Source organism: Xyrauchen texanus, chromosome 9, assembly GCF_025860055.1.
Source record: "Xyrauchen texanus isolate HMW12.3.18 chromosome 9, RBS_HiC_50CHRs, whole genome shotgun sequence".
Classification (NCBI taxonomy): domain Eukaryota; kingdom Metazoa; phylum Chordata; class Actinopteri; order Cypriniformes; family Catostomidae; genus Xyrauchen; species Xyrauchen texanus.
In genome coordinates this window covers 41958797-42019753 of record NC_068284.1, presented here as the reverse complement: position 1 = coordinate 42019753, position 60957 = coordinate 41958797, and the positions used below count along the sequence as shown (strand labels likewise).

General features: G+C 37.4%; 3 protein-coding genes across 4 annotated transcripts; 1 reads left to right on the top strand and 2 right to left on the bottom strand.

Annotated features, from left to right (window-relative positions):
- Positions 1–275: 275 nt before the first annotated feature.
- Positions 276–13820, bottom strand: LOC127648644 (dehydrogenase/reductase SDR family member 12-like). The gene is made up of 10 exons (XM_052133357.1): positions 13743–13820; positions 12700–12833; positions 10637–10719; positions 10375–10470; positions 9609–9690; positions 9036–9097; positions 8735–8839; positions 5276–5366; positions 3940–4077; positions 276–2258 (listed from the first exon to the last, which is right to left on the bottom strand). The coding sequence occupies exons 1-10, from the start codon at positions 13796–13798 to the stop codon at positions 2140–2142; spliced, it is 966 nt and encodes a 321-aa protein (XP_051989317.1). The 5' UTR covers positions 13799–13820; the 3' UTR covers positions 276–2139.
- A 1160-nt stretch (positions 13821–14980) lies between these two features.
- On the top strand, positions 14981–53247 carry LOC127648652 (AP-1 complex subunit sigma-3-like). 2 transcript variants are annotated; one of them, XR_007971190.1, is made up of 7 exons: positions 14981–15222; positions 21173–21351; positions 26792–26900; positions 31142–31279; positions 34308–34397; positions 50320–50356; positions 52359–53247. XR_007971190.1 is itself a non-coding variant. In XM_052133367.1 (5 exons), exons 1-5 carry the CDS (start codon positions 15220–15222, stop codon positions 34341–34343), a joined length of 465 nt encoding a protein of 154 aa, XP_051989327.1. In that variant the 5' UTR covers positions 14982–15219; the 3' UTR covers positions 34344–35759. The 2 variants fall into 2 exon arrangements, 1 of the variants encoding a protein (XP_051989327.1); XM_052133367.1 differs by lacking the exons at positions 50320–50356; positions 52359–53247 and having other exon boundaries at positions 14982–15222; positions 34308–35759.
- LOC127648635 (secretogranin-2-like) lies at positions 35768–38744 on the bottom strand. Its single transcript, XM_052133327.1, has 2 exons — positions 38643–38744; positions 35768–38031 (listed from the first exon to the last, which is right to left on the bottom strand). Exon 2 carries the CDS (start codon positions 38021–38023, stop codon positions 36278–36280), a length of 1746 nt encoding a protein of 581 aa, XP_051989287.1. The 5' UTR covers positions 38024–38031; positions 38643–38744; the 3' UTR covers positions 35768–36277.
- Positions 53248–60957: the final 7710 nt, after the last annotated feature.

The following is a 60957-nucleotide window of genomic DNA, read 5'->3' as shown; positions in this document are numbered from 1 at the left end:
GAGTTATATTTCACACTGAATTCAATGGAAGTGGTGATGGTGGCCTCCATTAAGCTAATTGGTTGTGATAGTTCATTAATCCATATTTGAGCAGAGGTAAGACTGAACACCTGAGTACAAAAACCTGTCACCATGGGAGTGAACGGTACATGAGGGTGAACTTTAATCACATAGCTTTGATCGATATTGCTATACATAGGATTTACAGAGAGAGAGAGAGAGAACTCTCACAATCTCATTAACATATTGAACCTACTTCCAATGTAATGCAACAAAACATCTGCAGCCATTATTACACTTACTGTACCAGATTATATAAACCAGAGCATGTCACATGCTTTATTTGGCACACTTGAAGATGATAATTTATTTTGATGATGTGACCATCATAAGACGTCAAACTGAGAGCGTGATTAATCATTTACCAGCGCAGGAAATTAAGGATTTTATACATTTCATCCTGGCACAGAAATGATGACACACTCATCGTCGTCGTAGGTGGACGCTATCCATTAAAGAGACACCGCATTTATACGAGCAATTATAAAGGAGTTTGCAGGTTATTTTTTTGTTTGTTGATTTCTTAATTTTTACATGACAAATATGTATCCAGTGTTACAGTCAAAAAACCCAACAGAGGTTATATAATATCCTGTTACTCTACAGGAAGTTGGCTGTGTGACAATGACTGGCAAGGTACAAAACCTTTTTTTTTTTTCTTTTTATAATTATTATTTTTCTGCTTTTTGCCTTTATGGGACAGCCCAGTGGAAAAACAATATGACAGAAAGATGAATGGGATCAGGAAGTGACGCAGGTTGCATTCAAACCTGCATCCTCTTCAGAGCACCATGGCTCAACCACAGCTTCAGCCAACTCATTGTGCTGTAAAGTTTTTACTCTGCATGTTGTGACCAGGTACATGGTTAAACACCTTAAACTGCGTTATAAAAACCTTTTGTAATCCTTCCTGTAGAGAAATTGAAAGGTTTCTCTGTAACGCTTTACAATAGGTTTCCATTTCTTAAAGGAACAGTTCACCTGAAAATGAAAATTCTCTCATCATTTACTCACCCTCATGCCATCTCAGTATGTGACTTTCTTTCTTCTGCTGAACACAATGAAGATGTTTAGCAGATACAATGCATGTTAGCATAGTCCAAACTTTAAAGCTCAAAAAAGCATAAAATGGCAGCATAAAAGTAATCAATATCTATAGAAACGATATGAAAATGTGGTTGAAAAACAGATCAATATTTAAGTCCTTTTTTGACAAAAAATCTCCACTTTCAAATTGTAAGTGCTCTTCACTCCTATGAGTTATTCTTCTTTTGTTTTTGGCGATTGATATTATTCATGCATATATTGCCCCCTACTGGGCAGAGAGGAGAATTTATAGTAAAAAAAAAATCACCAATATTGATCTGTATCTCAACTCAAATCTATCATGTCGCTTCTAAAGGTATGGATTTATCCACTGGAGTCATATTAATTACTGTAATGCTGCCTTTTTGAGCTTCAAAGTTTTGGACCCTGTTGAGTTGCATTTTATGGACCTACAGAGCTGACATATTCTTAAAATCCTTGTTTTGTTTATATCTTTCCAACATTAGTTTACACGAAGTTACAATGAACAATACTTTTAAAGCATATATTCATCTAGGTTACAATCTTAATTTCAGTATACTAATAAATTTTTTAAATTACATTTGTATAGGTAACATTAATGCATTAGTTAATGCATTATGATAATTTTACCTTGTTTACATAGTGGCTGTAAAGCTCTCTTTCACATAACATGAGTGAGTTATAGTTTATTTATTAAAAGTATGGTTCACCCAAAAATTAATATTTTGTCATCATTTACTCACCCTCATATTGTTCCAAAACCATATGACTTTCTTTCTTCCATGGATCGCAAAAGTAGGCAGAATGTTGCAATGCCACACTAGGTCACTATTTATTTTCATTGTATCAAATAAATATGCAATGAAAGTGAAAGGAGACTATAAATGATGACTAAATTTTAATTTATGTTGATATATCCCACACTTAAAATGTCTTCAAGTTTTCTCCAACAGTCCAGCACCGTCCATCTTTTTATTCTCTCAGTGTGAACGGCTCTTTAGACGTGTGTCCTCACTCTGATGGTTTGACAGCCATCGCCAAAGTCTCCAAGCGACCCATGAACACTTTGACATCATGTCGAGAGCTGTGCGTCCATGCAAGAGGCAAGTGAGCTGGAAACGGTGTCCTATCTGAAACAAACGATTTAACAATTATTAGAATCACTAGTAGCTTCGATTCTCCGATCAGATGTTCACACTTAAGCATGATTGAGCGCACAAACCTCAGAATTATAAAGAATTATAGAATATTCACACTGTATCTGTTGAGAAGTCTTTTAAATGTGCAATACTGTATATACACTGATGAGCAAAAACATGACCACTCACAGGTGAAGTGAATAACGTTGATCATCTCCTAACAAGGCCTCCTGTCAAGGTCTGGGTAGATTAGATGGTAAGCAAACAATCAGTTCCTGTAGTCAATGTGTTGAATGCAGGAGAAATGGGCAGGAGTAAAGATCTGAGTGACTTTGACAAGGGCCAAATTGTTATGGACAAACAACTGGGTCAGAGGATCTCTGAAATGGCAAGGCTTGTGGGGTGCTCCCAGTCAGCAGTGGTGAGTACCTACCAACAGTGGTCAGGGTTGGGACAAACCACAAACTGGCTACAGGGTGTTGGGCACCCGAGGCTCATCGATTCACGACAGCAACAAAGGCAATCCTGTGTGGTCCGAAACAACAGAAGGTCTACTGTGGCACAAGTCACAGAAAATGTTATCACAACACACGCCTGCTGCGTATGGGGCTCCATAGCCGCAGGCCTTTCATAGTGTCTATGACCACTGTCCCCATCAAAAGCACCTACAATGAGCACACAAGTGTCGGAACTGGACCTTGGAACAGTGGAAGAAGGTCGCCTGGGAAGACGATGAGACTATGGAGGGACTGTGATGCTCTGGGCAATGTTCTCCTGGGAAACCCTGGGTTCGGCCATTCATGTGGATGTCAATTTGACACGTGCCACCTGCCTAAACATAGTTGCAGACCAGGTACACCCCTTCATGGCAATGGTATTCCCTGATGGCAGTGGCCTCTTTCAACAGGATAATGCACCCTGCCAAACGGCACACGTTGTTCGGGAATGGTTTGAAGAACATAATGACGAGTTCAAGGCATTGCCCTGGCCTCCAAGTTCCCCAGATTTCAATCCGATTGAAGTACTGTAGGATGTGCTGGACCAAAAAGTCAGATCCACAGCGGTTCCACCTCGCAATTTACAGGACTTGAAGAATGTGCTGCTAATGTCTTTGTGCCAGATACCACAGGACACCTTCAGGAGTTGTAGAGTCCATACCTTGGCGGGTCGGCTCTGTTTTGGAGGCACGCGGAGGACCAACGGCATATTAGGGAGGTGGTCATAATGTTTTGTCTCATTAGTGTATATTTAATGTCATACCTGAATGAAGCATGCTTCTTCTAAACTGCTGTGTCCTAGTAATCTATTGCTGCATTTGGTCACATGACAACTAATTTGTCTGTTACCATCCATCATAAAGGGCTATGTTCAGAATGGAGTACTTGTGTTCTGCTTACTGCATAATGTATAGTATATACTGTAAAAAGTCTCCTATTTTCTTTAAACAGTATGTGAAACATTATTATTATGTCAAACAGTAAAATGCTACACTGTTGTCTCACCATGTCATGTTTAATTCGGCGAGTGGGATCAAATTATAATCTTGGTAATAATTACGGTTACAAAAGATGTGTACATTGTGCACAGTATACCGACTATATACACTGAAGAAACAGTACAAGTCGTATGGTAGTATGCTACTCCAAACAGAGCCACGAACACTTGTACACACCTTGAAAGAAAAGGCCACTGGGAAATGCAGCGGCTGCTTGTGAAACAGCGAGCCAGACAACCGTGTCAGCTCCCTGCTCCGCCGTACGCAGACGATCGCGCATCATCTGATGGAATTGAGGCATCGCCGTGGCAACCGCTGAAAACAACCAGACCCAGAGATTAGTTTGTAAAACAGTGTAATGTAAACTAATAGACTAGTTAATTGAGTTGATGATATAGAATATACAGTATGGATTATGTAAGCATAATTTACAGTCAATGGGATTGATTTTGTGATTGTTGATTTAGAAATATTTGTGTAATATAGTAAATAATCATTTTTATTAATGAATAATACATAAAATCTATTAATTAAAAAAATTACAAATGTTTAATTCTATATATTATATACGATATATATATATATATATATATATATATATATATATATATATATATATATATATATATATATATATACACACACACACACACAATTTATATTGTTTCTATAATGTTATGTAAAAAAATGGCCTAAACATTTAAGTGAAACAAATAAATAAATAAACATAGGTCTAGGTCAACTCACCACTGAAATCTGACAAACATGGTATTAATATAATAATAGTATTAAAATAGTATATATATATATATATATATATATATATATATATATATATATATAAAATGGTAAAATTGCTTGTTTCTTTAGCTCAACTCAACTAAAACTGTATTTCTCAGGTTAGTCCAGAGAATGTGAATTTTAGTTATCTGTAAGTACCAAAGAAATTATGAATATTGTACCTGTGTATTAATGACCCTTCTAAAACTAAAACCGAAATAATAAAAAAAAAAAAATGTTTTTAAATTTCACTTTTCACCTTTAAGTGGTCATGGAAACAAATAACTGAAAAACTGCAATTAAGCAAATTCATTAAGCTAAATGGAGTCAATATCACATGTCATATTATAAAAGTCGGTAAGTAACACTTTACAATAAGATTCTATTCATTAACATAGTTAATGCATTAGGTATCATTAACTAACAAAGAACAATACTTTTTTTTTACAGCATTTATTAATCTTTGTTAATGTTAATTAATATAAAATGCAATTGTTCATTGGTAGTTCATGTTAGTGCATTAACTAATGTTAACACATACAACTTTTGATTTTAAAAATGCATAACTACATTGTGAAATTAACATTAACCAAGATGAATAAATGCAACAACAACAAAAAAAGTGTTGTTCATTGTTAGTTCATGGTTACTAATGTGGTTAACTAATTGAACCATACTGTAAAGTTTTACCAGACTGTTTATTTTGCTGGTTGACTTATAAAATTATTAATACCTGGCGTGTCAGCCCACCCAGGGTGCATAACAGAAAAAAATATTTTGGGACTAGCTTTTGCCCAAACTTCTGTCATTACCACCTGCTGCCTCTGTGGAGAAAAACACACACACACACACACACACACACACACACACACACACACACACACACACACACACACACACACACACACACACACACACACACACACACACACACAAACCACAAGTGTTTAGTAAAAGGTCAGCATCATTACTGCATCAGATATTGTTTAAGGGAGACACCACTGTTGGAACTCAGTGTCACCTGTTGCTTGGCAACAGGTGAGAGAAAGGTAACACTGCTTGTCTCAGTTTAATAGAAACTGCTGATGACTTTTAGTCTCTTTTCATTAATTAAACATCCTCTGTTGATAATCTTTACATAAATCTTCTTTGAAAATTAATTTAATAAGAAAGTGTCTGACAACAATTACATAAATCACTGTGGCAGCACTGTGGTTCAGTGATCTACATACCATGGTTCTATGATATATATACATTGATATATTATATATACCATTGATACTGTAAGGTACTTAAAATAATACCATGGTATTATTACCATGGAAGTGTCTAAAAATCATGGTATAACCAGAGTTTTCCATGGTATATTTTTAGTGATAATAGCCATGGTACTTTTTAAGGAATATTCTGGGTTTAATACAAGTTGAGCTCAATCAACAACATTTGTTGCATGAACATTTAAAGAAATTTAAAAAAGCAAAAATATGGGTTTTGATGAGGCGCTTACAATGGAAGAGTATAACATTAAAATACTTGCTGTTCTAAAAGTAAAGCCACAAGACAAACAATTTGCATGTTAACATAATTTTAGTGTGATAAAATCGCTTGCTGACCTTTTCCGTGTAGTTATATTTTACAACTTTGTTGCCATTACAATGTTACGCATCTGAAAACCCTCAAACGACTTCAGAATCCCTCAACAGTGCAACAGAATGGGCAGCTAAAGTCAGATTGACAGATTCATCAGCCAATCAGATTGATTTATTTGTTCTTGGTGGGTGTGATCTTTAGTATATGTTCCGGTCGAGGCCTTCTAGCTGGCCTTCAGTGACGCAATCACGTTTTAAGTGATGTACGTAATTTAAAAGCGAAGAGCGCAATATCTTGCTGATGAGTCAAATGTCATAACTGCTGGTATTGCTGTTGAGAAAGAGGAAGATGACAGGAGATGTTCTGCATGTGTGATTGCTTAATTTATTAATCTATTATTAATTTATTAATCATGACTGTTTTTCACTTCAAGCAAGCTGGTAAGTGCTTTTTGCATTATAGCAACATCAGGAGTTTTCTAAGTGTAAATTAGGCTGCTGGAACATTCAGTGTCAGATTAAGTTTTGAAAAGTAGTGAATATCGATTATAGTGATAATCACTGGCTACCTCTATCCTCTGCGCTACCACGTTCATCACTTCTCACCGGAGCCTACGCTACGCCTAAGTGATACAACGGAACTCATCTCTCTCGTGAACGCACAGACGGCCGTTACCGGAAGTCAATGATTATAGTTTAAATAGTTATAAATATGGATATTATTCTTACAAAAACACATCGCTTCCCTTTATTAACCCCCTGGAGCTGCATGGATTACTTTTTTGATGGATGGATGCACTTTATTGGGCTTCAAATCTAAGGTACCATTCGTTCCCATTATTAAGCTTGGAAGAGCCAGGATATTTTTTAATATAACTCCAATTGTGTTTGGCTGAAAGAAGAAAGTCATATACACCTAGGATGGCTTGAGGGTGAGTAAATTATGGGATAATTAGAATTTTTGGGTGAACTAACCCTTTAAGTAGTAGGCTACTTGAAAATTCTCATAGATTTACGAGTGTTCTGGAGTAATCGTACAGCGCTAAGAGCATCATAAGCACATAGACTTATGCAGACACATAAGACAAAATGACACTTCACATGATTTAAATATCTATAGCTACACTTTATGCTGAGACATTAATATCAGAATATATGTGTTTTATTTATTTATTATTTTAACAGGCATGTCTAATAATAATAAAAATAATAATAATAATGAAATGCATCAAATAGAGAGTCTAATTGGATGAATAGATTAATTAGTAAATAAATATAGTTGTCTGTGTGGACTAGATGGACTAGTTGGCAACAACAAAGTGCTGGAATTATTGATGAAGACAACTGTATAAATTAATATTAGAGAGAGGAGAAAAGTAATCAACTTGCTGCCAAGCATGAAAATCATCTGGATATATATTTGCTCATCATCCTACATTTATATTATTCATTTGGCAGATGCATTAATCCTCATCTCCTCTTCCTCTCTGACAAGCAAATGCTCTCTCGTCAGCACTACAAGTTTTGTAGCACCGCACCTGCAGCATTGCCGTCACCCTCATCCCTTCTGGGAGTAAAGAGAAGACCTCAGTTTTATTGGTTCCAAATGTCTCCTTATTTTGCGGTCTGTGCTCTGGGAACCTTGTAATATTTAACGAATGCTTGAAATAACAGGATCATACAGATGGCCCCCACTCTCTTCACTAATCCTGGAAGCTTTTATGTTGAGAGGCACTACAAATGCACTGATTATGGAAGCAGATTGTGTAAAAGAAAAAGATCGTTCTGCACAAAATGATTGTAAAAACAACATGTAATTAAGCAATTCATTAGGTGGATTTAAGAAAATATTTTTTTTGAATTATTGGAAAGTTACACAAATATAATGAAGTTACAATGATGAACAGCACTATAAGGTCACATTTCAGCACTGTCACTCGGGCAGCGGCGTTTTGCGGAGTGGTGGTGGTGTAGTGGGTGTGGCAGGGCGGAGGACGGGGCCGGGTGGTGATTCTACACACCCGGTCCCTTATCAGGCTAATCAAGCCTCCAAGAGGGATGAAGGCTGAATGCGGAGGATGGTGCAGGAGAGAGAGATCGTTTACGGACATGTCCGTCATGTGTGTGTTTGTGTCTTTTGTTTAAGTTTCTCATTAAACTATTATTTATATTGTCAAGCCGGTTCTCGCCTCCTCCTTGCCCATCTAAATCCCTTTTCAGTGGGCTAAAGCACATAACTGTAAATCAGAACGTCGCTGGTTTGATCCCCACGGCCACCACCATTGTGTCCTTGAGCAAGGCACTTAACTCCAGGTTGCTCCAAGGGGAATGTCCCTGTAATAAGTGCACTGTAAGTTGCTTTGGATAAAAGCGTCTGCCAAATGCATAAATGTAAATGGGAATGCATTATAATTGCAGTTTGGGAAACGCAGGTAAAAAATAACAAACCTTCGTAAAATTGCTTGTTGAAAACGCTCCTAACTGCTAAAATCGATCGTTATTGAGAAACGGGGCACAGAACATTTCTTGACATTTTTGTGAGATTCACAAAAACACTAACTATCTATACTAACTAACTATATGGAACTATCCATATACGGTACCTTGTTCTGTGCGTATACCATGTTACCATCAAACTGAGCTCTCTCTGTCTGCAGGTCATCTGTGTCCAGTTTCTGTACCAGCATCCCTCCTGATGACACTGTGATCTATCAGAGGCATGTAAACCATCACTTTCTGCAAAACAACATTAAACTCCAAATGCCCTCCAAAACACACTAGATCATGACTCAGGGACCTCTGTGAATCAGTACAAATCCATATATAATATTATTTGCGAGAATGAAAGTCATGAAAGTCATTCCTCATCAATGTTCATTGTGATCAATGTTGTTTTTCACTCACAACTCGCGGGTCCCTGCTTTTCTCCAACAACGGGATTAGACATTTTGTGAGAATATAAACACCTACAGAAAAGAGAGATTTATTCAGTTTATTATGTCATTGGGATGATCTTGCCCTGACAGGCACACCTCTTTTCCTAGATGAATGTTTTTATTGCATCATTAAAAGGACATTAATGATTTCTACATTGTTAAAATCAAGGATGTAAACACACATTCAGTATTTTCTGTATATTTTGTATACAGTATATGAAGTATAAATTAAATGTTGTCACATTATTAGTTTAACCCTCATGTAAATTAACCATGGTTTTGATACAATTAACCATTCTTGAGCACATTGCTCTGTGGTGTTTATGTGGGCAACCCGAGTTCGAATCTGACTTGAGTAATTTCCAGATCCCATTCCTCATCACCTTTCCATAGTCCTTTCAGTAAAAAGTGACAAAAGCCCAAAATAAAATAAATGAGAATGGATAAAGTCCAGGTGGGGTTTACAAAACTAATATCTAGTAAAAAGTACTTTCTAACTCAATAACAAGGTGTGTATTATATTTCTGTATTTGTGTCTTACCAAGAGTATTGGTTGCAAAGTTTTTCTCCAGCCCGTCAGGGTTCATTTCCCTCTGATTTACCATACATCCGGCATTATTGATCTGAGACCGTGTTCGAGAAAGAGAGGATATTTGTACATCTGACCAGTATTCTGCTGCATGCTTATATTTGCTTTAATATAGTGAGGAATGATGAGAATCTCCTGCACTAAATTGCCTATTTTTAAGATGTATTCATTTGAATTTAACATCAAAATGACATAAATTGTCATTTTGTTATTATATTAAAATGCATAAATCTTAAAAATATGCTAATATAATCCAGGGCATGCTGAGTGACTCCAGTCAGGCTTACTAATCATCCAATTGGAATGGTTGCTAGGTTGAGTAGAGTCACGTTGGGTTAACCTCCTCGTGGTCGCTACAATGTGCATGATGAGTTGTGCGTGAATGCCGCGGAGAATAGCGTGAACCTCCACACATGCTACGTTTCCACGGTAATACGCTCAACAAGCCACGTGATAAAATGCACGGATTGACGGTCTCCGATGCGGAGGCAACTGAGATTCATCCTCCTCCACCCAGACTGAGGCGAGTCACCATGCCACCACGAGGGCTTCGAATGCATTGGGAATTGGACATTCCAAATTGGGGAGAAAAGTGGAGAGAAACAAAAATAGGCTAATATATATATATTTAGTGTAGAAGATTATCATCATTCCTCACTGTATTAAAGGAAATATGAGAATGCATTTTTGAGTTTAAAAAGCTCTCCATTGCTCTTACCAAAACATTGAGAAAGGAATGCTCCTTCTTAAATGCCTCGGCAAACTCCCAAACTTTCCTTGACTCTGAGAGATCCAACACATGCACGTGAACCTCCTACAATAGATGTACATCACATACCAAGAAAAATATGAGAGGCAGAAACCATCTTTTAGTCTTTAAAAAAAATGATTCATAAATAATAGAGCTGCTATCTCCAAATAAACAATTGAACTAATAAAAACATTTCTGCATGGATTTAGCAGTAACTGAAGACCCTCACAGTATTTCCACTGGTTGAGATTATTTCTTCTCTTGCTCTCTCGGCTCGCTCTTTGTTTCGGCAAACAATATGGACAGTGCCACCTAAGATAAGAGGGGAAAAAAGATGATTTAAACAAACCCCTGCACTGAAAAAAGTATAAATTCCTCTGAATTTACATTATTTAACTTGTACATCGGTTCCACATTAATCAATTAAGTTGCATCAACATATTTTTTTCCACTTGGTTTAGCTCATAAACTCTTTGACCATTTGTTCACGTAATTTAAACATAATGGAATAAATGAATTTTTACATGACCCAGTTAAGCAGCCTAAATGTGATTTTATATGTCAGATCATTTTATTGTCACTCAACCATATACAAAAGTGCAACAGTGGGTGAAAGTCTCGGGTGCAGTTCCGAACAACATAGCAGTCATGACAGTGATGAGACGTATACAAATTTGCAATAAACATCTGATTTACACAACACAATTCACATATCTAATATACACAAAATGACACAAACACAATATACAAATAATAATATACATTGTACAGTATATATATATATATATATATATGTGCAGTAAGGTTGTATAGTGGTTGTACTGACATTCAGGCTGTCAGCTGATAGTCAGTTTGTCAGTGTGTTGTTAAGAGAAATATAATTTTTTCTCGGTTTTACATAATATTTTGATGTCACATTACTCATTTGTTGTAAGGTTTTTTTTTAAACTAGCTAACATGTAGCTGGCAATAGCATACATTAACATACATTAACATAAACACTAAACAGTAATTTAATCTTTAGTAAGGCAACATACTGAATATTGTTTGTGTACCTGTCCTCAACCTAAGCAAACGCTCCACTCTTCCCCACAATGGTAACCCAGAGTAACAGAATCAGTTCTAAATCCCCAAATAACAACATGAAACACCATTAAGGTTCCCTCTTTTCTCATCCAGCAAAAAAATGCATAGAATAACAATTCATTTCAAATGTTTTTCTCTCTGTATCATTTCCCGTGCAAAGCATGCTGGGAACCACAAATCCCATGCCCAAATCCTCATGTTGTTGAACATATTTGATTGGTTCACATTTACCCTACATGATTTAATCTAGTAGAGTGCACATTTTTTTAAATTACATTAATCGAAAGCAAAGAAAACAAGTTTAGAAGAGGAACACAATTTTGTTGTTAAGATCACAAATACTGTGTTTAGTAGATCGGACAACCTGCATTTTTCCATATTTTTTTCAGTGTACCGCCAAGTTATAAACATGAAAAATCACAAACTGCTCTTCTTGTCAATTGTTACTCAACTATGTAAAGGTTACTCAACCGTGTGTCTGTACACACTTCATTACCAAAGATGAGAACTGGGAAATGCTTAATCTTTGATTACAGTAGCTGTATTGCTAAATTCTGCAAACTGGGAATAGGTTCATGGATTTAGTAGTAGCTAAAAAAATAGAAAGTGGCTCAGAAGGCAGCAGTGTTAAAGTTTAACATAAAAATAACAGCAAGCAACCAGCTATATAACACATTGCCAATTACAACCATTTTAATGGCTTGACCTTTGACCTTTTAGCATAAGATTTATATACTTAATATATAGAGTCTATATTCAGATGAATTATTATCAATAGAATCAATTATATAGTATGTATTTATACTGAATATGCATGTATGCAGTATATGCAACGCATAGAGGTGCCACACAAACACTACACTTTTTTGATCTGTTTCTCCCCCACACCTGTCATATCGCTTCTGAAGGTATACATTTAACCACTGAATTTGTATGGATTACTTATATGCTACCTTTATATGCTTTTTGACCTTTTGATCAGCATTTACTTGTAGTGTATGGACCTAAAGAGTGGAGAGATTAGATTTTAAAAATGTAAAAAAACACGCATACACATCTGGGATAAAATTGAGAGAATTTTCATTTTTGGGAGAACTATTCCTTTAATAAATAAAAAAGGAAGGCATAGCCTACATCAAAGTACCATGGTATTGTAGATGTTGTTAGAACAATAATTTTGGTACCTGATAACCTCGTAAAACATACCTTTTTTGGCTATGGCTATAGCTGTCGCCTTTCCTATTCCGCTGTTGGCTCCAGTGATCATGAAGGAACGCCCGACCATGGACACATCCAGATCCTTCGCCACAAAACTCTTAGAGGCATTCTCAAATCCAGACCTGCTTAAAAAAATCCAACAATTAATAAAAAAGACTTCAGAGCATATTTTTCAGAAACATTAACTTTTGACAGTTATATTTCCACATTTGGAAAGACACTTTTATCCAAAGCATTCAAGGTAAAGATTCATCACTATGTGTGTGTTCCAGGGGCATCCATCCAACAACCTTGGCATTGAGCTAAAAGAACCGAAACTGTTGTAATGTCTAAAAGTTGATCTGTAACACAATTCTTGAATTGTTGTGTGACTTATGAGCATCTGAGACAGTGCTCCCAAGACAAGGGCACTGATCAGGGGCCAAAGGAGCTTCTGTGTGGGATGACAGAGCACTTGAATAAACAGCATGGGTCTCAATGAGGCCCATTGTGCTGTAATGATGACTAACCTTAAACTGAGGGCCTGGATGAATGCTTGTCAGAGGAGATGACTTGCTGAACTACAAAAGCAACATTTGTGTAGGAAACCACTAAATCTAACAACATTTGACATGCCAGGACACGTAACAATTCTGACCAGACACTAAGTTTAAGTTCAAAACAATCAAAACACTAAAGAAAAGACATATTTTAAACATGAATACTTTGGGGTTCACAAACAATAACACACTTGTTTGTAAAGACAAATGTACCCCAAACTTTCCCTCATCCCTGCTGAAAACACACACACACCTACATATATATATGAGAGAGAGAGAGAGAGAGAGAGAGAGAGAGAGAGAGAGAGAGAGAGGGTGTTTATACAAACTAAAACCATCTTAAACCAGTAAAGACCAGCAAATCAGACTAGAATATTGGTTTTTTTTTTTTCAGAAGGGACCCCACTAAGTTCACAGCAACAAAGTAACCGAAACACAACAATAATGCAACAATTTAATTCAACAACTTATAATAGTCAAAATGAGCTTTACCTTGTATACTCACACATTCCCTTGATAAACCACACTATATTCCTGTAGAGAGACATTTGTCGCAGTGTTGTTTTCGCTCTGCCGGACAGACTTGTTATGACAGCTGAGAGTTACGTTATGTGAGTTCTGTAACTCCACAGAGCGCCATCTAGTGCCAGATGGCAGATAATCAATTATTATCTCTGGAGGTCAGGTCACGGTGTTTAGCTGTATTTCTCACATTATGGGATGTATGACTTTTGCATTTTCAATTATTTAGTTTTAGTTAAAATTACTAAAATGTTTTATTTTTATTTTCTTGGAAATCTATTCGTTTTAAAATGTATATAATCTATTCATACATTATTTATAAATTAATCAGATGTTGTATGACGTCCAATAAAGCGGAAATATATAGAAGCCAATTTCTAAAAATTCGTGGTATAATTCATAATGAATACAAGAAATAATGAACATCCAAACCACCATATTTCCACATAAATACCCCCCTTTTATTTATTTAGAACAACATAAATTCAAAATAGCTGCCAAATGTGATGATACACCAAATAGGCATATATTGGAAATTAAAATATATATTTTAAAAAAAATATATATATTTTTTTCTTTTTATTTATTTATAAACTGCAAGGTACTATTATATTATAATTTTGAAAATATACAACTTTTATGGAATTTATTTATCATTTTAGTCAAATATAAATGTCGAACTAGAAAGAATTAATCTAATTTGTGTTTTTGAAGTGGTTTGCCAAATAAAATAGTTATTCATGTAAAATCTATGGCGTATTTACTAAGCGCACATTGGGAACGTATAGTTTCGTTGCCCCGCCCCTTCTCAATACAGGTGCAGCGCTTCGACCAATCAGAGCTCAGCTCATACAGAGGAGGCGCACAAGGAGATCCACGCCAAAGTGTTTATAGCAAGTCAGTCCACTGTCGGCCATCTTTGGAACGCTCTCGGGAAGCTATTTCCAGTAATGCTGGTGCAGCTCTTTTTTTACTTGAACAACAATAAAATAAATTTGTAGTTTGTCATAAAATTTGACAAAACTGGTATAATAAATTGGGATACTTTATCACATTTTACGTTAAAAAAAAACGCAAAACCCAGCCTTTATAGCTAACGCGCATGCGCGGTATTGAGTTGATTGACAGGTGATGTCTGTATCTAAAAGATGATTGGCACCTTTAACTGTGAGGCGGAACTTCCTTTTTACATCCGTTGAGCGCTCAGAGCAACGTGGTTGAGCGTTCCAATTTCTCCCATTAATTTTAAAAGAAGTGGCCCATCTCTGCAAAACTGCAGAGTCTATGTTTTCGCTCAGCTGCGCATCTGCGCATGCGCAGCTTTCCATTCTCTGCACTCTGGGTCTGGGAAGGGCAGCGGTAAGTCCAGCTGTCCTGACTGACCAGCTGGGAAGTGAAGCGGTATTTTGTAGCTTTCGACCCTTCTTTAATACTTCTCTGTTTCAAGATGGTAAGTTTGACCGTATTTTCTTCTGCCTATCCTAAAAACACGCATTAGATCACATATGTTTTGGGAGACACAGAGGTTTTTTAACCTAACAAGTTGTGCGTGTACACCTGTCGGTACGTATGCGCGAGCGCACCTGCGGACTTTAAAACTCTCTTGTTTTACACTAACTACAGCAAACATTGTAATCTATACTGTCTGTAAAGCACATATTTTTGTTTTATTCAAAGACTGAGCAAATGATTCGGAAGTAGAATAAACGCTGGGGAGTTCAAAAGTGCCGTTTCCGTCATCTTACCTGGATAAACCGGTTAGCTCATTTGCTTTGACATCGGGGTGCCAGACTATTACATTTTGCGACATGTAAGGTAATTATTTTGTGATTTCACAACTTGTATTGTCTCTAAAGACCTTCTTTTGTAGGCGATCTGATTTGTAAGACCGAGTAAACTTGTTTATCTGGTGATCAAATAGGACGTTGCTACTGTGTTTAGTTTGACTGGTTAACTAAACCTTGAAAGAAGGCAAAGCAAGGCTTTATCTATTCCTGTGTAAACCCACTTTTCTGGTTAATGTTTGAGAGAGAAATGAATAACTATCAATACTTTACCAAAATACAGTTTATATATATATATATATATATATATATATATATATTTCTTTTTATTATTATTATTTATGCTGAATTGTCAGTTCTCTGGATTTACTATTTATAGGTGTGTGTTTGAGTAAAATTAAAATGTTTCATTTTATTCTATGCAGTACTGACAACATTTCTCCCAAGTAAAAATATTGTCATTTAGAGCATTTATTTGCAGAAAACGTCAACTGTTCAAAGTAACAAAAAAAGATGCCATGTTTTCAGACCTTGAATAATGCAAGAAAACAAGTTCATATTCATTTTTAAATAACAGAATACTAATGTTTTAACTTGGGAAGAGTTCAGAAATCAATATTCGTTGGAATAACCCTGATTTTCAATCACAGCGTTCATGCGTCTTGGCATGCTCTGTCTTTTCACATTGCTGTTGGGTGACTTTATGCCACTCATGGCACAAAAATTCAAGCAGCTCTGCTTTGTTTGATGGCTTGTGGCCATCCATCTTCCTCTTGATCACATTCTAGAGGTTTTAAATGGGGTTCTGGTCTGGAGATTGGGCTGGCCTTGACCGGTTCTCCATCCACACCTTGATTGACCTGGCTGTGAGGCATGGAGCATTGTCTGGTTGGAAAAACAATCCTCAGAGTTGGGGAACATTGTCAGAGCAGAATGAAGCAAGTTTTCTTCAAGGATAACCTTGTGCATGGCTTGATTCATGCATCCTTCACAAAGACGAATCTGCCCAATTCCAGCCTTGTTGAAGCACCCCCAGATCATCACCGATCCTCCGCCAAATTTCACAGTGGGTGCCAGACATGGTGGCTTTAAGGCCTCTCCAGGTCTCCGTCTAACCATTAAGATGACCAGGTGGAGGATCGTGATGATCTGGGGGTGCAACAGCAAGGCTAATCGGACCGTTTCGTCTTTGTGAAGGATGCATGAAAGTTATTATGTTACAATTCGGTGAAAGAAAAATCTCTCCAGACTTGTTGTACATAACAGCTTGCCTGACTTGCATTACATTATGTGACATTTTATTTAACAAGTGACGCAGAAGTGCCTTTTTAATTTCTTAGAAATGGCAACACGCTAATCTAATCTAATCTAATTTAAACCAAAGCAGTAAAGTGGGCGTTTGGATTTGTGAGGTGGTTCTCCTGTATGCTGTAGCTGCTCACAGCTGTGTCGACTATAACAATAGAAGGAAAATGAAATCATAGATGCACAGAACTGGATGCACAGCTACTGAAATCAAAGCAGGAACTGACCCAAGAGGAAACAAAGCTTACTTTTAACCTTCCCCCAGTAAAACCTTTTTTTTGTGTGTCTGTGTGGGAGAGAAAAGAACGTGTATGTTAAAATGTGAATATCATGACAAATGTCCAGGTCAGATTTCATGTCAAAATAGAAAAAAAAAGTTTAGTACTAATAAGAATTTTGCATTGTGACACTATTTTAATAACTATTAAAGAGATAGTTCACCTATAAGTCATCGTTTACTCACCCTTATGTTTTTCAAAACCTGCATGAATTTATTTCTTCCATGGAACCTAAAAGGAGATGGGTAGAATTATGTTAGCCTTAGTCACCATTCACTTCCATTGCATCTTTTTTCCATACAATGAAAGTGAATGGTGACTGAGGGGAACATTCTGCCCAATATCTCATTTTGTGTTGCACAGAAGAAAGTCAGATGGGTTTGGAATAACATGAGGGTAAGTAAATTATTTATTGGGGTTTTAATTTGCAGGAATAGCTTTAAAGTCCATATCAGCTTTAAATTCATAAACACACTTTTGCGTTGAAACGGTGGCATGATGGGACTCGTTTATAATATTCATCCCCTTCTAACTGCTGCTTTTGACACTATCACAACTCACTCTGACAATTTTTATGAAACCTGCCAGATAGAATTACCTGGTTACATATTTAAATCTGCAAAATTTGCAACACCAATGTTCAATACATTACTGAATATCTAATGGTAAAGCTTGGGAAACATAAAACATAATGTAAGACATGGTGACAAAGCAGTGCTGGCACAAAAAGGCAGGTGACTGTTGTGCCAGCTGGCTTTAAATTCTCTCAGACTGGCCCCAGGTCATTGCGCCATCTTTATTGTTGAGTCCCGATGTGTGGATCCATAGAAAACTATTTCCTTTCTCTTTTATTTTCCTGTTGTCGTGTAATGGGTATGCCACATTGAAGAAATGCTTCATTTAATTTTACTTTGGAGCACTATAGCAGAGGATACGCAAGACTAACTTCTGTTTCCTTGTTTTTTCCTTGTGTTTTCATCTTTCGGCCCTCATCAGGGTTTACTGAGGAAGCAAATAAATAGTTCACCAGCATGCATTGGTCATAACAATGAAGCAGCTGATGTTTTCATTTCCCCACCTGGTGTTTTTGCATATGTGCCTGTGTTGTTGTGAGCAAAATTAGTGGCTTGCAGCATCAGGCTCATTAATGCTCATTAATCATTTCATCCTCGTGTAAAAACAAATGATTGAGGAAACTAATGTTCTTACATAAAGTTGAATGGAGCGAGCCATGAACCATTACCATTGAACCCTTGATCAAAGCATCGCATTCCATGTTGCTCTAAGAGAATTGAACCTGCAATATGTGTACTCTGTAAGTCGTATGGATATTTGCAGCCTTGTTTTATAGAATCACATTACCTACATTTTTGCTAATTGATTCTTAAGTGGCTCATTGTAAATATTGCAGCAGTTTCCTGGTGAAATGAACACTATAGGTGCTACAACACCAAAGATTCATTCAGTTTTACTAGAGCTGTTAAAATGAACACGTTAACGCATTTGATTCATTATAAAAGTTGATCTCGTCTATCCTTTGAGATGTGTCCACCTGGAGTCACTACACTGACACACACACACACACACACACACACCACAATTTGTTTGGAAAATGTTAATAAAGTATTATATTGTTTTGTTTTCATTCCTAAGAAGAAAATGAATGAATTTTGACAGGAAAAGACGTATATTTAGAGTCAAATTTGAGCACTTAATGGTCTGCACTTATATAGTGCTTTTTTTATCCTTGGCGGTTTTAAAGCTCTTTACTCTGTGAACTCACACACACACACACTCCCACACCAATGACAGCAGAGCTGCCATGCAAAGCGCTAACCTGCCATTGGGAGCAACTTGGGGTTCAGTGTCTTGCCTAAGCACATTTCAGCATGTGGGCGGGGAAGCAAACCACCAACCCTGCGTGTAGTGGGCAACCCGCTCTACCACCTGAGCCACAGCCGCCCAGACGATCATATATTCATTTTATCTAATTTGTAATCAACCGATAGCACTAACTTCACAAAATCACACTTGAGCAAAACTGTTTTTCCCATAGTGCACTTCTTGTGAGGCGTTTTATCATTTGCTTTACATAACCAACTACATTTACAAGCTTGTTTGAGTGTTATCAACTTGCACAGTAGCTCAACTGATAGAGCTTTATACTTGCAATGCAAAGGACCAGGGATAATAAAAGCACAATAAAATGATGTGGTTTCTTCAACAATTGCATTTTCCATCTTGCATTTGCTTTTGTGATTTTTTTTTTTGTATCGGTTAGGTTTAGGGTTGGGAGGAAGGCTTTGTTGATTTCAAACTCAATAGAGCATTAACCGTAAAGGTGCTGTAAGCGATTTTAGCCATTCTGGAACTTCCACGAGACTGAGCCGTTAAATTAGACACGCCCCCTTTTTACAAAACACCAAACAGTAGTAGAGCAGCAGATCTTTTAAAGGTTGTCAAACACGACCGTAGCAATATAGCACCCTTAGCTGACAACTGTTATGAATATGATATTATACCAGAATATTCCACCTAAACTTACTACACCACGAGAACATGCAAAATGATTGACTGGCAGAAAGCACATCAAAGTTTTCTGATTGCAGGCCGCAGACACATTCTTTGATCAGCCAGTCTCTTTTTTTTGTTAGCTGTTTACCGAGTCTAGTGCTGTCACAGAGACAGGTGAGATATCTCAGGACATCTATTTCAGTGGTATCTTTCAGGGAGGAGGAACATTTTCTACATACCATTCCATAAAAACCTAATCTGTCTGGGAGAACATGTAACTTGCTTTTAGCACCACACAGTAGACGTTTCACCTCTTAACTGCTGTTATAATTCTATGGAACCACAAAATATAATTTAGCAAAAATGCCTTCAAAGTCATGGGATTTTCACAAGATCATGTTCAATATAAGTGTACTGCAACAGTCCAGTATTGTGCAACAGCTACCATTTTTAGGAAAGTTGAAGAAACATTTCAAACTTTAAATTACATTGTTGTCAGATGACCTCATTATGATATATTTAATTCAGCAAGCGGCATCCAGTTATCATCTCTGAAAAAAATAGTTAAGTAAAATGTCTTTTTTGGTTGATTTGTGACTGAAAATGAACAGTCAAGTCATGTGTATGGGATACGGAATTCCACACAGTGTGCTTTGTTCGTATACTGTATTTGTAAATTTTTTTGGCAAATAAGGTCATCCAGTATTTCGTGCAAACAGAAAATTCACATACTGTCTGTGCATAGTATGCATACTCGTACTGCAAAAATGGTATGAGTAGTATGCCATACAGTGCCAAACATTAGCTAGTGTCAGTTCATTCTGATACTTCTGTCATGTTACATGGCTGATACTGTATCCAAGAAACAAATATTTCCTTATTTGCTAAATTGTTATGAAAGTCTCTGTATTTATTTGCTTTATTACATGGTATTACTCATTTTTGAGGTGGAGTGTTTCAACCATTTCAACATTAAAGTGAACACGCCTTCCAGTTTTTTATGTTTTTATCTGTGACTATTGTTTCTGTGTAATAATTTAGGTTTACAGTTGGTGTGGCCAATGATCTGCAAAAGAGGTTTTTTTATAGAGAGATTGTATGACTCACAAAGGAAGCTTCACATATTCTCTGCGCAGCTTTGACGTATAGCTGTGTGAGAAAAATAAGGCTCATTAGAATTAGTTTTTAGTGGTTTTAGTCTCTGTATCATTGAACTGAGCTGGTTATTTTTTTTCCTTGTGGTTGGCAGCGCAACATCTTTATCTCGTGTTTTTTTTATTTGTGAGAGTGGAAAGGTTACACGTAGTTCCCTGTATGAAATGCAGTTTGTCTCTGTCATTTCATGTTCTTTCATCTTTATTTTGGCCCCTTCACTGTGGTGTCTGCAGGGGTGTTCTGTATGTCAGTGTTACCTCAGTGGATCAATAAGCTACCCCACCCCCAAAAGATAAACACAACAGTTGAAAAACTTTGTCATTAACCATCTAATTAAAATGCATATCCTGTTTCTGTCTGATAGATGCATTTCCTGTTGCTGTTCAGTCGTCAGGGTAAGTTACGTCTGCAGAAGTGGTTCTTGCCGCTCACAGAGAGGGAAAGGAAGAAGATTGTGAAGGACATGACAGCAATGGTGTTGGCACGGAAACCACGAACGTGTAACTTTCTGCATTGGAGGGATTTGAAGATTGTCTATAAGAGGTGGGCATGAAACTACCCTTCAAGGAATATTCTGTGTTTAATACAAGTTAAGCTCAACTACAACATTTGTGGCGTAATATTGATTACCACAAAATGTAATTTTGACTTGCCCCTCCTTTTTTATTTTTATTTTCTCCCCATTTCACCCCAATTTGGAATTCCCAAAGTCCTCCAAGTTCTCGTGGTGGCGTATTGACTGGCCTCAATCAGGTTGGCTTGAGCGCGTTACCACGGAGACATGGCGCATGTGGAGGCTTCGTACTATTTTCCGTGGCATCCACGCACAACTCACCACGTGCCCCACTGAGAGTGAGAACCACATTATAGCGACCACGAGGAGGTTACCCCATGTGACTCTACCCTCCCTTGCAACCGGGCCAATTTGGTTGTGTATGAGACTTGGCTGGAGTCACTAAGCACACCCTGGATTCGAACTTGCGACTCCAGGGGTGGTAGTCAGCGTCTTTACTCGCTGAGCTACCCAGGCCCCCTGCCCCTCTTTTTTTTTTTTTTTTAAACTGGGTCACAGTGAGGAACTTTGAATGGAAGTGAATAGGGCCAATCCTTAAACATTTAAATACTCACCAGTGATAACAACATGATTTTAGCATGATATAATTGCTTACCAACGTTTTCTGTGTTAAGTTATCCAGCTTTTTCCTGGGGGTCTGGGCAAACGAATGTCGGTGGGACTTCTGCCGAAAGTTGTACTATAGCATTCAATAGCTCTGGCTGCAGTCATTTTAGACCCCGTTACAGCTGGTAGAAAGACACATTTTGGATTATCGCAAATGGTCAGCACTAAATATAGTTGTAAATGGGTTGTACACATACAGAGGTAGTCAAAAAACACATTTAATTTGTGGTTTAAAATGATGTCCTGATGCGTCCCGGACATCAGCGAAGCACCACCTCTAACCAGTCAATAACCCACCAAACAAATGTATAAACTTGAGTGAGGATTTACAAGAAAACAACCGTCCGATCGGAAAACTTGATAAAGCGATTACATACCCAAGGATGAGAACTTCACGGCTCTTCCTCAGTGTGTCTGTCTGATGTGAACATGTAGGGTGGCCAGATGACAAGTACACACATAGTACTCCACTAAAACAACCAATAATTTGGTCGAAATGTTGTGTTTGTGCTTAGATAAATCTCAACTACGTCTGGGAGAAACATTGCTGGTTTTGTTCACGTTTTCTTTGTCTTTATAGCGTTTGCGTTCAGTAACACACTGATAGTGAATGATGTATGTCCTCATGAAATCATACACGCTCTCCTCAATATCCAAACACTTTAATGAAAGAATGAATGGATGTACACCACAACAACTGCGCTTACTTGATAAAGGAAGTAACACCCACATTTGGCACAAAGCATCATTTGATGTAGGAAAAAGGTGGATAGCAAATTTTACAACTTTGTTTCCATGACGATGTAATGTCAACAAACCCTAAAGCGACTGTTAAAATGACTATTTAAACAACTTTACAGCTCAAATATTATATGAGTTTTAACAGAAGAATAAATGTAAGTGCTTTTATAAACTTCACATTTCGGTCTTTAACCTCCCCCAAAATTTGCCCAATTCACTTTCATTGTAAGTTCCTCACTGTAATCTCGAATTTTGCTTTTTTTAAAGAAAAGGACATACGAGTCAGTTATTTTTGTGGTAATCAACATTATGCCACAAATGCTGTCAATTGAGCTTAACTTGTACTGAACCTGGAATTTTCCTCTTAAGGTTTCTTTAGGTAAGACAAATGCATTTCACCACTGTCTCATGAATAAAACAGGGCTGCATACATACTCTTCATTATATTGTAAATCTTTTTTTTTAAAATATAAATATATATTGTTGGTTTCAAACAAACCAAGATCATTCGATTCAGCATTATTAAAAAGCGCAGCTGGAAGGCTCTGACATTTGGTCATTAGTCATCTCTGCACAAGGTGTGAGCAGAAATGTATATTTGTGCAAACCAGAAACGTAGTCAGCAGTCAATGTGATCTTATGTGGGCTAATTAAAACTACCACATGCAAAGGGTTTCAAGTCCTAATAGAGTTTGTTGCCCTAGTCCATGCTATATTTTCTAAACCAGTTCAGTCCAGTTCTTCTGCCATTACTGATGCCATTAGTTGACATCATGGGGCTATCTGTGTACTCCTTGTTTTCCAGCAAAAACTTGTGTCAGTTTACTACACAATGGCCCCCCATTATCCTAGAATAGACCTGTTTCAGGGACGTCACTTTTTTTCCCCGCAACCGCCATATTTATGACCATCAGTGGGAGGAAACGATGGCAATGAATAGAAAAACATGTAAAACGATAAACCTCAGAAAATGCTTTTGATCCATGCAAAGTCACAGGAAAGGTGTATACAGATCTGATGTTTAAATTTGACCTTCGCAGACATTTAAATATATTTTATTCCAAATTTACCTCCATACTCCGGTGAATTTGTTTAACATCACCTTAAACATCTCTCATCCAGAAGTTATAAATGTTTGGGTTTTTTTTCTGCTCTGATTTGGTCACTATATTACCAAACGTCTGTGATGTAGGAGCTGTTTTTAACTCACAGAACACACAGAAAGCAACCAAGGCATATTCGTGAATACGACTAATATGTTTACGTTGTCGTCTGGCAGTGTAAATAAAGCCTGTGCTTCATGATCTTATGGTGCCTTTTTGTATTGACTAATATTAGTATATACAATATCTCACAAAAGTGAGTACACCCCTCACTGACACTCATACGTCTATTTCCCAAAGACAACCTCTGGATATGATGCTAAGCACGTGCACTCAACAACTTTGGTCGACCATGGCGAGGCCTGTTCTGAGTGGAACCTGTCCTGTTAAACCGCTGTATGGTCTTGGCCTCCGTGCTGGAGCTCAGTGTCAGGGTCTTGGCAATCTTCTTATAGCCTAGGCCATCTTTATGTAGAGCAACGATTCTTTTTTTCAGGTCCTCAGAGTTCTTTGCCATGAGGTGCCATGTTGAACTTCCAGTGACCAGTATGAGGGAGTGTGAGAGTGATGACACCAAATTTAACACACCTGCTCCCCATTCACACCTGAGACCTTGTAACACTAACGAGTCACATGACACCGGGGAGGAAAAATGGCTAATTGGGCCCAATTTGGAAATTTTCACTTAGAGGTGTACTCACTTTTGTTGCCAGCGGTGTGTTGAGTTATTTTGAGGGGACAGCAAATTTACACTGTATTACAATCTGTACACTCACTACTTTGCATTGTAGCAAAGTGTCATTTCTTCAGTTTTGTCACATGAAAAGATATAATAAAATATTTACAAAAATGTGAGGGGTGTACTCACTTTTGTGAGATGCTGTATGTTCACATTAGTTCTTTTTTATTTATTACAACGGGTTACAATTATCGCATATCTTTTATACAGTCTGTGCTATGAATAACATCATCCTATGTGCATTTCCAGTTTAATTGTATTAGAATCGATGATGTTATAACTATAATTGGCACAGATAAATGACATGTCTGTATAAATGACCCACAATTGTTTTTATCCGTGCCCTCTCCCCTATATCGTTGCTTGTCTTTGGTGAAATTAAGCCATGTCACTTAAAAGATCAAACTTTATTGAAAGAAAAATTACATTTAGTATCATCTTTTCAAGATTTATAAGTAGAACCAAACATTTCACCGACTTTTGCCGCATCCCACAGTGAAGCACAATGAAGAAATATGGAATTTTGGTCACAAACATGATGGCGCGGTCATACAGTGACAGGCGACTTGCATTTCATCAAGTAATGTTTACCACAGACCTTATTTTACTCGAATTCAAAAACCCTATAGGAAAATCTGAGGGAACACATGGCAAATTTTCTTATGGATTTTTGGACTACAAGCTGAACAGCTCTATAGTGGCTAATATAAATCAATATACTCACACTGGACAGTAGAAGTGCATTTTCTAAAAATGAATTGGTAAAGGCATTATCTGTTTTAGAACCCTTTAATCATCTCTTCTGAACATTATACACACTTTTAAGTCTTCATACTTTCATTATGTGACTTTCCAAGTGAAACAGGATATGAAAAGTAAATATGGGGCAGGAGTTTATTACTCTGGAATTGATTGGATCATTAAAAGCGGCCGTTTCATGTAAGAATCAGTCAGATGTTTGGAGGGGAGGGGTTAAAAAATATAATACAATTGTGTTTATTTGGAAAAGCATGCACCGATGAATCTTGCTCAATAATCTCAGGAACATCCAGAAATGGGGGTTTTACAGCATGATTTCATAGGAGAACCTTCCACAAAGAAAATCAAAGTTTTCTTTAGAAAACCATCTATGTACTGAAAAAGAAAACCCAGAAACTAATACACTGATCTGAAGAACCTATGATGTAACACAAAGAACATTTTACAATCTCCAAAGAACCATCACTGTGTTCCAAATGGCATAAATGATGCCTTTGCAGGGCACTTCAAACAGAGTACAATAAACAAACCATTATAAATTACTTTTTTATTTTTGAGCCATCTGAAGCTCTCAAAGTGGAGTTTAAAGACTTTGAAGGGAATAGGACATAGGGATGATCACTTCTAAATGGAACGCATCCTTTTTTATCAAGAATCTTATACAGCAACATACTGTATTGATACGAAGAGTGTTCTTTGCTTCATTTAAGATGCTGCAAATAACCTTGAAGAACCTTCATTGGTTAAGAGCGTATATGGCATTATTTTAGCTCTGCTTCTAAACGTTGTATGTTTCATTGCTTGATTATTTTCTTAGTCAAACCATATGCCATGTAAAATCTTTCTTGTAAGGCACCGAAACTGTATCATATTTCTGTGAGTGACTTTTGCAGGTGTGCTTTCTGAGAGCCTGTCATTTACAGTCTTCAGGTTCAGATCTGCATTCAACACCTCTGTTCATCTGTCTCTCTGTTCTATCCTGTTGTTTTTCCATTGTGGCCTTTACAAATCTGGAGTTTTACTATGCCAACAGTTGTGTAACACAGACTGTAGATAACCGTTATATACTGGATAATTGGAGTGGTGGTGGTGTAGTGGTCTAAAGCACATAACTTGTAAACTGGTAATCAGAAGGTCACTGGTTCGATCCCCACAGCCACCACCATTGTGTGGCTTGAGCAAGGCACTTAACTCCAGGTTGCTCCAGGGGGATTGTCACTGTAATAATGGCTCTAAGTAACTTTGGATAAAGGCATCTGCCAAATGCGTAAATGGATAATATAGGACTATTTGCAAATTAACTCTAAATGTTACTTCTGCTGTATGTATTATGTCTATTCAATTTATAGATGATGGCTTTCATCATGATTGGGCATAACTGATTTTCTGTTTGTATAAATATAAAAACCTGCTGTATAAATGTGTTTATTTCAAATTTGTGGTTTCCGTTTGTTTTTGTAGGTATGCCAGTCTCTATTTCTGTTGTGGTTTGGAGAACCAGGATAATGAACTTCTTGCTTTAGAGATTCTGCACCGCTATGTGGAGCTACTCGACAAATACTTCGGCAATGTAAGTACACTCTCAGTATCTTTCAAAAAGGTCTTTTACTTGTACAACAGTTGACATATTTTCCATAAAATTTGTATATTTTTATAAATAATAGGATGTATGCGAAGACCTTTTCTGAAATTTGGAGGATGTGTTGTTTAGCAAGGTGTCATCCGGAAGACTTTCTTACGAGTAGATTTGAAAAACAGGGACTAGAAACTAAATGTTTTTAATTTCAGTTAGTTTTTTTTTGTTCCAGCATTCCGTTGCCTGCTTTCCAATTTGTAACTGGTTTGAGTGAAATTAAAGAATGGTAAATATCATTTCTTTTTTGTTAAGGACAGTGATATGTGCTAAGGGTGGGTGATGTACCAGTTGCAGTGTTACCAGATCTCTTAAGAAAAAAAGGGACCAGGGGCCTCACGTATAAATCTCTGCTTAGATTTTCTCCTAAAAGTGTACGTAAGCACAAAAGTCAGATTTATAAAATCATACGTATGCTGGAATCTGTGCATTGTTCCCTTTATAACGCCCAGCTAGTGGAAGATTGTGCGTGCATGCACGTGATTCGTTCCCCATCATGACTCCTCCCCAAAATAACCATATATGTAGTGTACAGCACCTGTTTTTACTATGCACATCCTCATCTGCATACAGTTACCAAATGCATTTCACCATCCAGACACGTGATTACTGCGTTTAACAGTGTGGCCACAGTCTTATACTGTCTGTTTTACCAAGCCATTTCTCGTCGGTCAAAGTCAAGTGCACGTCACAGATGATCTTTATTTAAATGCTGTTAAATCTTGTCTCACTACATGATTTCTGTAATAGCTTTTGGGAACAGAAAATATCACAAACTAAGAAATCTTCACTATCATTTTAAGTTACTGTATGTTCCTTCTCTATGATGGCATGGGGAAGTTCTCCAAAAGCAGTGCATCCAAAACCACTATTTCCTTTTGTGCAGCTTTTATTTGAATGCCTTTTCAATAATTTATATTAAATTAATATAGCCTACTATTTGCTTGATAATGATTACTTCTGATTCAAGAACTTGACTAGATACCTTTTTATTCTAAATGTGAATTAAATGAAAATCAGAGTTTATAATCTGTCTGTTCAGTTCATTATTTGTCCAGCTGGAGTCACCAATTCCCACACAGCAGGACAAGAGTGTGTATGCAAGGGGTACAGCTTGCGTGTCTATGTGCACATTTTCATGTAAAGTTTACTTTTTATAGATCTAATTGTGAGCTGAGAAGTGGCATATGAAAATGTTTTGTGTATACGCAGCATTTATACACAAGAGTCTGTAAAAAAACACTCAAAATAAGGGACTTGCCTCATCCAGTGATAATTTATTTTATTTTTTTCCCAAATGATCAGCATACAAATGATAACAATCAAAGTATACAGTAGCCTATTTAAAATAACATATTTTCAATAAATGTATTCTTAATATTAAATATATCCCCACACAAACTTAATTGCCTGTTAAATAAATCTAAAAATAATTCCCTTGTAAAATTAAGAATTAATAATACAATTATAAGTGATCCAACTTCTGTGGCTGATGCCTTTAATCAGCACTTTTCTTCTGTCTGTAATTTACGTCCACCTGATTTCTGTTACTCCAACTCCGTAAATAGTAATGTAGTAAACAGCTCCTTTTCATTTACTACAATTCTTCCCACTGAGGTACAGCAGGCAATTCTTGAGATTAAATCTAGCAGTGGCGTTGGTATAGATGGTCTGGAGATAAAGTTTATTAAGATTGCCTCTCATGTTCTAGCATATCCATTATGTGATCTATTTAATTTATCTATATCTACTTGCAAAGTTCCAATCATGTGGAAGTGTGCTAGAGTAACACCTTTATACAAAAGTGGTGATCCTCTCGATCCTAACAATTACAGACCAATCTCAATTATTAGTAATGTAGTAAAGGTATTTGAAAAAATTATATTCAAGAGATTGTTTAAATACATTAATGAGTTCTCTATTTTTTCTCCAAACCAATCAGGTTTTAGGCCCAATTACTCCACCACTACTGCTCTCACAAAATTTGTTAATGATACCACATCTTCCTTGGACAATAATATGTCCACTGGAGCAATATTTATAGATCTTACCAAAGCGTTTGACTTGGTTGATCATTATATTCTTCTCGATAAATTATATAACATTGGTCTCTCTGAACAGTCAATTTTATGGTTTAATTCTTATTTTCACTTCAGACGTCAGTGTGTAAATTTTAATGGGGCTTTCTCTCAGTTCTTGATAATGGAAAAGGGTGTTCCACAAGGTTCTTGTTTAGGCCCTCTTTTATTTTCTATTTTTATTAATGACCTCCCACAAATGTGCTCTGACAGTCAGATTCTCTTGTATGCTGATGATACAGTTATTTATTCTTCAAAACATTATATTAATTAGATTCAATCCTCACTGCAATCTGACTTTAATACTATTCAAAAGTGGTTCTCGGATAATGGACTTATATTGAATAAAAGTAAATCATACAGTATGTTATTCTCAACTAGGTCTGCCCGTCATAACCAAGGTAATAGTCTAACTATTAAATTCTTAGATGATACATTTATGGAGAATGTTGAGAAATTTAAATATCTTGGCCTCTGGCTCGACTCCAGCTTATCCTTCTGGCCTCATATTGACTCTGTAGTGAAAAAAGTAAATTATAATTTAAGATTATTATATCGTTCAATTAATTGTTTCACACAATTGATTAGATTAAGAATTGTAACTCAACTTTTATTTCCCATTATTGATTATGCTGATTTTGTCTATATGAGTACAACAGAATTACACCTTAAATCCCTAAATGTTGTTTATAACAGTCTTTGTCGATTTGTGTTGAGATGTCCATTTCTAACTCATCATTGTCATATGTACCAACAATTGAATCTCTTATCACCAAGAGCTAGACGACAGCTACACTGGTTTCAGTTTATTTATAAATGTATCTTTTTTAATTATCCATCTTATTTGAAGCAACATCTAGTCCTATATAGGTCAACTTATGGCCTGAGACACCTTGATCATCTCTTTTTTGCCGTTCCAAATATATATAAAGAAGTCGGAAGACGTGCTTTCAAATTCAAAGCCCCCTCTGATTGGAACAGCTTACCTTGTTCTTTAAGGTCCATCTCTTCCTTTCCACTCTTTAAATCAGCCCTCTTAACTTACTTACAATCCTGTGATCAGTGTAAATGTTTCTCTGGTGTTTGACCTGTGTGTATGTATGTGTATATAGGTATGTATTTTTGTATCTGTATATATATGTAGGTTATATACTTGTTTGTTTTGGTGGTTTTGTCAAAAATGGTTCTCTCCTGTAATATTGTAATATCCTAATATATTGTTTATGTGAATACGCTTTGGACAGAGGTGGGACAGGTTGGGGTGATTGGTTGTGAGGAAGAGCTTTAGTATGTATGTATGTGTGTAAGGTGTAAGTTTTTGGTGTTATCTTGAGGACCCCCTCGAAAATGAGATGTTTCATCTCAAGGGGTTATCCTCTAATAATAAAATGAAAATGAAAATGAAAAAAGTGTTTGGACTAAATGTCAACTTATGTTGGCGAATTATTTTATTTTAACCGTAATAATGATTTAATTTGTATTATTTGACTAAATACAGATCTGCTTCTCGTTAGAACCTGGCAGCATCAATGTGTCATATCTAACAATAACTCAGTGAAGACATGGAAACTGATAAATGTACTTTGTACTTTGACAGAAGGCATCATACACAATGTGCAATTAGGCAAAGAAGTGTGTGATGCAGCAGTTTAGAATCAAAGCACATTCTTATGTTTAACTAGATCCTTTCTGGGCAACAGGAAGTGGTTTAATTCAGAAAATGTACTGTAATAATACCAACATTTAAATATAAAGTTTTCATTCCAGGAACAGTTGAAAGTTATTCATTTTCGGTTTCTGTTTTTGTTCCTTGGAATGTTTTCAGTCCCTGTTGAGAAATCGTATAGATTTACATTTTTCTGTATGAAGCTTGTTTATTTGGTTTGTTTATTCTTCATAAATCTTAACTATTCTCATTTACTTGCTTTCATTCATTATTTATCTATCGATTTCACTTGTGTCTTGCCTATGAAAATGGCATGTCAATAGTGCTGATATTGCATTAAACAATATAAAACAAACAGACCTTTCTGAAGCAAATTTCATTTTTGCTCCGTGATTGTCAGTAATTATTATTTTTTTCAATTTCTGCCTTTATAGGTGTGTGAGCTAGACATCATCTTTAACTTTGAGAAGGCGTATTTCATTCTGGATGAGTTTCTGATGGGTGGAGAGATCCAGGAGACGTCCAAACAGTCAATTGCAAAGTCTGTAGAGGCATCAGATATGCTGCAAGAGGTTCACTCAGTTTACTCTGATACATTTTTAGACAAACCTACTTTAACAGCATTTTTAGACATTGTAGATGTGTATCTTGTAACATTGTAATAAATGCTGCCTCGTAAGATAACTCATATGGGCCATAACGTGAGCCTCAAATAAGGTAATCGTGAAGTTCTGTTTTGGTTTGTATGCGGTCTAAATAGACAGATTCTTATCAAGACAGTGAGTGAGCTTACTGCATTTTCAAAGACATGGATGGATGCAAAGAGTACATACTGTACATATAGTACATGCATGCATTATTAATGCTATGTGGGAAAAGCTATAATGAATTTGCTGGAATATGTGGTTAGCAAGAAACCTCCGAATCCATACCATGATCAAGCAGCGTTATGAAGCATTATCTGATGTCACATCACATCAGAGGTCAAAGGCTGGTGAAAAAGGTCAAACTATACTCAAAATGAATCCAAAATAAAAATTTTACTGAATGGAAGTGGGACCTACAAATGCATTCAAGTGGCCTCTTAATAGCAGTTATTTCGATGTTTTAAAAGCATTAAAGGTGGAGTGTGTAATTTCTGCGCTACTAGTGGCACCAAACGGAATTACAAAAATAAAGTATGTTTTAAAACAACCTTTGCCAACACCCCTTAGACTCATCACGCCCTTTTGCTCTCTCTGATTCCCTATGAACAAATAGGGCATTCTAAATAAAAGATGATAAACATCTAACGTTGTAATAAACAAGACCACTATAAAATAAACACATCAGTCAGAAATCGTTGCAGAGGAATCGGCTTGTCCGAAAATATTGATGGTGTTACGGTTCAACTGGTTTTCATGTTAAAGGTGGAGTAAGCGATATTTGAACTCAACAGCCAAACAAAGTGCTTCTTCAGAAGCTCCGCCCCCCAAATTCATGCACTGCCATTGCCAATTCTGTGTGATCACAACAGTGTTGTGTACAAAGACCAGATGTTTTTTTTCAGCACACACACAGAACGGACAGCCAGCGGACTGTGAAGAGATATTCATGGAATTTGACAAAACGTGCATTGGATTAAAATTACACACCTTTAATTCATTTCTATCCATCTCAATCCTTATTTCTGAGCCGACTATTTCAGAATGTTCTACTTACAGCTGTTCTAAGCCCCTGTGCTCAGTTACAGAGCACTACTTTGGCTGTCACCTTTATACTGCAAAACATTATTGATTTATAGCCAGTGTAAGAGTGTGGTTTTACAGAGTAGGACAGCTAAACGGCAGCTTTCCCAGCATGCCTCATATAAATGAGACCACATTAACACATGTATAGCTCATTGAATCATTTGTATGGCTAACTGCAGTTCACGGTCATTTCATTCTTATAAGCAGCAGGTCATAGTCCATACATCTGTCACTGCTCCTTATTAAAGTATATTTGAAAAAGCGCACCAAAAGAAAGTTTTTCCATAGCACAACAGTGATTTAGCTTTTTTCAAAGCAGTGTTGCTTTTCCAGTAACAATCTATTTTCTGAGTTGTGGTCTAGCTGTAAACACTTGGCTTCATTCACAAGGTTCACAGTGTAACCTGAGGTAATTAAACATACTCGCTGAAAATGTTCACTCTTAATCTAATATGAAATATTGGAAAGTCCATGAATCTATCACTTGGACCAAAAAATAAATAAATGATGCATTGCTTCATTTGAGTCCCCTCATAGACACACAAGCAGTATATTTGGTAGCCTTTATATAAAATTATATTGTAATATATTACATTAGTTTATTGGTAGTCTTTAGAGTAAATCAATCTGTTCAAATGCTACAATCTACAGACATATAAAGTAGTCTTTGTATATAAACAATATGTACATACATGTGTATGCAATAATCTAATACTGTATATTGATATATTTATATACATATTGTTACCCTTTAAATAGCTTTTATATAATTTATACAGAAGGTCGTTGGTTCGATCCCCACAGCCACCACCATTGTGTCCTTGAGCAAGGCACTTTAACTCCAGGTTGCTCTGGGGGGATTGTCCCTGTAATAAGTGCACTGTAAGTCACTTTGGATAAAAGCGTCTGCCAAATGCATAAATGTAAATGTATACATAAATTAGTTCTCTGATTTATATTAGTGCTACTAATTACTTCAAAAATGTGGTTAAAGGATAACTCACCCAAAAATAAAAATTCTCATAATTTACTTATCCTCATGACATCCCAGATGTGCATGACTTTCTTTCTGCTGCTGAATGCACACACAGATTTTAAGAAGATTTCTCAGCTCTGTATGTCCATACAATGCAGGTCAACAGGGTCCAAAACTTTGAAGCTCAAAAAGAATATAAAGGCAGCATAAAAGTAATCCCTACAGCTCCAGTGGTTATATCCTTGTCTTCGGAAGTGTTATTATAGGTGTGGGTGAGAAACAGATCAATATTTATGTTATTTATTTTATTTTATTTTTTTATTATAAATCTGTTGAAACAGCCCTCCTAAGCGCACTTCTCTCCTAAGAGTTCTTCTTATTGAAGATTCTTCTTGCATATTGGCATCTAGTGTGCAGGGAGGAGAATTTTAAGTAAAAAGTGACTTAAATAATGATCTGTTTTTCACCCACACCTATCATATCACATCTAAAGACATAAAAGTATGGATTACTTTTACGCTGCCTTTATGTGCTTTTTTGAGCTTCAAAGTTTCGGACCCTGTTGACTTTGTATGAACCTGGAGAGCTGAGATATTCTTCTAAAAATTTTGTTTGTGTTCAGCAGAAGAAAGTAAGTCATACACATGTGGGATGGCATGAGGTTGAGTAAATGATGAGAGAATTTTCATTTTTCGGTGAACTATTACTTTAAACTACTTTAAAGTTTAACCATTTTAGGCTTTATTCCAGTTGAACGTCTTTGAATGATAAATAGCTTTTAGCTTGACAAGCTATAGTTTCAAAGTGATTACTGTTAATCAGCATCATAGCTGAAAATGTCATTTCATATTAAATAAAGGGCTAATCAGCTTTGTGCTCTTCTCTTCTCTTTAGACGATGGAAGAATACATGAGCAAACCAGCCTTCTGACAGCAGCAGATGTGATGTGAGGTGTCAGCTGGGAAAGAGCTTTGCCTCCGCAGTGTAGGTTGTGTCCTTCATTCAGGACATGGTTTTTTTTTTTTTTTTTTTTTATCCATTCCACTCAATTTTAATATAACTGTATCAGGTTTCTAAAGGAATTTTGGAATAATGTTTTTTCAACTTATAGAAATAAATGTAATGCTGAATTTCAATAATGATAACTCAAGAAAGCACATACATTTAGCTGATAAACTTCAAGGGATAGATCACCCAAAAATGTAAATACTGTAATAATTTACTCACCCTCGTGTAATTTCAAACCCATATGACTTTCTATTCTCTAAAAACACAAATGAAAATTTGGAAAGAATGTCAGCCTCAGTCACATTCTGTTCTATTGTATAACAATTCAGTGAAAGTGAATGAACATCTCCTTTTGTTATACAGAGGAAAGTCAGATGGGTTTGAAACCACACGAGGGTGAATAAATGGTGACAGATTTCAAAGTTTTGGGTGAACTATCCCTTTAAACGTTTTACACCAAAATCGTTTTATATAATGTTCATACTGTATGTTTGCAATGACCTTGAATCTTGGTTTTATAAAGTGCCTTTTCATGTTATCGAACATGTTGCATGTCTCAGGAGACAGTGATATGAATAATAATAATATGTATCTGTTTTAAGTAATATTAACGTTGCTTTGTGAGCACACTTTGTTGATATTGTCTTTATTAAAATCGTTTTTTAAATATATATATGATTTAGTCTTAGTCGAGTGTTTGTCTCAATTTCCTCTGTAATGAGATGCGACCGGTGCTGTCCAATGTGCTGTAATGCTGTTCTTTCTTCCAGAGGCTGACATTTTCTGAAACAGTCTGTCATCCTTTACTTGCCCTCATGTTGTTCCAAAGCCGTATGCCATTTGTTTTCTTCCTTGGAACATGAGATGTTAGGCAGTATGTTAGTCTCAGTCACCATTCACTTTCATTGCACCTTTTGTCCATACAGAGAAAGTGAATGATGACTGATGCTTTCATTCATCCTAAAATCGTATTTTCTGTTCCACGAAGGAGTCTTTATTTTTGTGTGAACTATCATTTTATCTGTCTCTTAATAGCTCTTATTGTGAGTCAATGTACTTGTTTATCTTAAAGAAGATACCCTTGAAATTTTTTTGATAAAATGATGTGATAAAACAAAAATACATTTCTTTAATTTAAAAATGATGGATACATTTCACACTGGCAACTCTAAAACTTAATTTTAGAAAGTATTTACTATGTATATGATGTGTAAGAAGATTCATTTCAGTGCAGATAAGCTTTAAGTTTTTAAGTTGTAATTTGTCTAGTGCACACTTGTGTATTGAATTATGCATAGCTCTGTATAATAAGGCAGGACAATACAGCAAGAGAAAAAATAATACGGTAATGCTTTATTTGTGTTTCTCTTCTCACACTTTAGAACACGTACAAAATGATTTATAAATGAGAATCACATCCATCTTTATTGGTTTAATAATGAAATAGCCTTTAAAGATTGCAGCAAGCGGAGTCGTAGGACTACACGGGAACATTCTCTTGATACCAATGAAAAAGGAACAAGAAAACATTTTGAGGACCACCAATTCATAAATTACAGATATAATACACTTAAAACTCCACACAATGATATACCATATATATTTACATAATATAGAATTCCAAGAAAACTAAAGCACTTTAAACATTGGTTACTTTTGAGGAGATATAGGCATGTCCAATGGATAAGCATTATTTTTTTTGTCTCCAACCGTATTCCAACAAGTCCCTTTTGCAGCAGGATTGGCTAATAGGGGCTTCTTATAAGCAGTTTGCGATTTGGACTGTTCAGAAATCGTTCAAATAGCCAAGGGAGCGGGACTTGTTGGGATACGAGTGGGGGAGAAAAAACAACCATTCACATTCCTGCAACCATTTTCCCATAGTACTCTTTTGCGTCTTCTGTTTTGGAGACAGCAGGGGTTTGGTCTACAGGCTCTTGAGTGGGTGGCTTTTGTGGGGACTCTGGCTCCTCTTTCCCCTGGGTGTCTCTTTTGGCAGGCGTGCTTTTCCCATTATCAACCTGATCAAAGAAATCTTTCATGGCCTCCTCGTATAACTCATAAGGCAGCTGTCCATTTGCGGTGGAATCGATGGCTCGTTTGCGATTGCTGGAGCTGGTGTCGGGGTACTCGGTCAGGAGTTTGGCTGCAAGGAAGGTCGACTCTTCATCCTCATCTACTGCGTCATCATTATAGTCATCTTTTCTTTTGCTTGGAGCTTTGTTTAATTCAGACAAAAATAAGCTTCCCCGTCTTCCACTTGGGTTGAAGTAATTTGCCATGGCTGTTTTGTACGGCCTTTGCTTTAGGAGAGATAATTTAGCATTTTTGTTGGCCAGACTCCCCAACCCAAGGACTTTTAATATATCTTCGGTCTTGACATCATGGGGGATGTCGCTTACTGTTACTTCTGGCTGACGGCCGTTGTAGTACTTGATGACCCGGCTCTTATACTGAGGTTGGCTGGGCTTCCTAGCCAGCGGGATCTCAGGAAGGCGCTGTTGTTTTCTGGTTTCCTCCATGAACAACATTCCAACCAGGTCTTCAGGAGGCACTTGGAGCTTCACTGAAATAGCTGAGAGCAGTTGTTTAATAGCCCTTGGGTCAATTAGAGAGGGTCGGGGTTGAAGACGCCTCCTTCCTTCCATCAGGTCTCGTTTTTGGGCTTGGTCAGACATCTCCAAGACCTTCAACAGGTAGTAATCCACGAGTTTCGTGTCATCATCTGGATTCTCCTGATCTTCATCGGCTTGGCCAGCTCGCCTCTCTATGACCTCACCTGGTTCACCATTATCTGCTAGTCCTCGTTCATATTCTTCGTGGCTACCTTTAACAACTTCCTCTGTGTCCATCTGCTCCTCTAGCGGCACCCACTCCTCCCCTCCGGTCACGTCCTCGTACGCCAGATTTCGGACCCTGTACAGATCGTCATCATCCTCACCATCTTCATCATCCTGATTTTCTCGCTTGCTCTGTGCGGCTGACAGTTTACCAAGCTCTTCGAATATGGAGCGCATGTTGGCGAGGCTCTGAGGGGTGTACTGCTCATCCAAATCCTCCGTTGCTCGCTTGTTGTCTCTGCTGTTTTCATCATCCTCAAACATCAACGGATACTTCTTGTGGGGCTTCACAAAGCCACCGTAGTCTCCAACGGGGCTCTCCGCATCCCCCACCGGGCGCCTGCTCTTGTGAGTGCGCCGCTCATTGCTAGGCTGGCTTGCTGGGCTCTCTCCAGCCTGCTCGAGCATCCGAAGCAAAGATTGCACCCACTGTGGCACCCTTTTGTTGTCGGGCCAACGGGCCGTGTCCTCATGTTGGGGGGCGTTCTCATCCTGTAGGGAGGCGAGCTGCACTAGAAAACGGAATTTGTCCACCTCGTCATAGTCCCCAGTAGGGCTCTCTGATCCGTCAGCTCTCTGCTTCAAGCTTTCGATATACTCCAAGGCTTTGATCATATCGGCGCTGGGAGAGAGATAACCACCCTGGTCACTGCCTCGCAGCCGATGGTGGCGCATGGATGCACCCTCCACGGTTAGAGTTTGGAGGAGAGAAGCAAAAAGGACCGCCACCCCTCCAGCAGACAGTTTCGGTAGTGACAACATGGTACTGCCTAGGGATAAACAAACAGAGAAACTAGTTAACCCCTGACATTTTAACTCATTCTCATATATATATTAGTGAAATGGTGCTTTGAGTGTATGCAATTTAACCACAATCTTGATTGCATCTGAAAATGTAATTATTTTTAAGTTAAAACTACCTATGTAGGCAGTTCTAAGAGTTGCTTTACAACCTACAAATTGTTTCCTGCTCAGAGCAGCAATCATATTAGTCAGATCACAACATGTTTTTAAACGACAACAGCACCGGATGAGTCACCGCCTGTTGTCAAGGTAACCTTTGTGGCTACCGATCTCTAAGAACAAATCTATTTGGTATTTTTCAAGCATATGTTTGTAAAAGCATATTTCGATTTAAAACAAGTCTAGCAGGAGTGCATTTTACTGATCATCTCGCAAAGAAACCGAGCAGATAGTCCAGACATGAGATATGCTGATGATGAATGAAAGGAACTAATAAAGGCATGCAGGAGAAAAGCGAGAGAGAGGAGAAAAAAACTCCACACCTCTTTAACCGTCACAAAGCAGACTAGATCAAATGTTAATTAAGTTAACACAACATGCTTTTATGAGTATTAAATGTGAAAATCAGCCGCCCTACCTTTTGTGTAGAGTTCAGAGAATGTGAAGAATCGTAAACAGCATGTCCTCAGTGCGTTTCAATGCAATTCGCTTGTGTTTCAGCACCCGGACAGCTCCCGCGCTATATAAGGCGCCACCTGACCAGTGCGTCACCGATGCACACGCACGGCTGTGGATGCATACGTACTGAAATTAACTATTCACGCCGTTCATTTAGGATGAGGAATATGAACGGCTTGGTCTGGGCTTTTTATTAATGAAGAAGATAGTGTTCTATTTTTAGAAATAACAGACAGCTATGCCTGCATTTTAGTTTTGTTTAGCCAGAACTGAGTTTTGACGCATATACCCCTTATGCATATTATATGTATATTCTTTAAACGAGATTGAATATTAATTATTCTTTTACAGTAAGGTACGTGTGTTTTATTTACACACAATGGTCTATTTTTGTGAACAAAAGCCAGTTATACCAACATGTTTATGCTTGAACTGACATTTGAAACTCCATAATAAAAAATACAAAAATATAAATTTAGCTTCTGTCAAAAAAAAAAACCACAATGATACAATAAGTGCAATGGAACAGTAACATGACATCATCCATTACTGTCAAGAAAAAATGTACAATGGCAAATTAAATTAAAATGAAATGAATTAAAATTAAAGACAAGAACATGGTGATTCCAAAAACACTGTTTGAAGGAAATCACATATAAATTAATTATCATTTTACAGTAGATAAAATAAATATGGCATTGTAGCAGAAGGTGTATATGCATCAAAAGTCATGGCCACCAAAAATGTTTGGTGGCTATTTGTATGCTGTTCACAAAACTCAAACTAAGTGTCACTGTATTAGTTGTAAATCACTTATCACTGTGTGTTCTTGAATGTAACCGCCCTGCATAGATAAATGGCAAAATGCGACATTTTAGATTAATCTCTGTGATTGGTGATAAAATATAAATTAGAGACCTTTTTCACAGTCTTTCCATCTAGTGAGGTGTATTGATTAATAAGTAAAGAGAATGAGCATAGGTATGCAATGTTAAAATGGTTTCTATGCAGTATTTCTGCACACACGGGCATCACAGAGTTAAATCATCAGGCGATGAGTCACACACACATACACTCTGTTGGGCTTATTGGCAGTGTGGAGAGTGGAAGGCCTCTGATGAATGTACGACAGTTGGCTGTAGCTCTCTCTTCTCTGTCCATTGAGATCCATGTAACGGAGCATATATTAAACCTGGCCGGTGGGGACTGGTAGCAGCAGAATTAGGTTCCCTTGTAACATCAGTGCCAGAATAACACTCAATTCAGATCACTTTTCCTGGAAAGCGGAAAAATCCACCGAAAGTCGTTGAGAAAATGGGGATTTAAAAATGTTTACAGCTCAAATACACAAGTTATAAAAGAAGAATTAATGTAAGTGCTTTTATATTAAAATCCTCCAAAATTTTGCCCTATCCACTTTCAGTGTAAGTGGCTCACTGTAACCTTAAACATAATTATTTGCGGTAATCAACATTATGCCACAAATGCTGTCGATTGAGCTTGACATGTATTGAACCCAGAATTATTCCTTTAACTTCCACAAAGAACATTTTATTCTATATTCCATTGGAAAACCATCTACGGTATTTGTCTATATACTGGTGGTTTAAAGAACCCAGAAACCAACCTAATATATAATGTAACATAGAAGTTTTGTTTTTAAATCCCATAAGAACCATGTAGCAACTCAGAAAGATTATTGGGCAATTTGTTTTTAAATGGTAAGATAATATAAGGGTTTAATTGCTTAACCTAAGCAGCTGCACAAAACATTGAAAAACCTTTGTTTTTAAGTTTTTAATTGTTTCATGTGTCTGTTTCCAGTCTTCCTTATAGCTGGGGTTTGCAACACAATGTAGGGCCCAAACAAATATACTGGCCATGCTTGTTTGTGACTATTGGCAATTTGGCAAAGCATGCTCCATTGACAACATTATAACAAAAACAGAGCAGAGATTTCTTTGTTAAGAAGCACTTCGCAGCCTATAGCTGTAATGTTTTTAGTGCATACTGATTCAAGACTCGTAACACACAGTCATCTGACAGCACTCTAGCGAGAGAGGGGTGAGACGGGCCCTTCTGACGTTAGAGGAGCAGTCACATGGTCGTATGAGTCATGAGTCTGTATGTGTGCGGGTTTCGGGGATGTATCCATGGCTGGAAACAAAACAATCTTCCCTATGTCTGCTGCTTCATTCATAAAATAATAATATCTAAGTGACTTCCATTACTGTAGAATGTAGAAGGCACAATACACGTCACCACATCTGTTATCTTAAAAGCTTTATAAAAACAAAAAAACCTCCTCCCTGCACTCTATATAAGGTTAGAGCTGTTAGAGCACTCTTTGGTTGGCATGGTGATCAGCCTAGCTGATGCTCCACTAGTGGATGGGGAAAACAACAATGGATGGATGACTCTGAAACGCATCTTGCTGGAATTGGCTATAAATAGGCGTTGTGGAGGTGTCAGCAGGAGGTTACAGTCATGTGTGCGTGGACTGTGACAGAGGATCTGATAGGCTGAGAAATGTGTAGGCGGGTTGACAAGGGATTCTCTTGGTGTGACTCTGATTCTGTATATTAATTGCCTCAAATGAGTTCTTTTGAGGTGAAACTGAGCTTTTTTATTTTAGAGGTTATTCTGGAGTGGCTGAATGTGTATTTCATGGATTTGAAAGTTGTCAGAAATGAACAGTTTGATATTTGTTTAGATTGCTTAAATACACTCCACAAAATCATAATTTTATTCATGCCTGTCATGTTTGTTCAGTAAAATATATCTAAACATCCTTAATCCTTAAATGCATGGGAAGTTAACCAAACACTTTTACATATTCGGGTCTTTAGAGACCCAGCAAGTATATCTATCAAAAATGTATCTACAAAATGCCCAGAAAGTGTAACATTTTATAAATAGTAGCTATTAGCTTTGATTACGGTGCGCATTTATCGTGGCATTGTTTTGACAACCTTATGCAACGTCATAACATTTATTTCCATCCAGAGTTGCATTGATTTAGCAGAGATCTTGTATTGATGATGGAAGAGAAGAGTCAAACCACGCCATAAAGTCTTCTCCAGCACATCCCAAAGACTTCGGTGCAATTATTCGCGAATGGAAGAAACAAAAAAGAACTGTCAATGTCCCTGGGTCTGGGGCTCCATGCAAGATCTCACCATGTGGAGTTGCAATGATCATGAGAACGGTGAGGAATCAGCCCAGAACTACACGGGAGGATCTTGTCAATGATCTCAAGGCAGCTGGGACCATAGTCACCAAGAAAACAATGGGGATAAGGTCAGAACTCTGTGGTGGCCAATTCACGTGTAAAAATTATTCCTCATGCTGCCTGAACCACTCTTTCACAATTGGCATCCTGGAGTATGCCTGTGCCGTCAGAGAAGAAAAACTCCATTGATGATATAACCTGGTCATTCAGTACATTCAGGTAGTCAGCTGACTTCATTTTATTGCTGCATAATGTTGATAAGTCTAGACCTGACCAATTGAAGCAACCCCAGATCATAACACTGCCTCCAGAGGCTTATACAGTTGGCACTATGCATGATGGTATGTTTATTCCTAATCCTGTAATTTCTCGTTCCATTGTGCTTGGGGAAATGCTCATACTTCCACTATTAAACATAGCCGTAAATCATCATTGCCAGCTGAAACATATTAATCATGGGCTCTTAAGTATCTGCTTATTTAAATCCAAACAGCAACTTTTTCCTTGGTCAGGCAGTGTATTTATTTGTATGAATATAGTACAAATGTCTCTAGTAATGAACAAGGAAATATCATGGATTGTATACTTGTATGAAATAATCTTAAAAAATCGCATTTATGGAAGTGCAAAAAAAAAAAAAACCACACAACACTATTACAGTGAGGGGAAAATGTATTTTATCACCGCTGATTTTGTACGTTTGCTCACTGACAAAGAAATGATCAGTCTATAATTTTAATGGTAGGATAATTTGAACAGTGAAAGACAGAATAACAAAAATATCCAGAAAAACGCATGTCAAAAATGTTATAAATTGAATTGCATTTTAATGAGCGAAATAATAAGTATTCGACCCCCTCTCAATGAGAGATTTCTGGCTCCCAGGTGTCTTTTATACAGGCAATGAGCTAAGATTAGGAGCACTCCCTTTAAGAGTGTGCTCCTAATCTCAGTATGTTACCTGTATAAAAGACACCTGTTCACAGAAGCAATCAATCAATCAGATTCCAAACTCTCCACCATGGCCAAGACCAAAGAGCTGTCCAAGGATGTCAGGGACAAGATTGTAGATCTACACAAGGCTGGAATGGGCTACCAGACCATTGTCAAGCAGCTTGGTGAGAAGATGACAACAGTTGGTGCGATTATTCGCAAATGGATGAAAAACAAAAGAACTGTCAATCTCCCTCGTTCTGGGGCTCCATGCAAGATCTCACCACGTGGAGTTGCAATGATCATGAGAACGGTGAGGAAACAGCCCAGAACTACACGAGAGGATCTTGTCAATGATCTCAAGGCAGCTGGGACCATAGTCACCAAGAAAACAATTGGTAACACACTACGCCGTGAAAGACTGAAATCCTGCAGCACCCGCAAGGTCCCCCTGCTCAAACGTCCGTCTGAAATTTGCCAATGAACATCTGAATGATTCAGAGGAGAACTGGGTGAAAGTGTTGTGGTCAGATGAGACCAAAATCGAGCTCTTTGGCATCAACTCAACTCACTGTGTTTAGAGGAGGAGGAATGCTGCCCATGACCCCAAGAACACCATTCCCACCGACAAACATGGAGGTGGAAACATTATGCTTTGGGGGTGTTTTTCTGCTAAGGGGACAGGACAGCTTATTTCTGTGAACAACTCCCAAAAGTCATCAAAATGGCCAAATGAGCTGGTATGCTTTAGGACAGTTGTGTCTCTCACTGATCCAGTTTCACGTGAAAAGCACTAATTCGTGTGTGCTAAATGGCACGCTGTGGCTCAGGTGGTAGAGCGGGTTGTCCACTAATCGCAGGGTTGGCGGTTTGATTCCCGGCCCACAAGACTCCACATGCCGAAGTGTCCTTGAGCAAGACACTGAACCCCAAGTTGCTCCCAATGGCAGGCCTTGCATGGCAGCTCTGCCGTCATTGGTGTATGAACAGGTGACTGAGACGCAGTGTAAAGCGCTTTGAATACCGCTAAGGTTAAAAAGGTGCTATATAAGTGCAGACCATTTACCATTATCTATAGCTTTAATTTAATAATTAAATCAAAGATTGTTATCAAAAAGCATCAACAAAGATACCACAAGAACCTAAAAATATGAATGGTGGGTATTTTTCCTGAATTCAGCTCATGATCTAGCCCTAATGGAGCAGTCACTTTTACCTTTGCTTGGCGAAATTCCAATGACAAAATATAGTAATCACACCGTACGTTTCCACTTGCACAGAAAAACTGCTCAAAGACGCTCACAACACTAGAGAACAGCTTCCTCCGTGGCGCTTGGCTTCCATAGGAATTAATTGAAAACGCTTGCTCAGCTTCGCTCATAACGCGTCAGTGAAAACATATGGTCAATGGGAATCCACGTGATCGTAAAGCTCATGCGATGGACTTACGTTGGCGATGAATTTCCCCTCATGGATTTCGCAAGTTTGCAGTATAAACTCAACATCCACCCTTGCCTTCTTTGCCCCACTTTGCAAAGATGTGATCACGCCTTTATGTGCGTGTGAAGTCAGCAAAAATGACTTGCCAAGCAGCCTCTTAAGCTGCACTTTATACTTTGGGCAAGTGAAATTATAAAAACACTCACTGCTAAAATGTTTCCATCATCTATTGAGAATATTTAGTGTAGCTGCCCACACACTCAAACCCCACACGAGGTTCGCTTTTCTGACCAAATTTCTGATTGAGTGGATTCCCTATGAGTTTATTTTGCAAGCTGAATTTCACTTTCCAATGGTAAGTGTGACCGAGGCCCCCCGGCCTAACCCCAAGTATGAGCAAAAATAATGGTAAACAACTATGGCCTATTTTACATGTGAAAACAGTCTAGTTAAAGCTGACATGTATGTTTGCTTATCAGGGTGCTTAAAAAAAACAATTAATTAGCTGTTTATTATTATTATGCTTGGTATTTTGGTTGTTTTAAAATTTGATAAGTGCTATCTGTTACATAGACTTTTTATCTGGATATGTTTTATAAAGATATGTTAGGAAAACTGAAGTTCTGTTAATGTATCTGAATTGAAATGGCCTGGAGCTTTGCAGCATACATATTATTTTTCTGATCTCTAAACTGACAGCATGGGTTGAGATTATATGGTTGGCCTGTTCTGAATGCTGTTTGATTTGATTCAACTCAATGAAAGCATCAGTTACCCAGAGCTTCGTTCAGTATGCCTGGATGAGCAGACAAGCACAGCGGAGGGAGGGAAGGAGAGATGCATGTAAATGAGAATAAGAAGGGAGGGCTGTATCCTCTCACTGGTGTCCTTCTTATTCTCGTAAATACAATTAAATCTCTGTCAATTAATAAGTGCTCTTCCATGCACCAATGTAAAAAATCGCATTCTTTTCTTTTCGAATTCTTCCCTTTTTGTATCCTTTGCTCTTCCTAACCATCTCTCCATCTCTCTCTCACTCTGTCGTTCTCCAAATCTCCTAGCGGTTGCTAGGAGCTGTTGTGTGGCTCCTGGAATCTCAATTAAGGTTTGTCATTCCTGAGTCAACAGAAACCACCAGGTACCTTTCTCTCTCTCTCTCTCTCTCTCTCTCTCTCTCACACACACACTCTCTGTGTGTGTGACATGGAGAAAATAATGCAGGTTCAAAAGTGTATGGTATGACTCATAGATGCTTCTTTTTGTACAAAAGTTTATACACAATTGCAGCAAAATGTGGATCTTTTTAAAAGCTTATGAGTTTTTAGTCAGATGCCATTTAAAGGGGTCATGAATTATTATTTTTTATATATAGTTTAATTACTTCCCTGAGGTCTACTGATAATGTTAGTAAAGTTGTTTTTCTTTGCATTAAAACAGTCATAATTTAGTAATATATGATAATTTTTCCACCCTGTCTCTGGCCCTCTGTTTAAAATGGTTGGTTTTTGAATAAGCGCCTCCTTAATACTTCAAAGTAAATCCCCACTGTTCTGATTGGCTAACATGGTGCAGCCCCTCAAATTCTGCCATATTTGAAACTTAATCTGAAGAGAATCAACAAGCTCCACAACATTATAAAACTATATTTCATAGGGATGCACCGAAATTTCAGCTGCCGGAAATTTTCGGCCGAAAAAGGTAGTTTCGGTTTTTGGCCGAAAGAGAAAAAAGGTCTAGCCCTTATCACAGCGCTACCCAACTACGGCCGATCATGTCAGCGGTGTGGAAATTCTTCAAAGTTTCTGATATGGACATCAAATTTGCGATCTGCAGTGTTTGTTCAGCAGACATTTCAAGAGGGGGTATGGTGCCGAAGAACATTTCACGACAGGTTTGATACGCCACCTAAAAACACGACATCCAATTCAATATACAGAGTACAGCAAGAGATTCTACAGGAAAGTGCCCCGATCCACTGCAGTGCCACAACTAGCGCAGCTACACCACAACTTGAGATGTACAGTATCTAGCTGAACTACCCATTGCCAGAAGCGACAATCCCCTTGACTACTGGCACATGAACAAAGACCCCTTTCCTTTGCTTGCGCTGATTGTGCACAGGTATTTATCTGCCCCAATCACCAGCACAGAGAGTGAGAGACTGTTCAGTGCAGAATCTCATGTTCTTGATGAACTTTCTGACAGGAGAGACTGTCAGAAAGCTGAGCAACTTTTGTTCTTGAAGAGAAACCTGTCGCTTGTACTTAAATAGAAAGCGGTTCAATATGATGTGTATAGCAATGACATAAAAATTTGTGTAGCCCTGCAACACTTGTTCTTCACTTGAGGCTACATCTGTTTACAGTTTGAGGTTGGATTTAGTTCTGTTACTGCTGTCATGCACTGTTGTTTTGCACAATAATTTTCACTTAAAGTAGACATACATTTACATAAACAGAATAGAGGCCCTCTGCCATTCTGTGTCCTGCCTGTTGTTTTAATTAAAAAAGACTTGCATATTTAAACTTTTTGAAAGATGTTAGCTAAGTTCATTACTTGACTGTTGTTTTTCATATAATAGTTTTCTAAAACTTTACATTATTTGGATAATTGTTAATAAAATCTGTCAAATTTGATTGTTACAGAACTGAATGAAGAATAATATTTAATATTGTTTTAATATATTTTCTGTCCAATTTTGGTGTTACTTTCAATAAAAGTGTGATTATTTTATTGGTTTGTAGTTTTTCATTTCAGATTCATTAAATTCATGAAATTATTGAAAAAGTATAATATTAATACAATTATACACCAACATTTTTTTTTAAAATAGGTAAAAAGAAAAGTCAATTTCGGTTTCGGTTTTTGGCCAAGTGCATCTGGAGTTTCGGTTTCGGCCCAGAATTTTCATTTCGGTGCATCCCTAATATTTCAGGGTTGACACATAACGCACACCCAACACATTGCATCTGAATATATGAAACAGTTCAATTCAAAGCACAGCTGTTGACACTCCCACCGTGTCTACGCCGGAAGCGAGAGTCACGTCAAAAGCAATAGAACCCATTATAATCAATGATGCTGTCTATCATGGAAGCAGCTACTTCTCCCAACAACACAAAAAAATGGTTTATAAAACCATTTATTCAACGAACGTTCGTGTCGACGCGCCTGCTGCAGACAGCAAGCACATCACGCCAATGGACATGCCCAGTGTAAACAGGGTGTCAGTGCCATAAACTATCATACAGTCATGACGAAATATTAATTAATGGAACTGTTTACTTAATGTTTTGCATCAGGTCGAAGTGTTTTTAGCTGTCCCATCCTTCAATAACAGTTGGTTTGCAAAGCTTGAATCATTTATGACTGGCTCGCAAGCAATCCACAATGAATGCCGAAAAACATGCAATCCTTGCTGAAATACACTGAAGACACATCCACATGATGCACATACATAGTCCAAAGCACAGGGTGAAATAGACGCACACACATCCGGTTTCCAGTATAATCCTGCAACAAAATGCACATCGCAATGGTCAAACACGTCCATCCAGTGCGTGGTTTCATATACCAACCATTAAAATTGCCACCGGTGGGCAAAAGAATGCGTCCATGATACGTTTGTGCTCAAAACAGCAAGAGGCAGCAGCTGAATGAGAATAGCTTCTCCTCCTCAGAGTTTTAACTTGACACTACATCTTTTAAAATCGGCCTGAGATCTGTATCAAGCGGTCAAAGACACCTGTCTGTGCATGTTTAAATGCAAAAATAATTGAAAATACCCCAGATGGGGCCCCTTTGGTGTTCAGGAATAGTTAGGCAACATTGTTTGTCCTTTTCTCTCAGTTGACAAACTCAAGCACCAGGGCTGGATGGTGTGAATTAGGCTTTTTGTGTTTTTTCAGTTTTTACAGCGTGCTGTCAATAAATGCTTTTATTGCTTTGGGGATTAAGTTTTGAGTTCTGAAATTTACAGTAGAAAGACCTCAATGTCAAAATATCAAGGGAAATATGGTTCCTCATTACATGGCCCTTTTAAATATCTGTGCCTCATAAATTTTTAATAATATAGAAACAAACTACATTTTATAAAGAGTCCACCACTACAATGGTAGGGTGTTGCCAGGATGTTGGTATGCAGTTGCTAAGGTGTTCTGAGTGTTTTTGTGCATGTTGTGATGTGGTTACTAAGGTGTTCTGGGTGATTGCTAGGTGGTTTCTTACTGGCCCTAGTCAAAAGAGCCCACTCCCAATTGCAAGCCTCTTCAACATTTAATCACATACGGGATAAGAATTATAGATATCTGTAATTCAGTTTTCAGTAGTTACACTGTTAATTCTTGTTGATGCAATATTGCCCATATGGCTCAGGCTAATCCTTCAATGTAAATCTATGGACCCCCCTCCCCCTTTTTTTTTTGGTCCACCAAGTGAACATTATATGCCTGATTGCTATGAAAAGTAATAGCACACCTCTTCTCAACAAGTCACAGGTCATTAATGTCTGTAGCCTTAGAAAGTACCACCAATGAGACATTTGTTGGCATACAGTAAAAGTATAGAGCTATAAAATATTTTTTTATTCTAGCATAGATCATTTGTTCTTGATGAGAAATGTTTATATTGAAATCTCTGAGCACATCTCACAACTGTTAAGATCTCTTATAGGGTCTTTTTTATCAGGTGGCAAAAAGGTCTGAATTTGCTCTCCATTTGATTACAGATTAAAAAGATATATTAAAGCAATCGATTTGTTTTCTTCCCTACACAATATCTGATTTCCTGTCCGATTAGGACTGCTTTCAATAGAACCTGGTGTTTTACCATATCAGCTCATCTAAATGCCAGTACCTCTTCCTCATCTCTCCCCCTCCCTCTTTTTCAGTCTCTTCCTCTCTCCAGTCCTTGTCTCCATGGTGATCTTCTGCTTAAAGTCTTTCACTCATCGCTCTTGTTCACTTGTTCTGTAAGTGCAAAAGTGAGAGGCAGCGTTTGTGACAGGTCGGCTGTAATAAAGATGAGGAGACTATCTTTTATCCATTATTTTTTTCTCTCCTGCTATATCTCCATCTCACTCACTAGCTAATAAGGATATTTTTTGTGTGTGAGGAAACTTGGGATTCGTATTTAACAACTCTGTTTTAAATATAAGATCCTACAGAGAGAGAGAATGGGAAATGTGATTCAAGTGTCTTCTCATTAAGGCTAAGTGCAGCATTAAATAAACAGTTCACCCAAAAATGAAAATTCTGTCATCATTTTCTCACCCTCATATCATTCCAAACCTGTATGACTCTGACCAATTTATTTCCATGATTTTTCCAGTCAATTGGATAACTGGATTAGAGAAAATCATAACTTGAAAAATGTATATTCACAAGACATTTCCATACGTTTTTCATGACTTTTTGACATTTAAATCCTTTACATGACTTTCCCTTTATTTATTTTTATTTAACTCCTGTCCGTGACTACTTTTCCCTGAATTTTTGTATTTTTTTTTATTGAAATAATTTCCATGACATTTTCCTGATTTTCTTTTTAGATTTCACTAATTTCCATGACAGTTTTTTTTTTATTATTATTGAACTTCTATGATGTTTTCCTAACTTTTTGAGATTTAACTTCTTTCCACGATTTTTCCTGATTTTTTTTTTTTAGATTTTTTTATTGAACAAATTTCTATGACTTTTTCCTGATTTTTGAGAATGAATATACTACCACAATGTTTTCCTGACTTTTTGAGGTTTAACTCATTTGCATAACTTTTTTCTAAATGTTTTGAGATTTAACTTCTATGTTGTTTTCCTGACTTATTGAGATTCAACTTATTTCCACAATTAATTTGCATGACTTTTTCCTTATTCTTTAGATTGAATTCCACAATGTTTTCCTGATTGTTTTGAGATTCAACTCGTTTGCTTAATTTTTTATTTATTTTTTATTTAATTAATTTCAGTGACTTTTCCCTGACTTTTTGTGATTCAAGTCTGTCATTCTGTCTAACATTTCATTTTGTGTTCCACAGAAGAACGGAAGTCAAATGGCTTTGGAACAACATGATGGTGAGTTAAAGATTAGTTCAACTATCCATTTTTCTATCACCACAGAAAACTATTTTGACACCTCAGTTAGTGAAAATGAAAATTTATAGCAATGCACTTACAATTGATTTTTATTGGGCAACTATTGTATGCTTGCCCCATTGAATTCCATTATAAGTGCAAAACTCTCAATGTATTTTTTGTTTGTTTGTACAGACAAAAACATGCATAAAACTAATTGTTTGTTGCAAGATGCTGTTGACAGAACTTGTATTTAACCTGAAATATTATTTGAAAAGAGCTTTTCATTTTAACCTCCTTTCTGTCTCCTCTGTTGTTAGTATTTTTCTATTTATTTTGCAATTATCAGCTTAAGCCATTTTTTATTCATTCTCTCTCTATCTCTCTCACCCTCCCCCCACAATCCTTCAACTTTCTCTGACTAATGGTCTGAATGACGTTTCTCTTACGTGTGTGGAGTAGAGGCTCTTTTCATTTTTTTTTTCTCTAACAATACATCAGTATCCCTAATGAGGAGAAATGAAAATCAGCCAGTTTCTCCTGGTCTTTCTGTCTCTCTTGCCATCTTCTATATTCTCAATTGTTTTCTGTCCCTTTCATAACTCTTTTAGCTGTTACTCTTCTTGGAAAGTGTTGAACAAAACATCCAAACGGTGACCTTGTCTTCTTGTCGAACGGCCAGCATCATGTCCGGTGGTCAGATGTGTCAAGTTAGCTGCCGTGTTCCCCAGCTGTGATTATTCCAACACCATCTGCTTCCTTCTGGAAGAGTTTGGCACACATTTGGAATAGAATTCTGGAAGATTCTAAAGCCTTTAGAAGCTCTTTAGGGAATTTAAACAGAAGGCAAAGTGTTTTCGACAATATCCCCCAATAAATAAGATTTTAGCCTCACTGATATTCAGATTAAGATAAATACAAGTATTGTTGGTCACCATGGGATGCTAGTGTGCTGGTGTGTCTCACGGTGAATTCAGCAACAGTAGTTCTAAAGTTCCTTAGCTGAAATTCTTTCTCCATTTTTTTTCCTCCCCAATTTGGAATGCCCAATTCCCAATGTGATCTAGGTCCTCGTGGTGGCGTAGTGACTCGCCTCAATCCGGGTGGCGGAGGAATATCAGTTGCCTCCGCGTCTGAGACAGTCAATACGCGCATCTTATCACGTGGCTTGTTGAGCGTGTTACCGCGGAGACATAGCACTTGTGGAGGCTTCACACTATTCTACGCACCATCCATGCACAACTCACCACATGCCCCACCGAGAGCAAACCACATTATAGTGACCACATGGAGGTTACCCCATGTGACTCTACCCTCCCTAGTCATGAGTTTGAATCCAGGGTGTGCTGAATGACTCCAGCCAGGTCTCCTAAGCAACCAATTGGCCTGGTTGCTAGGGAGGGTAGAGTCACATGGGGTAACCTACTCGTGGTCATGCTTAGGGGTTTTCTCAATGGGGCGTGTGGTAAATTGTGCGTGGATCGTGGAGAATGGCATGAGCCTCCCATGCTGTGAGTCTCAGCCATGTCATGCATATCGAGCCACGTGATAAGATGCATGGATTGACTGTCTCAGAAGCAGATATGAGACTTGTCCTCCGCCACCCAGATTGAGGTGATAACCGTGCCACCACGAGGACCTACTAAGTAGTGGGAACTGGGATAAGACCAACATTGGCCTAACCAACAAGATTTGTTTGTAAAACAATGTGTTGCGAGCAGGGCGTGGCCGAGCGATATGGATGGGCGGTTGGGGGAGTATCAGCGCAATCAGACGGGAGAGAGATAAAGAGTTGCCAGAGCCGCAGTTTGAGAGAGAGAGAGAGAGAGAGAGAGATGCACAAAGCTGTGTGTGTGTGTCAATGTTTTTCACGAGACTGCCATAAAGCAGTGCGTGTATTCTATGTGGTGCTGAAAAGCATCCTGTTTTTTTGTACACTGAAAAGTGTTAATAAATGTCTTGCGTTTGGATATTTAACTGGCTCTTGCTTCTTCCTTTGTAGGAAAGGCAGGGGTTTGCCACACCATGCTAACCAGCCTCACCTTAACCCTTACCAGCACCACATCAGCATAAACCAGCGAAACCTTACAAAGAAGAGTGAAGTGATGGTATTTAAGATGCTAATACCAAGCTACTTTGATATATACTGTAAGATTACCATATTCATATACTGTACCATGATATTTAAATAGCATAGTAAAGTACTTCAAGAATACCCTGGTATTATTACCATGTACAATGTCAAAATACCATATATTACTGGTGGCATATGATCAATCTGAAAAGTTGGGGAAACGCATTATATTTACTTTTATCAACTTAGCACATAAATATTAAGTAGGTGACATAACATTTGCCCTGTTGCATTAAATATTTTGCAGTATTCACAGGTAGGCACTAGCAGAGACATTATAGGATTAGACGGGTCACTGGTATACTTATAATTGGGACAAATCGTAACACTTTATATGGCACCTCTAGAAATAGTATTCCTGACTTACAATTAAAAGATTCAAATCACGTTTTCAGTTTTCATCGAAAACACGCATGTGCATTAGCTGGAGCAGCCTGAAAGCTAACACAGTCTGTTCAGAGATAAAGAAGCACACTTTATGATACTATTGTTGTCCAATTGTTTTGTTAATTTGAAAAACAATGTTATTTGCTTGTGATCTTGACCAATGGTTTTGGAGATTTTGGTTTTCTCCATTCAGGTAGATAGGAGCTGTACTTTTTTTCCATAGAAAACAGCTGCCCAGAGGCATTACGAACATGGCCCGAGTCACCTGACTTGCCTTAACCTTGTGCGACCCCCACGTCCACATGCGTGGACATTGTATTTTGGCTTCGCTATACACAACGCATATTTTAAAGGAATAAAAACGAACTGAATACTCTTCACAAGAATCTAGACTGTCATTTAAGGGTTAAACTTATGCCGCACCGAGTCATGTGACACAACAGCATGCCATTGAATTCCATGTAGTGTTCCGACAGATGCAGCACCAAAATAAGTGCCTCTGGTAAGAAATCTCTTTAAGTAACCTATTTGGCTGTAAAGAGTAGAGTCTCTAGTTTCTTTTGATATGCCGTTTTAAAAAATCTGTTAATTTTTCGCTGGCCAGCGCACTCATAAACATGATGTCCACATAAGTGGAAATTGACACCGTATTTCCTCAAAAGTAGAAAAAAACATGTTAGTTATTTTGAATAACTTTCTAACATATCTGTGGGTCATTTCCCTTCATTTTAATAATCCAAAAGCTGAACATTTTTGTTTTGCAGAGGCTTTATAAGGAGTTGGGATGAAAATAAGGTGCATTTTGAACTGATCTGAGACCAGTGCAGAGAGATAGCACACTGGAGGTTAAATAATTCACTAAATGTAGAGCAAGGGAGCATCCTATAGCTTTCTATGGCGCTATGTGTATTTAATCCTAAAATCCGAACAAAAGTTCAGTTTCAGGCTGCAGATGATGTTTGGACCACTAAACGTGTTTGGCAGACATGGGACAATGATAATTAGCACGTAGATTCAGAATTTTATAATGCAGCATTACATTTTAACATGGTTGGCAGTGATTGGATGATGCTGGATATTACTTTGAATCAGAATTAATTATGGTAATATCTGATGTAATGTCTGTAAAACTCAAAAACATGAATAACCAACATTAATTTCTATAGCTTGGTATTATTAAAAATTTCACAACGTAGTCCCGCTGTTCATATATGTGGACATCAATTTGTGGACATACATTTTTAGTAAAACTATTTACTCTCTATTTTGCTACTTTTTTTTGCTTGTATATTAGCTGCTGCTAGTTACAAATAAAAAAGTGAAGTGGAAAATGCACACAGCAGTCATACAGGGAGGTCTCAGGAGGTTAAAAGGACTTTGGCCCTAGGCATATAAGGAATACCACTTGGCAGATGCTTCTACTTGAATTTAAAGTTGTTGTTTTATGTAGCCAGCTACAATGTTTTTCTTTGCATGGTGAACAGCAAAAAAACAACTCATAAAATATAATTATTTCCTTAAAAAGGTGGGGTGGAGGGGGTGAGGACATGTCCATTCCAGTTATAATGGTTGATACACACAACTAGGTAATGCCATGGTACAATATCCAAAAATATTGTAATACCATAAAACCTTTTTTCCTAAGTGAAACAAGCATTGATATTAATGATGGTCTAAGTTGGTATTTTCAGCAGGTTAGACAAATCTGATATTTTTGTTGCATTTGCCCACGCAAGCGGGCATGAACTTACTGTTGTTATTATGGCAGATTGTGCTAATTAGATGCATGTTACAGAATATCACAGATATTGTTATAATTATAAACAGTCACGAAATGAGCTAATTCACATTTGTGTGTGAAATGAAAGACCAGACAGTTTTCACACCTTTAATGAATCACACTTCTAAGATAAAGAGAAAGAAACCATTTGAAGAGAAAACCGGGTGAAAAGAGAGAAGAAAATGACCTTTGCTTGCATAGCTGAGCACACTTGGAGCTGCTATGTTCATTAAAACCATCCGGCTCTACATCAGAACCAGCATACTGCACAGACAGAGAGGCAGATGAAGCATGGATATGGAAGAGAAAGGGTTGACCGCCCTGTCATAGCACTAAAACTGCCAGAGTTTGGCCACACAGAGTTTCTAATTAGACGTTTCCTTCCCACACATACACAGAACTATGTGTGCTCTGTATAGCCCCCCCCCCACCATTTCCCTCCTTCTCTCCTTGGTGGAGGGGCTACAAATATACTCGTTGATGACTCATAGTTTATACCAGACATATCATATCGATATCTTTAACCACACACACACAAAAACTTGGTTTTTATATCATTGTGGAGACTCTCCATAGACTTCCATGCATTTTATGGATTTAATACAGATCTACCGATAATTTATAATCCTTAAACCGTCACAGAAATCTTTTTGCATTTTTACATAAAAAAAATAAATAAGCATTGTTTAGTATGTTTAATTAGCCATTTCCCTCGTGGGGAACACTGGCTTTGGTTCCCACATTGTAGCATAAACATGTACACACACACACACACACACACACACACACAAACTTACTCACTCCAACAGAACACACACAATGTTATACCAGACTGATATCCCAAATATATGCTATGCTATACTATACTATACCAAAAATGAAAATTCAGTCATCATTCACACAAAAAAAGTAATAATTTTTATTTGTATAGTGCTTTTCACTTCACATATTGTTTCAAAGCAGCTTTACAGAAAATTAGGCTGTAACCGAAAATTAGGCTGTAATGTCTTCATTGAGCAATTTAAATGAAAAATGTGTAATACTTTAAAAATGATTCGTTTTTAGGCCCCCAGTGAGCAAGTCAAAGGTGATTGCACTTCATTTTCTTAGCAGCTCTCTGGAGAACATGAGTGTGATCACTGTAATATGGTGCTGGGCTTTTCTCTTTAACTTTCATTAATTGAAGGGTGTGACACTATCTAGAGTGCTATATCCATATTTTCTGTGACTACATCAAGTTCTTCTGAACTTTTTGGCATATTGGAGTACTTTAGACAGATCTGGAAGATTATTAGTGAATCAATCTTTAGTCATCGAAAGAATAGGTCTAGCCGATCAATAACGTGTTGTTGATTGAGTAACCTAAGCTAAGAGATGCAGCATGCAAGAGATGCTCCCTGGCAGAATTGCTGTATTATCAACCTGTTGTTGACATGTGTGATATCTCAAGGCAGCTAGCAGACATTCGGTTTAGCCAGTATCTCTGCTTCCTGTCCTGGGCCCCAGTTAGTCAAACACTAACACTATTAAGACTTTAAGGAATATTACTAGAAAAAGACAGTCATATGGGTTTGGAACAATATGAGGGTGGGTGAATGGTGACAGATTTTTCATTTTTGGTTGAACTATCCCTTTAAAGGAATATTCAGTGTTCAAAACAAGTTAAGCTCTATCAAAAACATTTGTGGCAAAATGTTGATTACCACAAAAATTTGATAGACATTTGATCTAACCTCTAAACCTAAGTGTTAAATCTCAGCACGTAGCTCATTCTGCAACATTTGTGCTACAGACGTGAAAGAGGTGTGCTATTATTTTTCAATGCAATCTGACTTGTGCGGTGGATGATAAAATGTGTAAAAAAAATGTGTGACTGTTGTCTAAAGCTAAGCAATGAACACTTTTGCAATACAAATGTTCAGATATTTTCATGCCAATAAAGCACACTAAATTAAAATTGATGAAGAGATAGACAGAGTGAGGCCAAGCAACACTGACTCATGAGCATGTGCCCACCCCATTCTGTCGATGCGTGTGTTAAATGTGTGTATAATGGATTATCATTTATGCATCAATGTTTTTGTTTTTGTGTAGGTGTCAGTCTAAGGTTCCCCTGATTATTATTTTGTTTATCGGTTTTCTTCTGATGTGTCATTGTTCATCTCTCAACTGCCAGTTACAAAGATGGAGAATAACAAACACATCCTGACAGTCAGTCTGCTCTCTCTCTCTCTCTCTCTCTCTCTCTCTCTCGCTCTCTCTCTCTCACACCAGCAAACGCACATACACATATTCCTTCACACCCAACATCACTGTATTTAATGGCCAATGTACCCTCTTGATTCTGAAAACTAATGATGAACTGCAATTGTAATTGTATGTGTTGTGACATGTTTGTGTGCATGCATGTGCCAGTATGTATGAATCTGTTTATAGTCAGCGAGATCAATGGTGTTTGTATGAATGCAGGAGAAAAGAGACATTGAAACTGATTCACAATATTGATGGCTGTGGTTGATATAGTGGAAGTTTTATTAATGGGGTTTTATTGAACAGTAAATGCTCTGTGGATTTATTTAACTGTAAAGGATCTGTGGATAACACCATATTCATAAAGGTCTTAAGCAAAAGATGCACATTCTAAATACAGAATATTAGAGATGGGGAAAGGGATACTGTATAGTTTCTGAGAATTTGTCATAAATTGAAACTGGCTGAATGATAATGCATTTGGCAGTGATCCATGTTTACCACAGCTCGCGGTGGAATTTATGAACATTTTATGATTCATTTTTTGTTATTTGCAGCCAAGTTTGAGTCAAAGAGCCTTAAATGTATTTATACAAAAAATCTATCTATCGTTCATTTATTTGTTCATTCTCTTTCGATCTATCGTTTGTTTGTTCTACTGTTTATTCTATCGTTAGTTTGATCTATCGATCATTCTTTTGTCCGTTCTATCATTCAATCTGTTGTTCGTTCTATCATTTGTTAGTTCTGTCGTTCAATCTATTGTTTATTGTTTTATCAAGCGTTCTATCGTTTGATCTTTCATTTGCTGCTCCTTTTGTTTGTTCTATCATTTGTCTGATATATCGTTCTATTTGTTGTTTGTTTGTTCAATTGTTAATTCTATTGGTTGTTCTATCATTTGATCAATCATTTGTTTTATCATATGTTCTAACGCTCGTTCCTTCTATCAGTTGTTCTATCGTTTCTTTGTTGTATTGTTTGTTCAACCTATTTCGTTCTATTGTTAGTTCTATAATTTGATCTATCGTTTGTTCTATCATCCGTTTGTTCTATTGGTTGACCTAACGTTCAATCTATCGTTTGTTCGCTCTGTCATTTGTTCAAACATTCGTTCTATTGTTCAATCTATCATTAGTTTGTTCTATTGGTTGTTCTATATTACAGTCTATCATTTGTTATATCGTTCATTCTATCATCCGTTTGTTCTATTGGTTGACCTATCGTTCAATCTATCATTTGTTTGTTCTATCTTTTGTTCAAACATTCGTTCATTCTATCTTTCGTTCTCTCGTTCACTTTATCATTCGTTCGATCATTTGATCTATTGTTCGTTCTGTCGTTTGTTCTATCATTTGATTTACCAATTGTTATATCATTCAATCTTTTGTATGCTTTTGTATTGAAAATGCTATATCGTTAGTTTGATCTATCGTTCAATTTGTTGTTCGTTAGCGAGAATGCGTTGTTATATTTGTATATATAAAAATGCGTTGTTATATTTTTCATTCGATCATTTGTTTTATCATTTGTTCTAACGCTCGTTCCTTCTATTGGTGGTTCCACTTAGTTTGTTCTATTGTTTGTTTGACACATCGTTCATGCTATTGTTCAATATATAACTATTTCTATCCTTTATTTGTTATATTGGTTGTATCATTAAATCTATCATTTTTTCGTTCTATAATTTGTAAAAACATTCGTTCATTCCATCATTCATTCTATCGTTCATCATATTGTTCAGTCTATCCTTTGTTCAATCATTTTATCTATTGTTCATTCTGTCATTTGATCTATAGTTTGTTCTATCATTTTATTTTCTGTTCTATCATTCAATTAATAATTTATTCGTTCTATCTGTAGTTGTATGTTTTGTTCGATCTTTTGTTCATTTGATATTTTGTTTCTTTGATCTATTGTAAGTTTGATCTATAGTTTGTTCGTTTGTTCTTTTTATCTGTTTGGTGAATATTTCGGAGGGCTTATGTATTTATGGTACCAGCATGAAATTTGAGGTTTGATGTAGCATATACAGTGTGCAACTGAGTCATTTTGTAGGAATCTGTTTCCTCAGCTGTGTTGCGCTTGAGTCATTCTTTTTCATTAAAAAAGTTGTATTTGATCTTTTCAATATGTCATCTTATAATGCCATTCAGCAGACCTCTTTTCTCCTTCACAAATATACACTGATTTCATGGTGCATGTTGGTAACCAAGTTTCAAAGAATTTCTTTGTATTCTCCATCTTTATCTCTGTACTGATGAACTCTACAAAAGACATCCGCAGTTGACTTGCGGCCTTGGTTTCCATGGACACCTACATTTTTCCTAGGGACTGACTTGTTTAATTTACTCTGGTCATGTATAGATTAGCTGTAGAAGCAGCAACCTGCAACCATGAATGCTGCACATCATCATCAAGCCCCTAATGTTTAAAGAAAAGAGTACAGATTGAAACATTTGATGTCAACAAAGCAAAGCCATGGAGGCAGGTTTTATATATAAAAACATCTAGGCTATTCAAAACCAGTGTTGGGGAGTAAACCGACTTATCTGAACTAGAAGTAGTGGTGCTAATAACATTACACTTCTCAGTAGCATGACCAAGTGAAATCTGAAAAAGTAGGTTGACTTTGCTTTAGCCTAAATCAGTCTCTTCTTACTGAAATTAGAAACGGTGCCCAATTTTTGTTGTTCATTTGGGCATGTGTGAGCTACATTTTTCAGGTGTAATGTACACAGAGGTGTGCCAAAAGCAGGTTGTAAAGAGTTGTTTTCAGCTGTACAGAATGTAATACAGTGAAGTGGAATGCATATTTTACAAACTTAACCCCCCCATCCTAAACCTAACCATCAGTGGAGTAAAAATTTAATGTTACGGGAAAAAAAGCAACGTCCAAAACGCATTCATCACTAATTATGCAAATTTGATTACTTCCGGGTTTCAATGCAGTGTCTCGCATGTTGCTGACGTAACACTTCCGGTCGTGTCACAAGGGAATGTAAACACATCTGTTAGGAGATGGCACTTCCCAAGCGGCATAATGTGACTAATCCTAGAGTACTGGAACTGTCAGAAACAACATGCTAATATGATCATGTTGTAGTAGTTCAACTGTTTTAAAAATAGTGTAGCTTTTCCAGTAACAAGTAACAAGCTAGCTTAATTTTTTCCAAACAACCCTGCTGAAAAACAAAACATCTAAAAGCAGCCTTAGTTGGTTGGCTTGTTTTAGCTGGTCAGTTTGCTGGTTTTAGAGGGGTTCTGAACACTTTTCAGCTGGCCAGGCTGGGTGACCAGCTAAAACCAACAAACCAGCTTGGGTTAATTTTAGCTGGGGGTTTTTTTCCAGCAGGGAATTATCAGTATTGTGCAACCAAACGCTACATCAATTATTTTAAATTGCGTATTATTTTGTGCTCACGGCTTTACTGACAGATATTCAGTGACAAAAACACTCCAATGCTGATTGTACATGTGCTGGAGGTGAATTTCCACATCCTCGCTAGCTGCTGCCTGTCCGTCAGAAAGGAAGGGGATCCAGAAAGTGTTTAGTGGTGTCCTTCAGGTGGGCCAACGCCAGTCTCTCAAATGACTTCATGACCACAGATGTCAGAGCGATGGGTCAGTTGTCATTAAGTCCTTTGATCTTGGGTTTCTTTGGGACAGGGATGATTGTGGAGCATTTCAAGCAGCAGGGATCTTCACACTTCTCCATTGATCTGTTGAAGATCTGTGTGAAAATGGGGGCCAGCTAGTCAGCACAGGACAAGTGGGTGAAACACCGTCTGGTCCCTGTGCTTTTCTTGTCTTCTGTTTCCAGAAAACCTGGCACACATCCTCTTCACAGATCTTAAGTGCAGGTAGAGTAGCAGGAGAGGTGAGGAGGGGGGTTGCAGGAAGTGTAAATGTTTGTGTGCTGTGAAGGTCGTAGTGGGTGTGGGGTGTGAGACTGGGCTTTTCAAATCTACAGTAAAACACATTTAGGTCGTCAGCCAATTGTTGATTTCGTACGGTGTTGGGGGATGGTGTCTTGTAGTTGGTAAAGTT

What these genes read in the sequence shown, in the direction of transcription:
- LOC127648644 (XM_052133357.1), bottom strand. Translation starts at nt 13,798, where the DNA reads ATGTCTCTCTACAGGAATATAGTGTGGTTTATCAAGGGAATGTGTGAG. An exon ending in CTTTGCAACCAATACTCTTG is followed by an intron (nt 9,098 to 9,608) that starts GTAAGACACAAA and finishes TCTTTTCTGTAG; the next exon opens with GTGTTTATATTCTCACAAAA. An exon ending in TGGGTGGGCTGACACGCCAG is followed by an intron (nt 4,078 to 5,275) that starts GTATTAATAATT and finishes GGTTGTTTTCAG; the next exon opens with CGGTTGCCACGGCGATGCCT.
- LOC127648652 (XM_052133367.1), top strand. An exon ending in TTGAAGATTGTCTATAAGAG is followed by an intron (nt 21,352 to 26,791) that starts GTGGGCATGAAA and finishes TTGTTTTTGTAG; the next exon opens with GTATGCCAGTCTCTATTTCT. An exon ending in TCGACAAATACTTCGGCAAT is followed by an intron (nt 26,901 to 31,141) that starts GTAAGTACACTC and finishes CTGCCTTTATAG; the next exon opens with GTGTGTGAGCTAGACATCAT.
- LOC127648635 (XM_052133327.1), bottom strand. Translation starts at nt 38,023, where the DNA reads ATGTTGTCACTACCGAAACTGTCTGCTGGAGGGGTGGCGGTCCTTTTT.